Source organism: Colius striatus, chromosome 1 (genome assembly GCF_028858725.1).
Source record: "Colius striatus isolate bColStr4 chromosome 1, bColStr4.1.hap1, whole genome shotgun sequence".
NCBI classification, from domain to species: Eukaryota; Metazoa; Chordata; class Aves; order Coliiformes; family Coliidae; genus Colius; species Colius striatus.
In genome coordinates, this window is record NC_084759.1 from 125,890,204 (window position 1) to 125,962,292 (window position 72,089).

The following is a 72,089-nucleotide window of genomic DNA, read 5'->3' on the forward strand; positions in this document are numbered from 1 at the left end:
TGAGAAGAACAGAAATTATGTAGCGTCATTATTGATTGATCTATATTAACTTGCCTTAAAAAAGAAATTTTTTGTCCTAATCATCCCAATGATTCGTTTTCTTTCATAAAATTGTTGACCAAGGAATATATTCCCAAAAACTAGCTTCAAACACTGATAGCAGTCTCTTCCACCATTCTCTATACAGGGAAGGAAGAAAACAAATACCACCACAGGGTGATTCAGAAATCCTTAGTTATGGTTCTCATCCACTTGCTCTCTGCATATGTGAATCTATTTTCACTTGCTAGAAAGGACAACGAACCTTAAGTATTTTAAGCTAGCCTTTGGATTGTTTTGCTCTTACAGTTACTATTTCCCAATTGTTTATTTATTTGTTTGTTTGTTTCCCCATTTATACAACTCAAACTATTTCACAGATTATAATCTGGAAAACAATATTCCAGTATCTGCTTACTTTCTATGCCTGCTTAAATATGAACATTGGTTCCTCTCTACATCCAAGATGGAAGTACTATGTTGAAATCAGCTGAAAACTATAAAAATGCGTTTGTTACATTCAAGGGGCACTGGACCAGATTTTCTCTAAACCCTTGTTTTTGCAAACAGTTTTTCAGAGCACACAAATCCCAACTACATTAACTTTACAGCTAGTTTTGGTTCTAATAGGCTGAAGCATTTAATCCTGGGCAGCCATAATATTCTTGAATCAGTGCCGTGAATAAAGCTACAATACTCAGATCCACAATGAAAGATGTCTGCACAAGTTTTGCTTAAAAAGCCAGAAGGCTAGCACATATCTCAGTGCTGATAAGACTATTACACAAACAAGCTTGTGAATCTTGTAATAATGGGGATAAACTTTTTAATAGGGCTTGTAGTGCTAGGACACAGGGTAATGGTTTTCAAATATGAGGGGATAGATTCAAACTAGATGTAAGGATGACATTTTTTTACAATGAGGGTGGTGAAACATTGGAACGGGTTCCCCAGACTCCATCCCCGGAAATATTCAATATTAGGTTGGATAGGGCTCTGGGCAACCTAGTCTCATCAAAGACAACCCTGCTCATTGCAAGGGAGTTGGACCAGATGATCTTTAAAAATCCCTTCCAACCCAAACCATTCTATGTTTCTAAGTGCAAGAAAGCCAAGTATTGTTCTATACATTTGCCAAGTCTGGGTTTAGTCTTAATTTCAGTATATATTCCTTAAGCAACACTTCATCTGAAATTATTTTTTTAGTTTGCCATTTTCAAAAAATTGAAGCTGGCAATGCACATTTAATAAGCATAGAAATGGCTTCTGGTTTCCTAAGTATCAAAATATGTTAATTATAAGTACAACTATTCATTATTTGCCCACTTTCTATTTTTACACACATATGAATACCTCCTAATTGTTAAAACTGAAAAACAAACAATGTACCCATTATACTTTTTATGAATCCAGCCCATTGTTCAAGGGAAAGAAATCATTCTTTACACAAAGATTTGTTCTGAAATTGCTGCCAAAGAAAATAACCTTGAGTTATTTGCTACATAACTGCCACATGAGTACATTAAAGATGCCTAGGGACAGCTTTGTCTTAGGCATGTGACTTTTAAGAAAAAGCTTTTAAGTTCACTATTTAAAAATTGCTGCCATATCCCTTTTCATTCTCTGATTTTAAAATTACATCCAGTTATAGCATATAGGAAGAAGCCAGATGGCTTTTGTTTCTGTGTTTTCATTTACCTAACATTGAAGGTTTGTATTGTCTGGCTGCAATGAATTCAGGATATCTGCAATGAATTCAAGATATCATTGGAGTGTTAAGGAAATAAGTATATATATATACATATATATATATTTCATGGGTGTTTTTTTCCACAAAACTGGAGTGTGTAGCCCTAGTATGAAATCTGAATAACTCTCCTGACCATTAGGATGAGATGATTAAGACTGCCCAAAAGTGAAAGCCTAAAAGCTGAAGTCCTGGTCTTATGGAGTGTTTTATTTTTCAAAAAGTCAAGTAAATCTTTAGATGGGAACTCCATCCAAAACTGGTTTACTTCTTACTAGAAGAGAACGGGTCTCAGAAGTGTTAGACTTCTGGGGTTTTTTTCAGAAAATTTTTAATATTCTTTTGGTGAGGCAATACGATTGCTCTGTCTCTCTGGAGTTGTGCTGGCCTATCTCGAAGAAATGCTATGAGCACAGAGTTCTCTGGCAGAGAATATGGATCCAAAACACAGCGCTGAAAATGAATGTTTTCCCCTGACTACATAGGAAGTGTCCTCAGCCCAAAAGATATGTATGGGCAGTGCCTTATGTCAGGATCTTGACAGAAAAAAGCCCTATTAATAATTACAGGGCTGGCTCAAAGTCCATTAAAGTTAATTGAGAGCCTCGACACTGTGTCCCAGAACAACCATAACAGCATTATTGGGAAAAATATTTGTTAATCAATCCAAGGCAAATTTTCAGCAGTATCTGGCTCGAATGAGAAACAGCTGCAGGGTCCAAAAGCAGAAATCAGTTCAGGAGACCACATTGTGAAGGGACGGCAGGAAGAAAAGTGGCAACAGAACTTGGTCCAAAGAACAATATCGGGTTCTGGGTTTTATTCTAAATCAATGCAGAAAGAAGCATTTTAAGTGGGTTATATTATGTGATTCAAAACTGGAAAATTGAAGGACAAGAAGAGCCCAGGCCCTATAAAATGAGATGCATTTACTCTAAAAGTTACACCACAGGTCCATGCTATGAAAGACAGTGTCCAGAGAAATGTAATAGACAATCATATCAAAGAAACATGGCCTATCAGCTAGTGGAGCATCCAGTGCCCTAGAACATCCCTGGATCCACACCTTTGAAGCAGAAGCTCTTTAGATATACAGAAACCTCACCGGGAATTTTAAAAATGGAAGAAAATCTCTTTCTGATGAAACAAACATTTTAGCCCACTGGGTTTGAATTACAACACTTCAATCTTTTGCCTGAGGAAGGGAGTGGAATTGGAAGAACGGCAGATAGATACAATCTAAAGAGGCTAAAATCTTGCATTGACTTCAGCTGCCTAGTTTTCTGCTCATGGCATGCTAAAAAAAGCACCAAAAAAATCCTGAGATGATTCATTTTTGTCAAAAAAAATTGTGGATGGTGATTTCAAGAACCTAAGTATTCCATAGGAGATGTGTTTTGGTGGGCTTTTCTTTCTGTACTTTGTATAGATTTTTTCCAGTTTTTCAAGCATTATCAACACCATCAGCAGTGTAGATTTGCAGAGTGATCAAGTGACTCAATATAGTTCCCAACATGCAAAAAGAAAAAAAAAAGGTATTTTTCTTTCCCAACTTAGCACAAATTCAGAGGGAAACATGAATATTCTTTAAATAGTGGAGCACATTTAGATTAAAATGTGTTGGGTTCCCCATGTCTCCTCAGCCACCTGTGATACGAACAAAATAAACCCAGTCAATAAGATCTAATTCGCTCACTTGGACAATATTCTTTTAGAGTATGAGGATTACACGACGTATAGCTTTTGTACATTAATAAATGTGCAGACAAAGGGGTGGAGTACGTTCATCTGTTTTATGTTATCCTGGAGATTTCATTGGATCAGTGCAAAATTACAAGCATGGAAGTCAATTTAACTCATGATCTTAACCACACTTTCAAAAGAAATGCATTTTATTCCTTTGACTGGGGCAATAATATCCTTCCTTAAATGTATTATTAACAGTAATTATCTTGCAACTTGTACTTTGAGAAGAGAACACAATTTCAGTTGCTATAAGGTTCATCCATAATAACAAATTCAGGTGTAATTTGAGTATATTTAAACGTTCTCAAACTCAACAGACTTCTTCAAAAGTCATTTCAGTGATATTTCATCAGTAAGAATATAAATGTTACGTTTTATGTCTGTATTTTTTCTGGTATTCTGATGTTTCATTCAGAGGTGACTTGGTATCTTTATTTTTATTTGCTAAGCTTCAGAAGTTTTTTCTGATAGAACTTCATCATTTTAGAGCTTTAAACCCCCAAAACAAAATTTTGTGTTCTTTTTTATTATTCAACATTTATGAGACGCAGTAACATTTTTATAGATTTATTACCTTTCAGATTGCAATGCCAAACACAAGGTTTATTGTCAAATAAAGCAACATTTTGGGATTTTGATTGCCTGCTTTAGAAGAGCATTGCTACTGTTCTGTAATTGCCTGTATGAAATTATTTAATTGGTTTTGTTGATATCTAATTCTGGAAAGTATCCCAACCAGAAAAAAAAAAATATACACAAAGTGAAATAGTGTAGCCAGGCAATATGAACTGACAAAAATTATTCTGGAAGTTACTCACAATGAAAGAAAAAATGAAATCCAAATACAAAATCCAAACAGAAATCTTCAAGCAATAAAATATCATTGTAATTTGCTTCTTTTAGGTCCCTATCCAGCAAATATTATCTCCAGTGATATTTTCTGTTCTATTTCATAGACTCCAAAATCCACAGAAAGTCATTCAAAATCCTAATACACTAAACATTCTTTGGAAACCAAGCATGTAATATCACATTCACGTTGGTTTAAGGCAGTTTGTAGCTGATTTCCCTCTATGCTATTGGCATCAATTCACAGGCACTGTCATCATTCCATACCTTTCAGCATTTCCATCATAGTACCTTATAAGCACATTTTCACAGAAACCCATTGGCATAGATACCAAGGAAATATTCCACATGCCTTTGGATACGTACTGTCCTACCCCATCATGCTTGGGCCATTCTTCTTCCTATAACCACTGCTGCAGTCAAAGCTTCAACTACTTCCCATCCCCACGTAATTGCTCCAAGAGCAGGTTCTGCTGTAGCTTCTCTCTGTAAAAACTAGTAGGAGTGCTCAATCCATCATATCTGAAGCAGTTGAGGACTCCAAATACACCAATACTTAGCCATTGCTCTGACCTTGAAGAACAGAGCAATCTAGTTCCAAATGTTATATAAACACCAACCAAGGTTCACATCATACTTTTTAGTCAGGAAGTACTTTTTCCCTTATGCAGCTGTGCAAAGTACAGCCCTGAAAGGTTGTGTTTATTTTGAGGCTCTTGTTGAGTCAATTGCCAGGCCTAGATGACTGGATCACTGAGTTAAGCTGCTTCTGCTTTCTGGCTTCACTCTACCTGGATGCAGCCTCCAGGTTTCCATTTCATCAAATTACAGAATTGTTACGGTTGGAAAAGACCTTCGAGATCATCAAGTCCAACCACTAATCTAACACTGCCAAGCCCAGCACTAAACTAAACTGTGTCCCTCAGCATCTCATCTATGCATCTTTTAAATATCTTCAGGGATGATGAATCCACAACCTCCCTGGGCAGCCTGGTCCAATTCTTAACAACTCTCTTGGTGAAAAAGTTCTTCCTAATGTCCAACCTAAACCTCCTCTGGCACAAGTTGAGCCCATTTTCTCATATCCTGTCATTCATTACTGGAGAGAAAAGATCGACCCTCACCTCACTACAACTCCCTTTCAGGCAGTTGCAGAGAGTGATCATACCTCTCTCAGCCTCCTCTTCTCCAGGCTAAACAGTCCCAGCTCCTTCAGCTGATCCTCATAAGAATTGTTCTCTAGACCCTTCACCAGCTTTGTTGCCTATCTCTGGACATGCTCCAGCACTTCCATGTCCTTCTTGCAGTGAGAGGCTCAGAACTGAATATAGTATTCAAAGCGCAGCCTCACCAGTGCTTAGTACAGGGGCATAAGCCCCTGGTTCTGCTGGCCACACTTTTTCTGATACAGGCCAGGATGCCTTTGGCCTTCTTGGCCATCTGGGCACACTGTTGGCTCATGTTCATGTTGATCAACACCCTCAGGTGTGGATCACCATATCACTTTACATGAAAACCATACTGAGAAGAAGCAGCAGACCGTCATACCTATGATAAAACATTTCCCTGTTTATCATCTCAAGCTGCACAGGATGTGAAGAAGTGCCATGGTACTGTTTTATTTCAGTGTTCTTCTATTCTATGGTCAAAAAAAAAAAAGAGCCAGTCATATTTGAACCACCTGCAGGAATTCAGCAGAAGCATGAAACAGGTGATCAGAGCCATTGCCTTTTTCAAAGACAAGATTTCAGTAGTCATGTGCTTTTTAGGATCTGTTTTCCAGTGAGAGGCAATTGCTCCTAGCTTTCTCCATTCACTTATCTCAGCAAGACTGGGAGGACACTTTCTCATTCAGAAGCCAACAATTTCAATTCAGCTGTGAAAGGAAGAAGCTCCTGGCTCCTATAGGCAAGGCCTGCACCACACTTTGTCCCCATGAAACATCGGTTCTCCTGAGTAATACTTCAAAAATGTCTTATGTACATTCTATGTCAACCAAAGAAACTGAAGGGGTCAAGGAAAAGGCTGTCCTAACCCTTCTTATAAGCAAAGTAAGGAAAGCCTTTCCTCTCTTTGCTACTTCTGCCTCTGGAAGAGCCGCTAGGGTTCTCATTATCTCTTCTACTCAGCTTTCAGAGTGGAGTAGGCACCAGCATTTTTATTTAGACTCTTCAATCCTGTCCTGGTCTGAGTCCAAGAACATCCACTCCCAATGTCACTCTGTGAGACTGCAGGCAAGACTGCACATTGTCCCTAATATCTTAACCCCCATCTTGAAAATCAAGCTGATTGAGGTGAATTCTGATGCAGGACTCATCCATTTGGAATGAATTACCAACATTTTTATCCTTGCATGTTATTGCATCCATTTTGTTACAGAAAGGCTGAAGGCTGCAACTTGCATATGGAAGATAAACTAGCAAATTAACCTGCTGCAAGCAGTTCCCAGCCACTGTCATTCAGAAGATCACAAAGTCCTCATCCTTTATTGTTATTATTACTCTCATAGTAAAATAATGGCTTTTTCTTTACTTACTTTTCAAATTCTGATTCCTTCATCCTAAAACAGGTACTCTCAAGAATTTTTCTTAGTGGGTGCCTCTGTATCCATCCTCCATGGCTGTGGTCAAAAAGTCTGCAGCATCTGATAATGTTTTTCACATTCTCTGCAATCTCCAAATTACAGGTGATTTCAATGAACAAGGAACTAACACTGATAAAAAGTGACAGAAATGTAAGCACTGGAAAGTTTGCAAACACGTTATACAATATGCTTTTTTATACCTACCTTGATAATATAGGACAACAATCCTAGGCAATGTAGAAAATATTAACACAACACTCCATGAGAAATTAGTATTTTGCATTTACTCAACATCTAAGGCATTTTCTTCTTCTAAGGGTACTACTTCAAAACTTTTTCAGGTAAAGCAATTAATTTAATATATTTTATTTCATATATTTTAACAAGGAGGCAGAAGATGACCTTTCTTCAATGACTGAAACCTAGAAATTTGCTGGAAACCAAATATCAGAGATCAAGGCAGGTCTACACTTCTTAAGTAACAATAAACTTCAGAATATTAGTAAATTATTTGTTTTGCACATACCAGAGAATTATTTTTTTCACATCAAAAAATCACCAAAATCAGGAAGATTTAGGGGTCAAAAGGAAATTTATACGTGAGACAAACTGACATTCTAGCAACTGCAACTGCCTTCTCCAAGTCTATTAAAAATGTCAGCAATCTGGACCTTAAAGTAATCTTACAAACGGAAAAATTACAATAAAACCGGTATTGAAGGCTTCCATTCTTAGTCTGTTCTGTGTTGAATTAATTGCTCACCTTACAAGAATAAAGCTCTGTTTAAAAATATCACTCTTTTTTTAAGTACTATTTCTGCAATTGCAACTGGGGAATTGAGTCAGGCTGTGTTCTTTCTGGCTCACTTAACAGCAGCAATAATAAAGATTCTACCACTGCTCCTTACTCACTCATTTGAACACAGCTGCCTCAGACAGAATTAAATTCAGCTCTGTTGCATGTGCTCTGCAGTGCTACCACGAGTAAGAAGGAAGAAAGTCCTCAGAGGGAATCCTGATCATAGTGAAGTCAGTCCTTCAGTGCAGCCAAGATTTCCTATTATGTTTGTTTTCACCAAAAGAGATGAGATTCCAAGTCCAGTACTCCCAATGCAGAGCATTTATGCAGAGTGAATAGCCCTATTTGGGGCTATAACCATTCACTAATGTAAACAAAGGTTGCTCAAAGTAAGTAGCTATGAATCAGGCAGATTTGACTGTTCCTTGGCAGCTATGCCTGGCAAAAGAAGTGGAAGAGGATAGAGCTGTTTATCTGACTGAAGACATGAAGGAAGAAAACCTGTTTCTATTAATTAAAAAAAAAAAGGTCTTTCTCCATAGTGATAGATATAAAACAACAAAGGAAATTCAAATTCAAGGAAAGAATTAAACTTCACCAGATTTCTCTTCCTTGCTATGATTGTCCAAACATTTCCACCCCAACTCCAAGCTTTTCATGGAGAAATAAATGTAGTGAACTTGATTAATTTCTCCCTGTAATCAGATTTAACTGAAATGTCTTATTTAATGAGTGAAGCACAGGTTTTGATATTGTGGTGCCTGGCACTGTTGGCATATCTTTCTGACAGCTTGATATGACCATTTGTCCTTACAGGTTACATAAACTAAATACCAACCAATTCATGCTATTAGACTCTTTCAGCAGAGACACTAGAAGAAACGTTCCTACTTGTTCTCTGGAGTATTAGTGATATCACAGCACTTTTAGCAACCACAGGGCTTTGCCATAGTGTCTTTGGCATAACACACTCTGTTGTCACTGACACATGCCAGCTGGCTGCTGCTCCCCACCCCAGCAGTGCCTGCATTTCAGCAGCATTTATGCATGTAATGTCTTGGGGATCCCTTGGGAAGAAGGAAAACAATGAATATTTTCAATATTTTCTTCAGAAGCACAAAGGATCTCCGTTGAGAACACATCCTCCACCAGCATTACAACAGAAGGAACTTCCCGACACTCTCTTATGAAGACTGCAGCTTACTGTGAGAGGATTTCCTGCTATAGATCACTGAAGTGAATCACTCTCCACACAAGTGTTGCCATTTACTGTATATCAAGGTATTTACCTCAGCCACTCTGTGTCCCATGGATCTGGGCTTCTAAGATGTCACTTGCATCATGCATTGGTTCTTTCCCCCTCCTTTATGGAACTTGTTCAGTGGCTCAGGGTATTCTGAAAGGGTGGGAAGGAGACTTGGAAAGGGGCTTTCATACACTTCCATTTCTCCAAACTCCTAAATTCTGCCTGCAATAACACATCTTCTTTCTGATGTAGAATGACTCTGATCTCTAGAGGTCCCTTTCAACCCCCATCATTCCATGATTATGTGAAAGAGGTTTTAAGGAATCTCTGAGACAAACAGCCCCCTGTCATTACAGGTAGGTGAAGATCTGTGCTTTGCAGAGAAGGCAGCTAGCTGGATGGGAAGGCAAAGAAGTTCTGCACAAATGCACTATGATGGCTTGCCTATCAAGGGGGATATGCATGGAGGAGACCGGACTGTTTCTGCAGGAAGCAAAAGCTGTTTGCCCTTGACAAAAAGATCAGAAGCAAAATCTGTGTTACAACTTGTGGTTGCTGCCCCTCATTAGAGCCATACAGTCACCCGAATAAACAACATATGGGAAATCTGGGGTTATTATTTGCCAAGAAAGCAAAAATAGCAAAAATTTTAATGGCAGCATTAAGAAATATGCTGCAAGGAATAAGTTGGAGACAGAGTGGTAAAACATGCTGCCTTCTTCATTTTTTTGTGAAAATGTGTTAAAAATGCATAAATTTGTAAAGAAAAACTCATTATAACACCTGGCACTCTCTGGAAAAAGGACTAAAGCTCAGATGTGCTTTCAAGGCAAACTCTGCAACACAGGACAAGCCTGGAAGCTCCCCACTCCACTAACTGTCCCACAAGGGATCATGTATCAGATCCAAAACACCTTTCTCGGAAGTGGAGGAGGTGCATGTGGCACAAGCTATCCAGGGCAAGAAAAGGAAGACCTTCACTCACTCTGCCTCCAGTCTGTCTCAGGATGGTCTGAAAGCAGTCTATGGCAGTCTGTCTCACTGTCCCTTTCCCTTCAGCCAGCTCACCCAAGCACAGATGTACACTTAAATTTCCTGCCCTTCATGGCACCTTGCTATAACAGGCACCAGAGTAAGAAAGGGGATGATAGGGAAGCTTTCAGAGGTATTGTTATGTACCACATAGCCAAATGGAAGATTTCAATCTGCAAAGATCTATCAATCTAGCATATGACACACAGAGAGATACATACATCAGATTTTGTTGGTTTTGTTAAAAAAGAAAGAAAGAAAATAAATGCCTGAAAAAATATTATTCTCTTGCTATAAACACATCAGTGCTCATTTTCCCTATATTCTACTTTGGGCCATTTTGTGTAAAATCTTTAATTAAAGTTTTTCTTTGAAATTGTCATCATCAAACCAGAAGAAAGAAAGTAAAAAACGGAAAGACACAGCTGTGCATATATGAAGTGCTATTCAGTACCAAATGAATTGGAACAAAATAAGTATCGTGACTGTTATGCTCTTAGTTTTGGCTCTGTATTCTCAGTAGCACAGTCTAACTTGTCACTTTATATTGATTCCATCTGTTTACACTCTGCAGAGTATTGGCTTCCTACAGTGAACATTTCCTATTTACCAGCTGGTAAAGATAGGCCCAAACCAGATAGAAAAGAATTAGACTATTTTCAGATTCTCATAAACATAAAATCAAAAATTAATGGGGGAGGGGAGATAAAAGTAGAGGGAGTGAGGAAAATATATAGGTCTGATGCTTGCTCGTACTGATAGCCCTCTAGAACCCATTAGAAATTTTTAGAGACTTTGAAATTTGTGCAGTGAGTACACAAAATAAATCAATTTTCAGTCCTCTTAACTTTCTGTTTTACGTGAACAGCCTTATTGTAAATGCAAATCAATTCCAGTACTTCAGTTATCTTTAAAGACAAACGGTTGGGATCTGAACTTAGCTAATACAATATTTCCACTCCCACCGGCCAGCTATGATTGATTGACCTCCATGTAAAATGGATGCGCACATGCAGTACAGAGTCATCTTTACACTCTGACAAACTGAGTTTTAGTAACTTTTTTCATACTTCCTGTATTCTTTTCTTATGGAGGCTATTATTTGGTGGGGCTGACTCACTTTAGGAGAGTCCTTTTCCTATTGTTAAAGAAAACTGCTGTAGGTTGCAAGCTTTTCTTGAACAACAGGAACACTGTGTCACTGAAGTTGAGGTTCCTTTCTATAGTGCCATGTACTCTTGCCAGTATTACTAGAGAACAAATCCTGTTCCTATTTTTAGAGTCCTAGCAGCCAAGTCAGTGAAACTCTATAAAGAAAAAGATGGTACATTTGGGTGCTTAGAAGACAAGCTGCCCTTAATGGAAGAGGTCTCTGCTGTGCCGGGGCAGTAGCATGCAGCCAGGGCATCAGCTCACCAGGAGCATGGAAAAGAAGGGTCTGAGGTTCTGGTATGTTATGAAAGTTCTGGTTCCTGTTACTCATAGCAAATAAAATAATGCATATGTATCCCAACTACATTGCTGCCCTACTACCTTGAAAACTCACCGAGTTAGCAGAAAAGAACTCTTTCACGCACTATCATCTATATTACCAGGTATATGTCAGTTCAGCACTTGGTACTCCTTCCCAGGCTGTTCTTTCCTTAGGAGGGCACACTGTGGATCCTACACATCATGGCCATTTTCCTGCCATTTGCTGTTACTTTTCTTTCTTGACCAGCTGGGTCAGTCAAAGGGATTTTTTCTCTTTTCTTTTAAATCCCTTTTCCTAACACAGTGACCTTCAGGAGTTTTTTGTTTGTTTTTTTTTTTATATTTGACTAGAAATTATGGAAGGACTTCTGTAGTAAAAACTAAACTTAGAGTTTTACCCTTGCATTTGAAATATTCAAAATTTTTTCCTGGCTTATCTACGCTTTATTGAGCAAGTAAGAACAACTACAAAGGCAGCAAGGCTTACTTCCAACAAATACAACAGAAAATTTTGGTATCATAAAAACAGGCAAGGTCAGGCCTGGATCATATGATTAAGTGAACTGTCAGCATGGCTACAGTTTCTAAGTACAGGACGCTGATGAGAAATCCAAGGCTGCCTGTCAGGTCTTCGTTCCTCTATGTCTTTTCACTGACTAGAACATGGTCTGAACCTGTGTCTTTTCTTGATCTTGGCCATTTTGCTAGTTACAATGTCTAAATAGAGATCTATGTGGTAAGTAGTCCAAGTGTGACTTTCTGTCTATACAAGGAAAAAATTGCTACTCCATATTTTATTGAGTACATTCGGAACTTTTCCTTCTTTTTTTTTTAACATGCACATTCAGATTCAAAATCCAATCAGAGTTACAAATATAAATGTATCCTTGACTGATGATGTGCATCCAAACAAAAGCAGAATAAGAATTGGCTTAGGAATAACCACTATGCTGTGTTACAGATAGATATTTAAAAGAGTATATGAACTCTTATGTGTATCTCATGTGTATTAATATATCATGCATTTACATATCTTGTCGTATTTCTTTAACTGGGATATATGTAGCAGTAACCTTGCCTTAAGTTAATGACATTTTCTGTTAATGTACTAAAATACACATAACAGCCCTTCTTCACAATGCTGTTTAAAAAAAATAACAAACCAGCATAGTTCCTTGTACATTAAATACACCTTTAATTAGGACTTTGGAGGATACTTTCAATTCATAAATTCCATAATAAGAAGATATTTCAGCAGTTTCTTTTGCAAAAGGAAATACTTAACAGGCAAACATAAACGTTACTCTTCAGTTAGCTGCATATAGCCAAATGAATAAAAGCTATGACATTAATAACAACTATACTAAGTTATGATTGATGGGCTTTTCTACAGTGAGAAAAGATTGTCTTGGATACAATCTGTCCTAACAGCCTTGCGATATGTTACTATTTTATTCAGACTAGAATGAGGATATATTCAGATGTTCTCCATGGAAGATAAGCAAATGGGTTGCAAATAGTACTGCAGCCCTGAGGTACAACAACAGCTGTGAAATCAGAAAGATTTTATTTCCCCCGCCCCTTGTCCATGCCAAGCACATCAGGAGGTTGGATTTTCCTTGGAATTTACATTGGGTTATGTTTAATGTATTTCTTCTTCTACGAACAGTCTTAGGGTAGAGCCAACAGACTGTTACACAGTGCTTTAAAGGCATGGAATACTTTTCTATGTTCTTATAAATAACTATTATTAGGCCTCATATGTGGCATTAGGTTAATGTGCAAAAGCCTAAACATTATAAAGTGCCATGATGTTGATAAACAGGTTTTCCTGGCTCAGTTTGTGCAAAAAATAAGATACTAAAAATTCAGTTTTCCCATAGTCACACCGCCACATCCTCCTCAATTTAAAAAAGTGAGTTTGTAGTGTTCAAATTAGCATTGAGTTTTAAGTAGACTGAGCTCTCTAGCAACTGGATACTTCTAAGTGTACGAAATCCTTAAAATATCCTTCTTCTGAAGTGACAGAGTGCTTTACATGGCTCACAAAGGGCTAAACAATTACAGAAATTCTCCTGCCATGGAGAATGTAGTTTCTTAAGTCAAGTATTGTTACTCAAGCCACAAGTACCTAGTAACTAAGAAATAAAATCACAGCGGGACTATGCCAGTCCTACAACATAGATTTGTTGCAAGGCTGTTTGAAAGAGAACTTTTATACTTTTAGTGCTAAAAAGGGATTCACAGTGCAGATTAGAGAGGATTTGAAAATACTATTTAGTAGTTTAGCATAATAAAAAAAAATCACAAAACAACAACAAAACCTAAGCGTACAAATATGACCAGATCTCAGTGATGTAACAACAGGGCAACATCCTTTCAAATACGTTACTAAATTGTTATCAGTACATCAAGAGCAACATCTACTTATCTGAAATGAATTACTACCCCAGCATGTGGTTTCTGTTATTGCTCTGGTCAACAAACATACTTTGTCCTTGAGCAGGGTTTCCAGCTGACTTAATGTCATTGCTTGGTGACTGTGGCTGTTCAACTTGAAAATAAATAATAGTAAAATAATAAAAAATATTGGATAAATGCAAAATATATCAATGAACATAAACCACAAGTGCATCATAGTACTACTGAAGACCACTGCAAGGACATCAGTGGAAGAGTGTTGTTTTAGCATGTGAACAACTGCACATGCAAGGATCCTGCCTTCATTGCACCTGTTCTTCACAGCTCTGCACTGCTCTTACAGAAAATCACCACAAATCTGGATCCCTGAGCAGGACAGAGATGTGGCAGCTGCTCCACTACCACAAGTGTGATGGCTGATAGTGTAAAATATTTTTTGGAAGGACTTTTTTGGCTGTCATAAGGGACACAGAGGGATATTAGCAGCTTGATCTGGCCCTTGGGATGACAATCCCAAAGTCAAGAAAGCTAGAGTGTCAGTTGTCCCCTTTCCTCTGATCTCACGAAGCGTTCTTCAGAGAACAAGTATGTCTCCTCCTCTTCCACAAATCATAGAACCACAGAATTACAGAATCACAGAATCTTAAGGGTTGAGAGGGACCTCAAGAGATCATCTAGTCCAACCCCCCTGCCAGAGCAGGATCACCTAGAGCAGGTCACACAGGAACTCATCCAGGCCGGTTTTGAATGTCTCCAGAGAACGAGACTCAACAACTCATCTGGGCAGCCTGCTCTAGAGCTCTGTCACCCTCACAGTGAAGAAATTCTTCCTTGTATTTCTTTGTAACCTCTTGTGTTCCAGATTATACCCACCGCCCCTTGTCCTATCATTGGCCATCATTGAGAAGAGACTGGTTCCATCCTCCTGACACTCACTCTTTACATATTTGTAAACATTAATGAGGTCACCCCTCAGTCTCCTCTTGTCCAAGCTAAAGAGCCTCAGGTCCCTCAGCCTTTGTCACCAGCAAAATCTAACATCCTTTTAAAACTTAAAAATACATCGTCTTGCTTTTGCAGTTGTTCCCTCATCCTATCAGCTTACATCAAGCACCAGAGCAGGTCATTTCAGAGACAACTGCCAGCCAAGTTTGCTTTCAGTAGTGTGTTCTACAGATGCCAAATTACTACTCTCTGGTTTCAGCCCTAACTAAACTGCTTCTGAAAAGCCTTGTGTAATTTTATTCATCTCCGTATTTGTGGGATGAAATCCTAGAAACCAAGTTCTGCCGTTGTTTCAGCCTCTGAATTCAGTGGAACTCCTTTCAGTTTTAAATAGGGAGGGAAGGAGGCTCTGGTAACGCCTCCTAGCAAAACCCCTGGAAAACAGCACCTGCACTGCCCTCCAGTGGTGACGTTCCATTGATCTGTGCCTGACAGCTCGAACAAACCGACCATTTGTTTTGCTTCGGTCCATTGCGGACAGACTCAGAGCAGTTCTCTAACACCCTAACAGGACGAAAGACAAGATCGGCTAAGCATGGTGCTTACTTTCCACATTTTAGTGAGTGTAAAAGGAAATCAAGAATAACATCTTCAATATTCTCCTTGAATTCTAGAAGAAAATCCATCCCCAAGCATACAAAATGTTTTACCATTTTATTATATTGCATGTAATAAAGAAAAGATTAACCTTTAATTCCAGGAAAGATCCTTCATTTGTTATTTAATTAGTTTTCCCTAATTAATTAGATTTTTTTAAGCTCCCCTGTCTCTCTGGGAGAAAGTGGCTTAGGTCCCTCCCCTTTTCTTCTTTTCTTTAGCTGCTCCTCTTCTTCCTCCTGCTTCCTTTCAAAGTCCTAATCCCATTTTTGTATCCTCAGTATTACACTCCCTCATTCTCTCTTTGTCTGAGACTTTTCTTAGATTTGCACTTGCTGAGAACAAAGATAGACTGGAATTTACAGAATATTTTTGAGGCAAGCCTTTATTGAAGGCCAGATCATACAAACCCAAAGGAAAAACTGAAGGAAAAGATGGGCTCAAAGAATTTCACCCTTTATATTTCACTGGGGGGATAGGGTGAAAATATTTAGTGCTCCACAAAGAGAGCTACTTTGAGAGCACTGATATGTATGTTTTTACATAGAGTGTGGCTCTACTTCCCATTTTACTTCATTGAAGGTAGGAATCCAAACTTAATCCCAGTTCACACACAGCAGGTGTCTTCTCAGTTTTATTACCGACAAATTACTTACACTGCAAATGAAGACGACTGTCAAAGTTATCTGCTCCAAAAGGATTGAATTCTGAAACATTATAACTTTCCTATTACTGAGTCCCTTGTCTTAGCTTCACTGTTTCACCTGTACACATATCAAGCTGAGGGATGTGCTTTCAAATCCCTATTAAACCGAATCAGATACAATTTCTTTCATACACAACTTTCATTGTTAATTTAGAGAACAGATTCATTAGTCTTAAAGGTTCATATATTTTCCAGTAGCAGATCAGTGGCTAGCACATCATTCCCTTTCCTTTGGCAATCAGGTAACATTCCTATGGCAACTATGTAAATTACATATACAGAAAAAAGCAATTTTAGAAAAAAGTGCATCATCTCTCTATGCCACTAGAAGCTCACATTAGCAACCATATTCTGCCTTGAGAGCTAGACAACCCACAAGTGATTCATGACTACAATTTAGGAGTAATTTGACTGCACAATATGGAAGATTTACTTATACTTTGAGCGTGCTGGTACTCCTGGCAATTTTAGTGAACTTTGACAGGAAGTCAAGGTATGACACAATAACTTTGCCAATATTTGGAATCTGTATGTCAATATATATGGATAAGTCCTACAGCAATATAAGATTCTTTAAGTATCTTATTGCATTAATCATTCTTTTCTTAAATGGAAAAAAAGGATCTTATTTTTTGTTTTGTTTTGTGTTTGCTGTATTCTCAGCAGCTTATCTAGAATTAAGCAGATCATCAATTTAATACCTAGTACAGCCCTCCCGAAAAAGTACTTCCATCATGTAAGAAAAAGATTTCTCGGTTCTCTAGCTCTATCTTTCATTTGCATATACCAAAGTACATGCATTCTCATCAGCCTCACTGCTGCTTCCTTCTCTTGTTTCAAAAGACTATTTAATGTTTTAGCTGTATATTTGTCCCTCTGGTGACAATTTTGTGTGAGCAAAGAATTTAGCATCAGACTTAGCTGAAGCAGACTCAAGTTGTTACAGGTGTATTAGTTTAAAATACAGATATAATAGATCAGTTCACCCAAATAAAACAAGTGTCAAGTACATTAGGATAGAAATTTAAGTGTACAGTAATGCTGGTGCAGATTGTGCATCAGAATATCTCCCATCAGAATTTTTTATAAGCTTCAGTCATGATATCACATAAACACCCAGTGTTCCTTTGAGTCCAGTCTGACAATGGATAACAAGGTAGCAAATACCAAAAATGAGCTGAGAAACAACCCATGCAGACAAAAACCAGCTGGTCCCTGACTCAGAGTTCACCACCTAATCTACACATATTCATAACACTGCATGGATATGAATTTAAGCTGTGAGGTTGTTTTTAAAGAAAAATCAAAGAATCTGCTAGGAAATTGCAGCTCTTTCAAAATAGTGAGACACAGTACATATATCTAATCTTCATATAAACATACAAATCATCAAATTTAGCTCACATTACTTTTACAAGTTCTCTATGACTTTCACTTGAGCCACATCCAGCATCTTTTTTTATAATATTGGTCTGGAATCTGATCTCATTGAAATTTTGCTCAACAGAAACAGGCACAGTCTCTAAATAATTGTAAACAGAAAGGACATAGCGTATCTCTGCCAGCACAGCATCAAATTCAGCTTCTGTTGGACAGAAGAGAAAGGTTTCAATCGCTCTCCTGAATTCACCCTTTGTGACTATGAGGGTCTGACCAACATCAAGCATCTGAAATGCTTTTTTCAGTTCATCTTCTTTTTCAACTGTATTTTGAATTAAGATCTGCCCAGCGTTCCAGGTAAATATTGTGGGATCTGGAACAGAGATCACAAGTGTAACTGCAAAATGCATTAGGCAGCCATCAGACACTCGTAAGTCTGGCAAGATCACATCTTTTTCTGAAAATTCAATACAAATCATATAGACCAGTTGTTTTTTGTCCATTGATTCAAAAGCAATAGGGTTTTTCTTTCTCCTGCTACAGCCAAACCAGTAAGCTGGAATACATAATGAAGTTTTAAACATTAAAAAACAACAAATAAAGTTGAGTACATAGATATGTTCCATAACTGCAGCCTTTTTGATTGAAACTGCAGAGAGGATTTATTTAGAGACTTTATTCAGTTATTGAGCTTTGGGTAGAGATGTCATGTAGTACTGGGGTCAATGTTCAATTGTCTGTATATGGAGTCTATGACTGGTAAGTATTTTAGTGCATGCCAGCCACTTTCCCACTAAAAACACAACAAGCAATGGAGAGAAGAAGCACCTGACAGCACAACACAGCATACAGGGATGTCTTAGACTACTTAAGACACCTCTGGCTCTCATTAGACTTAACAACTAAAAGGACCAAAAGTTTTGGCCTGATATTTGTTTTGGATTCATGATGAGACAAATTCAGCCACAGTTGGGAGCACTTATTTACCTCCTCCTTGAATCAAAATGGGGTTTTTTACATCATTCGGAACACTGGGGCTAGTTCATAGGCATTTAGGTTTTTTCTAAATTTGAGTCTAGGATCTGCTCTTAACAAGTAGCTGCTTTCAGAAGATATTTTGATTACAAAAAACAAGATGGTAAGATATAGCTTTTTGTTATTTACAGTTTTGCTGCAGTTTTATGAGAGCCAAATTTTTTCTTATGCTCATCTCTTCCTCACAGTGAAAGGAGTATACAATCATGGATGCCTTGCACATTTCATTTCAACTTCAAGCTATTCTGACAAAAGAAAGCATTCAAATTCACAGCTGGATACAGCTTCAGTGAAATCAATAGAGCTGTATCAGATTACTCCTACAATGAATCTGACCCTAAATCTAAAATTATGTGGCAAGGAGAGGAGGAAAAGTGACCCAAATCACTATGGAGGAAGACTCACATGATAATAACTAAAAATTACTTGTAAGAGGAATGTCCACATTGGGATTAACAATGAATTCATACTTGATTGGAACAAACTATAAGTCTTATTGCTCCAGAAAGTGAAATTCCTATGGTAAATGTATAGTAATTTCAAATGAGTTCCCAAAGGAAAAGACGTCTCTCAATTCTGGTAATGTGTTATAATTGGAAACAGTGATCTCGGTGTGGCTTCAGAACGGAAGTGAGACAGTGGTCCAAAGAAGGCACCTCTGTCAAATTCCAATGGACTTTAAGGAGGGGAAGATAATAAAGACCCTGTTTCCTGACATATAAGCAGAAAGAACAAGAGTTGGGTGAGAATGGCCATGGCTCCCTGTTCCACTCTCTCTCCAACAGTTAAACGAGATTGATTTTGTTTGTGTCCACGGGATCCAGTAAATGTGGTGTATTTGGGACAAATGACTTATCTCAAAGTTGTGAGAGAAATGTGCCCCAAACCCTAAATAGCACAAGGGCTCCTTGTCTGCTGCAATTTGCTACCTTGAAAGGCATCACTGAACCTCAAGCAAACAAAGAAAGGACTGAGAGGACAATGCCACCTGCAAGTCACACAGCACTTCTCCTCTGAGTAATAGAAGGACTTTGATTTATAGTCCCAAGACTGTGAACACTTACACTTCAGTACAAACCTGCAGCTGATTTAACGAAATGCTGCTTGCTGCCACACAGTGATGCTCCCTTTTATGCAAAATGACATCTTGAGGTAAGCACAATGACTTGAGAAGAGGGATGCAAGGCACTGAGGTCTTCTGCAGTTGTCCCTCACGCCATGGTCTCCCATGGCTTTAAAACAGGATTATGAGAACACACCAGAATATCGGACACAAAAAGAAGCAGCATGGCTGTCAAGAGCAACAAGAAAGACAAAATCTAATTTCTTGACGTGAGATCTAATTTACTGACAAAAATATTGACTGAGAGTGTTCTTGCTGACTAGCAGTGGCCAAATGACAGGAGTTCACAATTTCTATGTCATGCTTTCAGATATGCGGTTTAGAGTAGGAGACTAGAGTGGTAGATTTAACTCATTTACCAAATAACACAGAATTATCTCTGGAAATGTTTTTGGCCATTATCTTGAAGGCTACACCAATTAAAGTACTCTAAAAAAAAAAATCTTTAAACCCACAATCTTTTAGTTAAGAAAGCCTGCTATTTTATTAAGCAGTACAGTTGCTTAGATGTTCATTTAGAATTTTAGGCTTTTGCAAGAGAAAAATGCATGTACCAGACACCAGCACATTACACTAATTACCCTGTTTTATGAAGAGCTATTATTAATTTTCTGCACCAGGGAACCCAAGACAAAATACACTGTAAGTCTAAACAGGAGAACTAACTGGGAAAGTAACAGACAGAGATAGTATTGCAGGGCATATGCAACAGTTTCATCCAGTGTGGCTCACTGGTAACCTGTTAAGGAACACTCAGTGATCTGCATCTGCTCTATGCAGCCATCCAGTTCAAGCAGTGCCTGCAATCGCAGCCACTGCTGTGTGAGCTCCCAGTACAGAATGCTGAGGTTGGACCACGCTCTGCTGCTCACGAAGTTGGGAGGTGCTGCTACAGGGCTCCTTTGGGTATGATGAGGCATTTGTCTCTTCCCATGTGGAACATGGTCTGAGTGTTAATAAAATAAGGGTGAACCAAGTGATGGTGTTATTGCCCAGACTTTTAAATGTTCTTTTTTAGTCATTAAGTCATAAAAACACCTTCAAATGTTATACGCTGGATCAGAGGGTAATTCTATCGATACTCCTGTAGTTAACTCAATCAGACACTTCAAATGAATTCTTTTTAAAGGCCCTGTTTCCTCTACTATAAACATAATTCAAAATTAGAAATTTGGTTTCCCCTCAAACTGAGTGGAAGAGTATAAAATATTTCCTCCTCTCTCTGGTATGTACCAATCAGTTGCACCTTGCTCCTGCTTTTCAGTTACCACAGTATAGAAAGCAAACGTTAGCATAGGGAATTCTGTGAGTCCTGTAGCCTTTCCAATACCCAGCATGCTGTGCACAAATGACAAAAGCCATATAAGGAGTTTCAGCCACTGCTTTGTAAAGGGAGATGAAAAGTGAGAATAAAGCAGACTTTGCATGGACAAGTGAAAAGCAAAAAGACAAGAGCAAGTGTTACTACTCCTCTAGCAAAAAAAAAAAACAACGCATCACTGAAGATTTTACATGAGTAGAAAGGCCATTCTGTCCTGTCTGTCCCATCCAAAACCAAAATCCAAACTGAATAAACAAACGAACGCACCACAGTGCAAATGCTTCAAGTTTTCATTACCTAGCTCTGTGTTTTGGACTACTAAGGAGAATGAAAAAAGTGAGACCAAAAAAAAAAAAAAAAGGAGGAAAAGGAAAGGAAAACAACACTTTTCTGACAACTTAGGCAACCTTATGTTCATGTTAACAGAAATTAAGTAGGTCTGACTAGACCAACCCCACTGTTTAACAGGCAGCAAACTAAGCAGTTGGTGGATGCTGTCACTGGGCACTGCATCTTTATCCTCAAGTATACTCAAATTGTTAGAAAAATCTCTGGGTTTAGACTCAAGCTTGGGTCAAGCAGCTTCTTGGGTGCATTTCATGAGTTAGTTTGGTTAGGAACCATTCCCAATGGGCAGTTTGCATGCAGACGTCCTATTTCAGAGAGTGAGATGTGTTTAATAGTCTGGACATGGGCTATTCCAAGCCAAGAAATAGTCACAAGAATACTTAATTTACAAGCATAGCCCATCTATAGCAGTAACCTCTGGCAGATGTCCTAGCTCTGTAGCCATCTATCAAAAGAAATTAAGCTCCAAGCACTCTTTCTCCACCATTCAGGTGGAAAACAGCCTTTTCTTCTCACATTTGATACATGGCTAAGTGTCATCACAACTACAGTCATTCGGCTGATACACTTGCAGTGGCACCCATGCAATTTTGGCTCCCTAGAAACTGTAGACAGGGAAGGTTCATTTCTCAGAGGCTAAGAGCTCAAATGAATGGGTTCTGGCTGCAAGATTTGACCCATCATAAATATAGGCAGACAATAAGTGTATTTGTATCAACCAAATGCAACTCAGTTCTGCCGTTGCCTCCTCAGGCAACACCAAGCTCTCTCTCAGATACTAGGAGCTTGGTGCTAAAAAGGCCATGCCAGCTATTTGTACTGTGCCAAATGAGGGAAATTCATGGAACTTTCAATCCTACTCCACCCTTTTTACAGGTTCAGCAGACATTTAAATCAATTTGTTAGCAAACAGCTAAAGCAACAGCAACTATATGGCTCAGTAACTAGACTACAACAGTATGGTTAAGTAGAAGCACATCTGCTGCAGCTGAAATCATTAGCAAAGCTTTCTTTAACTTCAGAAAACCAGCAAGAAGCTCTGAAGTACTCTTGTAGAAAACAATGCAACTGATATTTTTCTGGACTCCAGACATTTTCTAGTAGAAGTGTACATCCACTTTGTCTACTAAGTCAGCTTGCCTTTCTTAACTGTCCTCTTTAAGACATCCCTCAGAAATAATCCATGGTGCTCAAGAAGACTATATACTGGAAGTCAAAGATTACTGATACAGAGCAAGAAAATTTCAAGTTTTGTTAGACAGTGGGCTTGGTTCTCTTCTCAATTACTGTGCCTTTACACCCACAAAATATCAGTGCATGAATCAAGAATAACTTATCTACACTGAATAGCTCCTGATTTATGTTGCCTGGAATTCACACTTACGTATAAAAAGTCAGAAATCAGATCCATTACTTTTAATTTTAAGTATATTCCTACAAAGGTGAGATTCTCAGTTACCATAAATCAGAAGAGTTCTTCTTGCTTGCCCATCTTTAGAACAACTACAGCATTTATAGCCAGTAAGGGATTTGGCCTTCATTTTTTCTCATTTCAATAATTTGATAAGTGTCTCTATAACTAGCGAAACATGCCTCAGATGCAAGAACTTGAGTTACAAGATGGATGGAACTTGCAAGTCATGTAAACATATTTTTGGTCAGTTTAGATAGAAATATAGAAGGCCGTTCCTAAAGGATCTGTTAACAGTGTTTCAGTTAGAATTATGGGATCTCATTCCTTTAATTTCTTGGGAGAATAAATGAAGCTTTAGAATGGAATGCTTTTTCTGTTTCTTTCTGAAAGCTTCAGTATCTTGGATTGTTTGGCAAGACAGACAGCAAGTCTTACCTTCATTTTCTCTTAGCTCTTTTATTTATTTATTTCTAGCCTAACACATTTAATTTATGTAATCTAAAGGAAACAGATCGCTCTAACCTTGTCTTTTATTTCATTTTATTGCCTTTGAAAAACAATGCCAATCTCTGCAATTGTCAGAAAACAATTAAGGCTATGAATTCTCCCATGGAGATCAAAGGTGAACAGTTTGTGGTTCCAGCACAATTTGTTGTTCTCCTGGTGGGGTTGTAGCAAATAACTGGCAATAGAGCCACATCAGAGCATGAGTTCCTGTGATATCTGAAATGGGCTACCAGAGGCTGCTATAGTGGGATGAGTTGATCTGGACTGGCTGCCAGACACCCACACAGCTTCTCTTTCTCCTAGACAGGACAGTGGGAGAAAATAAGATGGAAAACTCATGGATTGAGGCAAAGACAGGAAAAATTACCCAGCAATTAACATCACAGGCAAGACAGACTTGATCTGGGGAAAACTAATTTATTGAAAATTTAAAAATAGAATAGGATGGCTGGGAACAAAGACAACAATCCCAAACCACCTTCCTGCCACATTCCGCTTCTTTCCAGACTCAATTTCACTTCTTCATTCTCAGCTCTACCACCCCCTCTCCCAGAACAGTACTGAGGGATAATGAAGTGGGAGTTGTAGTCAGTCCATAAGAGTTCCTCCCTGCCACTTTTTCCTTCTCACACTTTTACTCTGCTCCAGTGTGGGTCCTTCCCATCAGCTACAGTCCTTCACAAACTACTCCTGCATGGGCTCTTCTCCACATGCTGCAGCTCCTGCCAGAAGCTTGCCTCAGCATAGCCTCTCCCCAGGCAGCAGCTTCCCAGCTGCTCTGATATGGGGCCATCTGTGAGCTGCATCATGGATTTCTACTCCAGTGTGGTCCTCTCCATGGGCTGCAGTGAAACACCTGCTTCACCATAGTCTCCTCCAGGGGCTGCAGGGGAATTTGCTCCTGTGCCTGGAACACCTCCTTCTCCCCTCCTTCTTCACTGACTTTGGTATCTGCAGAACAGTTTCTCACGCTTCCTTCTTTTCCATCATTCCTCTCTCTTAACACAGCTCTGCTGCATTTATTTATTTATTTTACCATTTCTTAAATATGCTTTCACAGATGTGTCACAGCTGATGGACTCACCTGTGCCCTTCAGTGGATCTGTTGGAGCCATCTGGCAGCAGCTATGTCTATCACAGGGCATCCCTTGACCTCTCCTCACAGAGGCGGCCTCTAGAGTCATGCCCTTGCCAACACTTTTACATTACACCCAACACACAGGGCAAGTCACCTTGAAATCCAGATCACAAACGAAGCAAGCATTTCCTGTTCACTATTACGTCTCATCTCACACCTCTTCCTGGAGCTCTCTGTCTCTGAGACATGCATCACCTTTGCCAGTGTTTCTTAGCCATGGGAAAAATTCTGGTGTTCAAATCATAGACTATTCACTGTAAAGATGGTGTCTTCTCATTGCCTTCCTTTTCTTACCTGCCTAACCCAAATTATGAAATCCTTACATATAGATATATATATATTCTCAGTCTTCAGCTGCTACTTCTCCCTATTCTCTTTCCGTGACTTGAGAGGGAAAGGCTGATCCCAGAAATAACAACTACTTGAAGCCAGACTTCTGCCCACTGAGAGGATGACCACGAAAGCAGGGAAAACAGTAGTAGCACTTGTGTTATAGGAAATGCAAGAAAAGAAGCAAGTAAACATGAAAGCTCTCTCTAGAAAGAATGAACTTAGAATCTCTTACATGTAAGCTGTCCCTGTGTGACACGCTTAAGGCAGAGCTTTCTAGATTCTGGCATGTGTCTTTCATATGGACAAACCACTTTCAAATCCCTGTCCTTTTAAAGCTCTAACATTATTCAAGTGGTTGAGCATGTTCACTCATTCATGTGTATCAGTTAAGGTGGTACAGCTGGAAACAGACCTCCAAGGGATCGGGATCTGCCACCTCTAACATTTGGTGATAATCTTCTTGCTATAGCAGATAGGGGCTTTTCAGAAAGTACAGGCATTTCCAATCCAAGATTTGATTCTGGTAAGCAAAGACTGAGATAACAGTGACCTCATTAATGTTTAAAAATACATAAAGGGCAGGTGTCAGGAGGATGGAGCCAGGCTTTTCTCAATGATGTCCAGTGATAGGACAAGGGGCAGTGGGTATAAACTGGAACACAAGAGGTTCCAAAGAAATACAAGGAAGAATTTCTTCGCTGTGAGGGTGACAAAGCACTGGCACAGGCTGTTCAGATGGGTTGTTGAGTCTCCTTCTCTGGAGACATTCCAAACCCACCTGGACGAGTTCCTGTGTGACCTACTCTAGGTGGTCCTGCTCTGGCAGGGGAGTTGGACTGGATGATCTTTCGAGATTCCTTCCAACCTTTAAGATTCTGTGATTACCTACAGGACATACATTCTATTTTGCAAAGAGAATTTTTTATATTATGAGCTCAGGAACTATGTAATTTTGCATCCCTCAAAGTCAAAGCTAATCTGCAAGACACCAGATGAGCGAATTCAACAGCATGCAGGCTGCCTCCTATATCGCCCTGTACTTCCTCAGCAGTGCTCTGCTGGTCAGTCCCCGATGGAGCAGGGACCGACCGCCCTCACGAACAGAGCCCCGACGCGGAGCCTTCCCGACTCGGTGCCATGCCTCGCTCGGCCCCCGCTGCTCGCAGCGCGTCCCCGCAATGAGGTGCGGCAGTCCCCGAGCTGCCCAGCCCCGGGCGGTTACGTGCGGACCTCACCGGTACTGCTCAGATCCGCGCCGCTCCGAGCTCTCCCTGTTGCCGGGACGCTGCTGTTGCCACGGTAACAGCGGCCTTCTCAGCTGATTGGGGCAGAGGCGCTGCCATTCGCGCGGCAACGATAAGGGTGGCCGCCATTGGGCGCGGGGCTGAGGTGCCCTTCTCCCGAAGCTCGGGCCGCTCTCAGCAGCGTCCGTGGGCTGGGTTTGTTATAGTCCAGGGGCCGTGGGCCCGGAGGGCTCAGGTCAGGGAACCGGAATCAGCCCCCGGTGGGGCTCTGGTGGCCGCAGCCGTGACGTGCCCGCTGGCTGGGCCCGGGCTGAGGCAGGCACGCTAGTGTTTGGACCTGCTTGCCCCGCTTGGTGTATGAGGGCCTTTGGGTTAAGGAAACTTCTTTCACGTGAGGGAGCCTTGGCACAGGCTGCTCAGGGAGGATGTGGAGTCTCCTTGGGAGGTTTTCAAAACCCACCTGGTCATGTTGCTGTGCTACCTGATGGAGATGAACCTGCTTTAGCAGGAGGTTGGACTGGATGATCTCTAAAGGTCCCTTCCAACCCCTACCATTCTGTGATTCTGTGATTTCATTGGGCATTTCAGTGAGAAATTGGGCTCTTTAAGTATAAAACATACTTTTTTATGGTGCAATGACCCATGTAAAGCAGTGATAGGGTGTATTCCATCTTATGTGATGTCCGGGCAAAAATCAAATACTGTGGGGCATGAAATCGAAACGGTTTCCTTGGTTTATGTTTTGTTTTACTTGGTTCACTTGTGCGGAGTTGCTCAAGCTTTCACATAGTTTATGGGTGACTTTTTTCCCAAGCTGTGAGAGAGCAGATGTAGCTGTAAGACCTGCGAGGGCTGAAGTCTTAGCACACTGTTACACCAGCTGTGCTACTGTTATCTGCGTGCAAGGATTAAATTGTCATCTTATGTTCAGTGCTGGCAAAAGCTGAGTATGTGACAGAGATGGTGACAGTGGGTTTCGCGTCTGGGTGGCAGTTACTTTGAATATCACTTGCACCACACATATCAAGCATGTCGGCATATCAGTGACTGTGATTGGAATCAGCCTGAGTAGCCAGCTGCCATTACAGTACTGTTCTTTCTGCATCTTGCATGCTGTCACAGTGTGCCTTACTGCAGCACTCCCTCCTACAAAACAATATTCCTCCCAAAATTAACTTTCAGTTAATTTGTTTTACGTGGCAGTGTGGGTCTATCTTCCCTTCTCACTGAAGGATGTGATCCATCTCCATAGACCATCTTTCACAGGTGAAACTCAGTCTGTAAGTGAAACGAACTGTTCCCGAGTAGGAGCTGCACTCAGCTGACTGCAGAGCTCCTTCAGAAGAGTTCTGACAAGGACTTGGGAGATCCCCACCAAGACAGGGCAGCACCCAAGGCCATGCTTTGGCTTCTAGCAGCTGCAGTTCATGACTCAGCCTATTATCTGAAACCACCACTCATATCAGTTTAAGTTAATTTGTCAGCCTGTAAATTACAGCAGATGAGGAGGCAGCACACATTTGACTCTGCTGTCCCTCCACCATGGTGGCCATTTCTGGCAGAGAGGCAGAGTGGACAGCTGGAGGTGGCAGCTTCTCAAACTACTCTAGAGTGCATTGCCAGGGCTTGTCATCTGTGCATGGTGAGAACTCCAGCAAAAGTTGTTGCATGGCTTTACAATTTTACTCATTGATGAAGTGGCAAAATCCAGAAAATTGATGCTAGTGTGGCACAGCTCACCAACAGAACCTTGTGCATTTTCTTGCATTAGCAGGGAGTACAAAGGTTTCTCTTCACTGTTTCTAAACCCAGTTTATGGTAAGGAGTCATATGCTATTAATAGTCCTTCTCATGTATCAGAGTCCTAAAGCCCAGAAAATTGCCCTGCATTTTCATAAACTTTTCTTGCCTTCACTTTTAAAGACTGCGCAGCTCGGATATCAGATACTTGCAGAAGGATGCAGGATGTCCCATGTGCCTATGTATGATTCCAGCCTGAGAGCTGGAAAGAGGCATTGTCCCAGTCTGCCTGCAGAACTCACTCTCCAGTGTTCAGAGGGGTGATTTAGACACAGACAAGCCAGAGTAGAGTGGCATCCATGTTGTCAATTTCCTTGCCGCTCCCTGAAAACAGAACAGCAGTTTTTACTGGTGTATGACTTGGCACTTGAGGTCTAAACCTCATTATGACTATGTTTTGGTTTTAAATAAAGGTGCTCATTTTTGCAGACTCTTTTTTTCCACTGCCAGAATGAAGCTGATCATTGGTTGCAATTCTTTTAGTTCTATCTGAGTGAAATACCCCATGACAGGGAGCAGAAAACACTCATCTGCATATCCTGTGGTAAAGAAATCAAATGGATTATAGAGTGAGGTCACATATCATAATTTCTGTACTATATCCATCCCATGGGTGTTGTCACTGGGTTTGGGATTTTGTTATTGATATTATTGGATCCATCTGAATCTCTGTTCAGCCTTTTTCTTTTGACTGAAGAGGCAAATGCTGTTTCTTAATCCTCCCTCTAAACCTTTACTGATATATACTAAGTGGTGTTATTTATAGACCAGGCAAGACTGAATGGCTTATATAATGGTCAATCAAACCTATAAATCTTTGTAATTATTGCCAGAACTATTGGTGCCCTGTTGTGTTGTGATGCTTACACAAAAGTGCTGAGAATCTTTAATGGTTACTCATTGGCTTTGTTGTCTTTCTTCTTTGCTGCCTCCAACTTCACTGTGATGAACACTTAAACCTTCTGTGTACAAAATCATGAAAAAAAAAATCTTATCTAGAGTAGTTTTCCCTCAGTTCCTTCTTGTGAACATTTTGGGGGGCTCTTACTGGGGCAAGGCATTAATGCTGCTGGTATCTGAGGCACCTCATCAATTGAAGCTTGCAGGAGCCACAGTGGTGCTCAGCAAAGCCCTGGGGTTTTTGAGTACTGCTTGATGTGCACCTGCTAAAGTGATACATTTGGTATTTCCAGGAAGGTATACGCCTAGCAACAGATTGCTTGAACAATGAGGGTAGTCGGTGCATTATAGGAACGGGAAGTGCCTGTTGGTGATCTGAAATACGATATCAATGAAGCCATCCAAATCCTCCCGGTGTCTTCCAGATTTGTATCACTAAACGGGCTACCAGCTGCATGACTGTGATAAATCTTGCTAGCATGCTAACCTTGTGGCAGTTAGCTCAGCAGAAGATGCCTGCCAAATCTGAATGCTGAGGGCAGAAAAGAAATCTCTCACTTGGCTTCCTGATATTTTTGTTCGTCTGCAGTGCTTTTGTATCAAAGAGGCATTCTCTACAGAGACAATTGGGAGCACTTGGCCAAGGAGTGTCTGTATTTGTTCACAGAGTCATAGTGACATTTGGCCAAGTCCACAAAGTTAAGGTTGTGAAAATAGGAAGGAGCTTACTACCTACAGATTTTAATAGAAAGACTCAAATACTTTCAAGGACTAGAGATCCAAAAGTACAGTATCGGCATGGCTGATGTGGGAATGGGCTTTGACTAGACATTTGACTTAGGTGAATTTCACCTGATAGCACAGAAGGCAAGAAGGTCAAGGAGTAGGAAAGCATAGCTCTGGCTGAGGACATCTGGTCTTAGAAAGCCGTTTCCTAGCAGACAACTTTGTTGTCTAAAACAAGGAGCACTAGCATAACAGTAGGTACACAATAGATTGTCACAGAGGCTATTATGCTCTACAATAAGGAGATGTGTTTTTTTAACAAACTAGCTGTTCCTCCTCCAGCCTGGTAGCTGGTTTCCCTCTGCACAGGGTCCGTTTGGCAATGGCATGTGTATACACCTGGCTCTTAAAAATGGGGCCTTAGTACATCTTTGGCTTTGGGGGTTGATTGTGTGCTGTAGCAAACGGGACAGGCTATGTCTGAGAAGGGGAGCAGCATTCCCCGGTGTCTTCAGAAACACAAGAAGCCTTTTAGGCAGCCAGCAAGGATGTATTGCTAATAAATCCTCAGGATTAAGTGATTTTAAGTAGGTTTTTGGTACTAATGAAATTTTCTTCTGACTCATCTGCAGGAACTGCATGGAGATTTTGTCTTCCTCTGTAGTAAGAAAGAATTTTACTCCCATCTTCTTACAGCTTGTAGTTTGTGTGTTTTGGTCTCTTGTATGACAGAATGGAGTTGCCCAAGATGTGCAAGATAAAAACTGTTCATCCTTGTGTGGAACCAACAACAGCCGTGTATCATCTGTCATAATACAAGAACAAAGGACCATCAACTTACACTATCTGGCGGCAGTCTCTAAGCAAATGAGTCCGTTTTCATACAGCGTGTATTTAGGTGAAGAACCCATTGCCATGGGATGTTGTCAATACCAATATGAGGAGAAGAAAACCCCATGGCAGGCTTTTAAACACAAAGATGCTCACAGAGTCCTGTGGTCTGTGTTATACTCTTGCAGAGGTAGCTCACTGGGTCAGACAGTCACCTGAGCCAATGACATCTTTCAGTAGATCTTCTGTCCTTAAGTTAGGAGGTGTGGGTAGGGGAGAGGATCTGGGGTTTGTACAAAGGCTACCTGGCCTGAGTAGGAAGTCTAAGAAATGAGCAAACCACAAGGCATGGAACACATCTTTTATTCAATAAGCAAGCAAGCACGCACAGAAGTATAATGTGTAGTGCTTAATATTCATACAGTACTAAAAATATAAAAATAGAAATAAAATTTCACTGAAAGCATTTTCACTCACAAATATACAAGGAAAAGTGCTGTCAAGCCACATCATGCTACACCACTTGCCAGTTGCTGAACTGACAGTTAGTTTCCCAACAGAACTGAAACACTAAAAATCTGCTAGTCTTTCCTCACACAGCTTTTGGTGAGCCTGAACATTTGACTAGCAAAAATGGGCCTCCTGCAGCTGAGAACCTAAAAAGCATATATGTCGTTACCTAACGGAACAATAAAATAATTCTGGAGAGTTTACTCGTGATAGCAGCCCGTTTTGAGCTGTTTGTGTACCTGTCATAGAGAATAAAAGAGATACAGAAATAAACTTGAATCCTGGTTATAGTCTAGACCAGCCATGGTTATCACTGATACTGTACTTGGAATGATTGTGCAATACTCCCACCTGGTGGCACATGCCCAAACTTCAGTGCTGTCGTTTCCTCTGCCTCCTGATGCTGGCACGGATATTCATCTTCCACTTAGGTGTGGTGAAGTCCAGTAGCACAAACCATACACAGTGATAAGTGCCCTTAACTTTTAGTGGAGCTAGAGGACATCCAGCACCTCATCTTCTCTTACTGTATCTAATGGGAAAATTCACATTACACAGGAAAGCAACGAGTCGGACACCGATTCCTCCAGAAAGACCTTGCACCGGTTGCCTCAAGTCTCATTTTGAGGGAGTGAATTAGGTAGGGGCTTTTAAGAAGCTTCTGTTTGCTGACCTTCGGCATGGAGCTGAACTTCATCCATCAGGAAAACAGCTGTGTGCTGTCATCCATCAAAGCACGGGTGGGCTTGGGGGGATTAGTGACAATCACAGCTGTATTTTATAACAAGGCCCGTCTCACAGAGTATGCCAGTGCTCAGAACCTACTCACTTGATACTGATAAGGGTGTGCAGAACCTAATGTGAACCCCACACTTTGATCCATTACTATTTTGGAATGGGATTTATTTATATTTGATATACCTGCTATAAAAATAAACGTGACAATTATAACCCCTGAGATCATTCTAGCATGTGGTTTTGGCCTGTTACTTGTTTCCATCTGAAATATTTTTTTTATTTGGCTTATGGACATTTATTTAGGTTCTTGTGAAAAGCTTTTATAAAATACATTAAATAATGTGGGGCTGAGAAGGTGTACATTCTAGTTGCATATATGATACATACCTTATACGTATATAATACATTCCATAACAGCTGAATGTTTCTAGTATTGTCTAAGAAGTTCTTGCATGTGGACAAAGGTTTAAAATACTAGAAGATAAACAGCTGTTTAGGATCAAAGATAACTGTATCTGACATGATTTACTTAGATTGTTTTTCTTCCTTTAAATCTTGTTACACATAATAGCTACAGTAGTTTGTCCAGCAGGTAATAAATGAATGCATAAAGCACTTCTAGCTATATTTGGATATCATAGGCATGCATTTTTTATAAATAAAAATCAAATGTGAGGTCACATTTTCCCATCTTCTGTTTATAAACTAAATCAAATTTCTCATTCATTGAAACAGTGAAGATGTCTTTCCATAGCCCAACTCGTCCTGAAACACAGAGAGGGAACACAAGTCAGAGCGTGGACACGACAGGATGCCAAACGTCTACAGTCTTAATTGTGCAAGGCACCAAGTATCATCTGGGAGATGTTAATTGGCCTTAACTTTCAAAGCTCAGTGAGACCTAAGGCTCTTCATTGTCTGACCCAACTCCCTTGTTACAAACCCTTGCAAAATCTTGAAAAAAGTACCCTACACCTTGTCAGCTGCACCAGGAGAGTATTTTACAAAGGAAGAATTCAGATCTTCGTGATGTTTTACTCACCATCAGAAATGGATACATATTTTTATACGGGTACTCATTTTAAAAAGTGGCTTTCTGGCTTCAGTGCAAACTATGGTTGTCAGTAATTCCAACAGCTACCACAAATTCATTTGAAAATTACCGTGCCTTCAGCATACGCTGGTTAGAGAACTATCCAAAAGGTACAAGGAACACTCAGTCTCAAACTGATTATTGAGATGTGGTATTATCATTATTAATTTCTTTAATTTTATGTTTAAAGATAAATTCAACAGATGAATTTGTTTCCCAATACAGACAGAATTGTTTGTTAAATATGAGTGCCTAGATTAAATCTAAGAAGAGAGTGAGTGCCATGCACCCAGTTTGTGCCATTTAAATTCTAATTTTGTACACGAGGAATAGGAAGCTTTTGGTGGATGCAATATGGACACTTAACATTATTTCCTTGTATGAAGTATCCATCTGCTCTACTGAATCCAACTAGTAACCTAACCTGATGACACTGCTGAACCTACTAGTCAAAGGCTGTGGCCCCCTTAACAACTGTTTCACTGCAGTCCAAAATTTATCTAACTCAAAGTCAGCTAGGTTTACTTGCTGATGAATAAGCCCCATGGAGTAACCAGACTGAAAGGCTCAATTCTCTTCTCATTTATGTTGAATATAAATAAAGACAAAATCCAGGCTTGTTCAACTGGAATAAATGAAAGGAGAATTGGGACTGTGCTACCAGAGAGTTTAATCATAACAGCAAGAACAAAACTACACGCAGGGAGCTTAATTATGCATTTGATGCATAAGAAGAATACCCATTTAATTTAATTACCATTACGCTTTTATGCAGCAACTCTGTGACTGAGTCCAAGACAAAACTGTCTGAAAAATCTACAAATTACATATTAACACGATGGTGTGGTATGTATGACAAGGGCCATTTTAAGAGATCAGGATTTTCCTACAACTCCTGTCAGTATGATAGCATTCTAGTTTGTTTTCAAGATCTAGCGATCAAAAGAACCTGAAACTGACTGAAAATGCATCATTTATTGTTTTCACCAAATTTCTCCTGTATTTAAAAAAAAACCCAAACATTGAGAAAACATTTGCAACCATAAACAACTCATACTGATTTAAATTTTGCTCTGGCAAACATCATTGCATAAAGTACAGCATGAAACACAAAAGCCTGTATTTCCCTTTCAATAACAAAACACTTTCTTCCTTTGCTTTGGGAAAGATAAGCCTTTTATTTCTGAATCTCCCTAACAAGAAGTATGGACAAATGACAAGTTTTATAAAGGACATACGCAGTGGATTATTTGTAACATCTTTTTTTCCTACCACATGAATTGATAGCTTGTCAAAAAGTCACCCACCTGGTTTATGATTTGAATCATGCAACTGTGTAAATTATGATGTGATAAGAGTCAAATATAAGTAACATATCTAACCATTGTTCTGCTTTCACAGCAGCTCAGGGTTATCTTCAGAGCAAAGATCAATGTGCTAAAAGAAAAAAAAAATGAAGAACTAAAATAAAGCAAAATAAAAGCAAATGTAACTAATGACAAATTAAAAGTATTTGAGACAAATTACAATAAGCTGTCACGTTATTGTCACCATTCTTTGTCACAGAAACAAACAGAGAAGGTACAAAGCACTGTTAATGAAGCTGCATTCTAAAGTAACAAAACACTGTAAAAGCCAGAGACAGTGAACAAAATGAATTAAAAATAAAGATTTTTTAATAAAAAGCACACACTGAACAAATGACAAAAGATTACATTAGCTGCTGTAGCTCCCTTCCTTCTCTGTTACAAAATGGAGGTTTCTTTTTGAAAGATTTCTAGACCATATAAATGAGAGGCTCTGCTCCTTGACTGGGGGTTTGAGGCTTCAAAACAGAACAATGAACACTAACACCACATACAGAATGCTGCATGAAGCAAAAGTGGGCATCGCCCTGTTTATCTGGATGAGGACGACCTGGCCAGCAGACAGTAGTTGACCTTTACACCTGTGGAAGGTTTCAACAACATTCTCTTTTATCTTGCATTACAACATCACCTTTCCTTCACAACCACCTTCCTGGCTTTCACTGGACAAGGAGGGGGAACTTGGGGTGTGCATACCGCATAGCAGTGCTGCTGCTCCACAGATCTCCAAATTGTGGAGGTTAGGAACAAACCTAGGTTTGTGTGTTACTTGCAAGTCAGAGGAGAACACAGCTCTGTAAAATCTTGCACTGACACAAAACACTTTATCGAAGGCCCTCAGGATGTCTTACCAGACTCATTATTTTGTGATCTTGTCTTCACAGCAGAGAGGTGGGTTGATAACCAGTTAGCAACATGCTGCAAAATCCTACTGTGAATGAGATCAAGTGTTGTTTTCACACAAGATACAAGTTACATTACATGATGAATTTTCAGACTTAAGTAGTATGGGGAAGGTAGCATAGGAGTTGAAAGCAAGACAACTAAGAGCAGGAAAACACACCATTCAGTGGAGACTCTACCACAAACTATAAAGCATATATTAGGTCTTCCAGAGAAACTACAAACTCCTTTGGCTTCACTGGAACTTTACATCAAGCCAGCAATCTTGAGATATTTATTTCAAGAAGTCATCATTATCATAAGTTAACTGGGGCAAAAAGAGGTGTCCTATCACAGTCATGCTAGAGAATTGCCTATAGGAATCTGAATTCCAGGTCCTACTCTAATAACTGGAGTGCCTAAGCCCCTATAGAACCTCTACCAAGAGCCTTTTCATACAAGTTGTGCGAAGGTGCAAGGAGGTGTGTTTCCACGTGTGACAATCTGAAACATTTGTGCCAACATACAAGCAGGACAAGTTATCCTGGGTCAATTACTCTGACAATACTCTGAGCAGAGTCATGGAAAACTTGCAGACAGCTCTGCAAGGCACAAAAGGCACAAAAGCAGTATAGATAACCAGCAAACCTGTTTTCATGGGAAAGTCAACTTCCTCTCAAACAGACCTGACTGAGTGTGGTAAGATTACAGTTTGACTGAATAAAGGTAAATGCAAAGATACAACAGATTTTTTTAAGGTATGCAACTTGAGTGGTTTTTATTAGGACTATACAATGTCAACAAAATGCATGATAAAGGAATGAAGAACTGGCTAACTCAGAATAAGTGGTCAAGAAGGGCTGACTATATTTGATTTTTTTAACAGAGATTTGAAAATAACAGCTGGTATCATGTGCAAGTCATAGGAAGGTTGGCTAGTATAGCAAGGGATCATACACAGAAATCTAACAACAAGGTATTGATGTTATGATCTTCAAGTAAGGGATAGTAACTTGTACATTAATTCCTCTGAAAAGGCTTTGTGATCATGAGAAACATGTGCTTCATGTATGATACTGTATCAAAAAGTGATAACATGGCTATGGATAGGCAAACAAGGGAAAGGGAGAAAGTTCCAATTTAGACTAAATTTGTGGATAAAGTGATTTTATGTCTGGGTAAGACATTTGTGAGGCTGTCATAGGAATTGTCCATCTTGATAGTACTCCCTAACTTTTAAAAAGACCCATTAAGTGCTACAAAGCAGACTATAGAAAATAATTGGAGAGAGGGTTATGGAATTCACTTTTTTATGCTTATCAGAAAGAAAACTGAGAAAGGACTTGATTTCCAAACTACCAAAGGACAAATGTATCAACAGAACACAGTACACTTCAGGTTCCTAGACAAAGACCTCACCAGAATAAATATCTAGAAGCTAAACACACTTTAAATACCTGAGGTAGGCAATGAAAAGAAAAAGTTCATAAGGAAAGCTACAGGTCTCCCTACATTTTATGCCTTCAAAATAGAATTATCTGCTATTGTAGAAAATGTGATATACCTCAAAATGAGGGCTCAGGCCAGGGTAAACTGTATGAAATTGTGTGGGCTTTGACATGCTAAAGGTCAGAAGAAGCAGTGCAGTCTTATCATGACTAGATCTATCTGTTGAAGTAAGCCACAGACTAAGAAATTGGTTTCCATGGTGTCTGAAGATATGCTGTTGATCTTGGATGTTTCCATCCTTTTCAGTCACTTCTATCTAATTTTATTCCAAAACAAACCCCCAAATTGCTCCAACAGTCAGTTACCTCCTATCATTTACACAGCAATATTTTCCCATCTTAGAGGGTTACTAAGTTTTCAGTTGCTTCTTTTAACTTCCACCGTAAGAGTTTTACTGTGGGTTTTAAACATACCCCTGCCAACAGGAAGTGCTTCTGCATTACAGCACTGATCAATGAGCTGATGGCAGTGTTCCACCATGGATTCCAACTGTGCTTTGTCGTAAGAAACTCCCAAGAACCTCACCAGTTGCTCAACCATTGTTGCTAGGTCCTGTAAGAGAATATTTAAAAGATAGTTTATTTCAGAGTATCTTAAATTAGTTTAAATATTTCAAATATACTTTAAATATACTGCAAGCAATCAGAATAAAGGCCAAATATATAGGGCAAAATACTTATGACACATACATTTTTCTCTCGTCGATTACAGCAAGATACTTCTTTTAAATGAGTGCCCAGGCCTGAGTGTAACAAGCACTGAACAGCTACAGACCTCTGCCTTGTCTGTAACTAGTTTAGTGCCTATGGATGCAGGCAGGTTGATGAGTAAATTTCTAGGTTTATGAAGTCCTCAGAAGCTATGGAATGCCAGTGCTTTAAAAAATTGTATCAGTCATTAGGAAGCCCAAATGTGGACAGAAGAAGCAAATTTTGTACTTTATGTATTTTAAACACTATGACACTAAATGTAATTAAAACACCTTTTTGCTACATCTAACCTACCTTATGCATATCTTCATACTTGAGGAAAAGTACATTGGCATCCATGTGATGTTCCCAAAACTCTTGCACATGTTCAAACCACGAACCATATCCTACTACAAAGATATTATGATTATCATGAGGAAAACAAACACTATTATTAAATCTTTTTCCAAAAGAAAAAAAAAACCAAAAAAATCCAACAACTGGAGTGATTCATAGCCCCTGGAGAACAAGGTCTGGTTTTGATCTGTTGCCATGAACAGCAAGGAACTTAATTAAAAAAGAGTTTTTCCTGTCAGTTTGGAATATTCAAAAGAATTAATTTACCATACAGTTAGAATTTTCAACTGAAAATGCCACCATATGTCATGATGGACCTCAGTATTAATAACCCCTGACTACTGTAAAGAAATTGAGCCAAAATAAAAACAACACAGATAGTTCCACAGAGCATCTTGTATAAAAGACAACAGATTACTAACAACCATCGTCCTTTCTTAATTAAGGAAGTATCGAGGAAGCAGATCAATAAAAATGGTTCTTGGATATTCCCAAAAATGTAGGATGTACTAACAGAATATTCTTTTTATCATTACACTTTTTGCCTTCCTGCTAAAATCTAAGATCTATTCCATTCTACTGTTATTTTCTGAACACTTCCGCACAACTTCTGCAGATCTGCCAGAACACAGATTCAGTTACATTGCTATCAGTTATCTTAATTACACAATAAATCGAGACTATAACCATGAGGTGTTGAGATGCTCCTGAAAGCTTAAGAGTGATGTGATGAGGTGCTTCTCATATAATTGTAAGTTGTGAGCAGACCCAGCATGTAGGGTTGCCAGCAATGAAAAGCTTATGTCTTCTACTTCCTGCATATGCCACCAGCAGCTTCAGTTCTCCGTATCTCCTGTGTGGGATTTAGGGTTTGAAGAGAAGTGGAGGTGCTATGCTGGGAGTTAAAATAGTCAGGTATTAAGGAGGGGTAAAAAGAGTGGTATTGTGCCATTTGGGCTCAGTGCTCTTCCCTCTAGCAGTACTTTTAAGTACTTACAAAGATTTTTAGCTGCTGCATTGCTTCCATGAGATGCAAACATTTAGCTAAAGGCTAAATTTACCGTGTTACGAAACACTCCCTTTTGCACAGTTATGGACACAGAACATACTGTGATTTTTTTATTGATTCTGGGAAGTTGTGATAAATCAGCTGGCTGATACAAGATGAAGATATAAATAACTCTTGGGATGCTCCTATGAAAAAGAGTATAGAACCTTCCCTCTTAGGAGACCTTCTGATGTGTCTTTCCTATGTCTCCAGTCTGGAAATGATTGGTCTTGGGCTACAGAAAAACATCCTATTCTCAGGGAATGCAAAAGAAAAAGCTTAAGGTGAGATGGAATGGAAAGACAGCATTTACCCTTCCCTGCACAAACTTTCCAGAGTAGGTAGCAAAGGTTTTTAAGGTCTGTTAAATAACCTCCCCTGGTTGGCTTTCACTTTTTTCTTCCCTTTAGTATTATAAAGCTCCTTTAGCATCAACTCCTCTAACTTCCAGGTTGAAGGAAAGTTTGCAGCAGTGGACCTAGAGGAGATCCTGCTCTCAGAGCACAAGGTACCCACTGAATTCTTAAGTGTCACATTAAGATATCATAGAGATCACTTTGTAGAGAAGTAGAAGGCAGTAAAAAAAAGTTTCTCTTCCTAGCTAGGAAGTGTGACAATCCATTGGCAAAAAGCCCAGTGGTGGCCAGTTACGTGAGAACACAGGGCTTGTCCTCCCTGTAAGCTTACTGAGCTAGTGTAGTGGTAGTGCAGTCTGAGTGGGAACACAGTGGGTGGGTGTATCACGAAACAGCCCTCACTTAAAGGAGTTACTGGGTGAGCAGCTGATAAATTGCTGTAAAGCAAGGTTATTGTATTCTCATTATAGAGGTGTATTTTTCAGACAGTAGTAGCTTGCAACCACCTTCTTATAAGGGCTCATTTCAACTTACTGATGTACTCCAGATCAATCTCATGTAAACTACAGAGTTTTATATATTAAGTTGTAAGTTGCAAGGGACAGACTTTAAGGTTTTGGATTAAATAAAAATAGTACAGAAACCACTGGGAAAAAAAATAAATTAAAACCCCAAACTTGAGGAACAGAAAGACTCCTGAGAAGTATCTAACAGGGAGGTACTACTGAAATCAACGATGCTGCAAGTATTCACCACTTTCCACAACGTACCTGGTACCTTACACCTTGCAAACTGAATTTTAGATGAGTAGACCAGAGTTTTGCCTGAGCTAAGTAAAATACTACTGAGTCAAATATTGTAAAGCAAATATTTACAAGGCATGACCACAGTTTGCACTGGTAAATCTAAGTCTATCTGTAGCAACTTCCTTGCTGTATAAGCAAACAAATGCACCTTTATCCAGGTCATTTTTGTACTTGCAGAAGGAATGAAGAGATGAAAATAAACGTGTAACAGCATGTGCAGAGAGAACAGCTCCTTACACTTGTCATTCATAAACCTTCTGCAGAACTCCTGAAATGTTCCTCTGTAGCTCATGGTCCTTAGGGATCTGTGAAACTGGTAATAAGACACCACCAGGTCTTTGGGGTTGCGAGCCATGTATATTACCTATGACAGTGATGGGAAAAGAAAGCATCATCTTACTGAAAGCTCTTTCCCACTCCATTCCCCAAAACACTTAAACAACTGCTGCCAGTATAGTTAAACAAACATGATTTCATTTCATTTTTACCTTTGAATTGCCATTATGGAGATCTGAAGGCAAGAACCGATATGGTAGGTGGCTTTTTATAAGGCGAGGAGATGTCAGTTCCTAAAATAAAGCAGAAACACTTCTTACTGTGTGTTAGTTTTTGGCACATCCTGAGCTGTCCTGAACTGTCATACTTGAAGCCCTTTACTACATTGAATCACACTCATAGATTCACTTCTTTAATTAATAGGGGTCTGGGACCAGAAATTAAGTCAGGGAGTTACACATACTCTTTAAATATAAAAAGTCTGGATAACATATTTAGGGTTTTTGTTGAGTTTTTCCCCCCTTTTGTTTTCAAAGTACTTTCACTTGTAGGGCCTTCCCAGGAAGGGAGTGTAATAGTTGAAGACTCTTAGTATCAAACTAACTTTGTTTCCAGTAATGCTTCCACTAAAATTCCTTGAAGAATATTAGAAGCTCCGAGAACCCCTTGCTTCTTTACTTCAAAATTTTACTCTTGCAATTTCTTTTATCCTCAGAATTACGCCCAGGCAATCCAAAGCTTTCTCTGAATGCGTTAATGTCTTTGAAACAAGAGTATTTTTCTATAATTAGAGACAAAATCGTCTTATGACACAAATCATCTTTCAGTAGTTAAAAAATGCATAAATCTACATTAGATCAAGTTGCTAGCACATAGTATATGTCACCATGTGTAATATCAAACCTTTCACTATTTCCACCACTTATTCGCATCAAGGTAGCACTAGTCTCACTGGACTAGGTGCCACACAGATGAAAGAAAAACAACCTCTGACTCCTAAACACTCTCGGCCTAAAGTAGGCTGATGCTGCAGTCGTCGTTGACCAGAAGCAGCTTAAGTCTGTCCATGCCAGCCTTAGCTAGCTTAGGAAAAAGATATTCAAATGCTAAAAGATTTTCTTTGCAATACATTGTACCTTGATGATGTCCAGACCAGGCTGAGGGTACTCTAGGACTGGAAGTTGTTCATCTATATTCATTAGTCCAATCTCGTCTGGATCAGCTCCCTGACTCACTAGATATACCACTTCCTGTAGCAAGCCTGTGCCTGCACAAACCAAACAATGAAAGAGAACAGATTGTATTACAGTTCTTATCTAAACAGAAGCATATGAAGGGAGATCTAGGCATAGAAATAATACCTTTTGTCCTTAACAGTCTACTGTGAACTAAATCTGTAACTATAGTTTCAACATAGTAACCCGCTTCCTTAGTTTTATTTTAAGCACATGAAGATCTCTGCTCACATTAAAGGCCTGAGATTTTTCTTCAGTAATAATTTAAATACGTTTCTGATTCCAAATCATTTTAACCTGTGAATTGGAAAGCATTTTTAAAAGTTTTTTGCCTTGTGAATGTTAGCTAAGCAAAATATTATTTCCATTTTAGAAATGGAAGAAGAAAAGATGCAGACAGGTTATCAAAGTTCACAAATTACATTAGTGGCCATACTGAGAGATTGGCAGTGTTCCCTCTTCTAAATTGTAGGCAATTCTGCAGTTATGCAATGATTTTAGAGTCTATTTATACCTCCACGTTATAGACTGGATAAACCACTGAATGCATCAATGCACAGTGAGTTAGTCATAACCTTTAGAGGCCCCAATTACATCTCTCTCCAGTCTGAGGACATTTACAAAGCAACCATTAGATACAGCCTTAATGTCTGTCCTTTGGAAAATTAATAGATATTCCAAACAGAAGTTTGAACAGGAAAACTACTTCAAATGACTTTACCTTCAGGCAGCTAGGAAACCCTCAAAACAGGCAAACAAAGGTTTGGAGATATTTGACAGAGGCTTATGAAGAGACAGGCATGGGCTTTTGGTGAGATGGTGTAATAGAATAAGGAGAGAACAAAGTGACCTAGCAGGGAAGGGTCCCCACAGTGTAGATAGCATGTCACATGGGCATGGGACATCCTGGATACTATGATAGGCCAATTGTTGAAGAGTTGTTAAGAGCCATGAGTGGTAAGATGGATTTATTGCCCGTCTCCCTTGTCCTAAAGGAACGAGTAGTTGTTCTGTAACTCTTTAGAAAGCCTGCCTCAGCATGCCACGTACCAGAAAGATGAGCTGCAAACTCTGAGATGATGCCTTTCGTTCCCATTTCGACTTGAAAATAACTTGTAAAATGCAAGTAGCTTGTAACAGACACTGATTAATTGATGTTAACTAGCATGACTGTGCATGCTAACAGACATGTTTTGTACAAATTGTGCATCTTGTTCCAATCGAAAGAAAACTAGTGTATCATCAGATATCTTTTAATATGAACTAGGAAGAGGTAAAAAAAGCTGATATACTTTAGAGGCTGTTTAGAGTGAATACAGTCTGGGTACAACAGTCTTGGTGGCTCATGCCTCCAAGAACTGCTTTGTGGAGGAAGTACTTTTCTGCTTCCTTACTGATTGGATAGTAAATTAAAACAGCTTGGAAAAAAAAAAATCCTAAACTTTTACATTATCATCACCCCCAGAGACAGCTGTCACAAACTTAGTACACACTTGCCCCTGAGGCTGTTCACTTTGCATTTTTAAATCCACGCATATATTTTATAAATTAAAATTAACATACATATAGTACTTCAGTATCAGTTCTTGTGACTCTGAATGAGCACAACCCTTGTTCTCATTAAATATTTATTCTGACAGGAGACACCCTGGTTCTCCATAATTTATTTCTGTATTTCCAATTCCGTCTGCAAAGAAAAATGCCATTACAGCAACCTTTTTCCATGAAAGGGAAAGGCATAACCGTACAGGGATAAAAAACACCACCAGGACTTTCTATTTTTTTCATTACTTAGCTCTCTCTAGGCAAAAAGAAGCCATCTCCATTGTGCCTCTGAAGACAGAAGGGCTGCAATACAGAATTGAATACAGAACTATGCTGAAAACTCAGGAGAGCAGTGTGTTCCCCACTAGCTCTTCACAAAGTCCATCAGAAAAATAAGAGCAAAAAGCCAGGGAGCACAGCCCCCATGGCCTTATCTAGTTCTTCTCCAAACTGGTGGTCATGAGTTAGACTTGGTTTGTTTGCTAGCAGATGCATGGAACACTGCAGACACAGGAAATGTCACAGTAATGTAGGAGGCATGGGGATAAAGGGTTCTGATTCAGAAGGAAGTGGGCCTTTGGAAGCTCAAAAGGCTTCATCTAAATGTGCCTCCACCAAAAAACAGTGATTCATTGCAAGAGCAATGGTGGGCACATGGCAGGTACTCAAGGCAGAAAAATGTCCATCAAGCCCAAGTTCTTTAAAACAGTGCTTTAAACGTGTGAACCTCAGTGCTAACTACTAACATGCAGATACACAATTACTGGTGTTTTGTACTTAATGCTGCATATATTCCAGCATTCTATTCCAATTCACACAAACAGCATTTCTGCAGTAACTTATCTACAAAAAGGAAGATTGCAAGCTAACCAGCTGGCTTCTGGTCATATAGCAGGTTAGACCGTCTCCTCCCTATAACTGCCGATCATGACCCACTGATCCGGATTTCTCCCACCAATGAACTCTGTGCTAGTTTTCACTCTTGCCATCCCGCTAGAATCAGTCTGATTTTTTTCCACATTAGCACTCAGGTTACACTACTTAGAATTTTCAAGGTCTCAATGCAAATGAAAACTAGAGATTTAACTCTTGAGGGAAAGTAATTTTTAACTTGTCATTCTCAAACAATTAGCATTTATCCCACATGCACATTCCCAAGAGCGCCACATAAAAAGTGATCATTGACTTGATTTCCTGTTCTAAAGAAAAAACACCCTAAAATACCACATGCTTATTTGTTTTAAATGAAAAAATATAGCTAAAAGTCTTTATATCCATATAAAGTGCATATATGTGTGTATAACCTCCGCACATCTCCTTTAGAATTAAAACCAACTCAAGTTAAACTACTGATAAAGCTGAACATTATTTTGGTTTAGAAATGATGTCTTAACCTAGCAACAGACAAATGGCAGCCCAAACTCAAGACCTAGCTGCTAGGGCAAGATTTTCTAGTCCCTGGGAACACCAGCTGGCTGAAAAGGGATATTGTACCTATGCATGTGATAAGAAATCCAATCCTAGACTGGGGCTAGCAGAATTTGTTAAATTTGTCACTGTGGGAGGTGAATGTAAGTCTTTTCCTGTAGCCCCTGATTCTCCAGTTGCATAGAAAGCAGACTGAAACTGGCCATTTGAACCAACTGACTTAAACTGGTATGTGTGGAGATGTGCAACCAACAATTTATAGGTGGAAGCTAGAGTAAATTGCTGAAACCAAGACTCTCAAAGAAGATATTGGGAATAACCTCCAATAATCCCAGTATAGCACGAACTTGGCCAGATATAAATGTCACAGAAACTGTCTTGTTAAAGGGAAAATTATGATATGCGTTGGAAAGAAGAAAAAGATGAAGGAAGCTAATGAAAAAAACCAAATGGAGATCTTATCTTTATACTCCCTAGATTTCTGGCCTGTCTGCTTACAATGACTACAATTTCACTCAAAGTGAAATTAAAGTATTAGGTCACTGTGTGGAAAAGCTAGCATGTATGCATATGAAGTCGATCATATTGGAGACAAACAGCGGATCTTGTGCATCTGTGGTATTTTCCATCATTTTCTCCTTGTGTTGCTAAACGCATGTCCATGTACGTGTATGCCTTGCTTAGGACAATACAGAGAGAGTAAACAGCCAATGACAAACAGCATTAATCTGTCAGCCTTTGGGCGTGAGGCATAAGATGCAACATTCATAAATACCTAGCAATTCCACCATTTCCTCTTCCAGCTGTGGCAGATACATATTTCACCCCGGAGGAAGACTGCTGGCCTTGCTATCTCCAAGGTCACATTGCCAAAACACATGTGCAATTCACTTATGAAACAGAGACAGTCAGCACCTGAGGAACTTCAGTGCACTGTACCTGAGAAATGCTCTTCCCTGACAAGCTCTTCTGTTATGCCAATACAACACCCCAGGAGAAAACAGTGTTCCAGTTTATCACACATTATCTGCAAACCTGCATTTCTAGTCTGCATAACAGCATGTACAAAAGCTGCCCGGTCACAGCAGCTTGAAAGCGCGCTAGTTGGGGCGCATTGTCCTCTTCTGGGATGTCTAATGATTCACAGAAATCATGACTCATTAAAAAGTCTATTGTGCCATGGCAGCCTCTGTGGTGACTGGAAAGTCTCCCTTTGTGCTGCTTTCTATGGCAAATGTCTCAGTAACAACAGCAAAGTCAGTTCACGGCCATACTGCCTCTGCTTATCAGTAAGTGTAACTGCTGCAGCAACCAGACGGTGTAGCAAGCATAGCAAGACAGTCAAAATCTTGGAAGACCACAGCTACTCCTTTCTGCTTCTGTGCATTAGATGTCTTTTGACATAAAATTTAGTGTCTGTAGGACAGAGAAACATTCTTTAGTGCAGCTGTCCCCGGGCTTCTCTCCCTACCTTCTGGCCACTGGCACAGTTCTATGAAGCCACCAAAGGTGGCATGGTGCCATGCTCAAAGTGGCATGGCAGATATAAACACAAAATTTCCTGTGAAATTGTCCCTCCCTACATGGTTTGTCATGTAGTTTACTTCACTTTTCTCCTCTCTGTATCAGCTAACATGGGATAAACCTGCAGCTCAAGGATGCAAAGGTCCTTGGGATGTTCCTTTTATTTACCCCTTGTTTGGAAACCACATGGAAAAATAAAGAAATACTAAAAATAATATTAACACCCTTCTAGTACTCCCAATTAGTTGCACTTTGAGCCATCAATGCTTGATCAAGTTGCAGCTAATACAATGCAAAGGTCCCATTATGACTCATATTTTTTTTATAGCATTGGTAGATGTAAGTGCTCATTAAAAATGAGTGCTGCTAAAGCTGTCAGATTGGCCTAGCAAGTGCTGTAAAGCGATTCCCCGCGTAGTTGTCCTAATTGACTTCAAGATCATTCCCCTTTCACCAGTTTCAGTGTGCATCTGCAGGTAAGTATGACAGATTCATCTTCACCCCACAACAGTGGAGAGAAAAATTGATTTTTCCATTAGAAGGAAACAATTTCCAAATCATAAAAATACCTCCTCTTGAGGTCTGTATGTTCAAGTTCTCCCACATCTCAGAACTCTACCTGGCTTAAGAATAAGGATTTTCACGACCAACTAGTTTCAATAATAAAAGCCATGTATACACCTTGATACTGTATTTTCTAATTGTTCTGTTCCTAGATGAGACTCAGGATTCGGCATAAAGGCTGAAATTGTGATGTTATATTGCAAGTATTTTTGACAGACCAATTGAATATTAGAGGGTCCAACTTTCAGAAAGGACTGAATACTCATCCTCTAAGATTAATGTCCCTTTTACATGGCTTAAATGCCTCTAAGTTCAAGAGTGACTTGTCAAGAGACTCTGTGAAACATGAGAAAACTGAATCTAGATCTTCTGCAACAGCTTAAATAAGATGGGATTTAAAACAATTGCACAATTTCCAGTAACATTCAGTAAGCCAAGTTTTGGATTTATTAATCTGTTTTTCTACTAGCTACTAGCTTTTAAACCAAAACCAACAGGCTAAATTTTGCTTGCTTTCCACTAGACTTACATCAGAGAATACCAACGTGATTCTGTTAGGTCTGAGTTGTATTTTGAATGTTTCACCAGAGGCTATGAACAGCCAACTATGAAAAACACATCTATTTAGGACTAAAGCATACTTTGTTTAGTAAAAAAAGCTGTCACTGAACTGTTTCCATACATGTATTATCCATAGAGTTATTGCTATTATGTATAAAACAGTATCCTAAAGCATTGCTTTAATGAACTGGTTACAAAACATTGTTATTTTCAGCTAATGCATTAGTACTATTTTTAAAAATAGCTCAAATCCCAATTCTCCCTTATATTAACACACTAGCTACTCAACAGAGGACAGGATGACTACAGCATACCTCAGCCCAGGCACCAACTGTTGAGGCATCTCCATTTCCATACAGCAGGCAGGCAGTACAGTCTGTTTCACATCCAGCACCGACAGAAGCAGCTTCGAGAAAAAGGCCTACTAATTCTTTTGAGTGTGCTGGATCCTAAAGCTGGAGCAGCACAAGACACACCAGGGCCTGTTCTCTGGGAGGACATGTGGGACAGCCAATCCCACATCCACAGAGACTGATTTCCCAAAACAAGCAGCCTCATCTACAGCTTCCTGGGCATAGTCTCTGGTTCCTGTTGTCTGCCACACCATGATGGGGGGCACATGAGGAGAGCACAAAATTGTCAGAGAATATGCTAGCAAGGAAGCAAATATGGATGACAGCCTATTGGAGCCTCTGCCTAGTGTACTACTAGTGTATCCATAGTTAAAGCAGATAATTGGATCGTCTGTATTGCTCCCTTTAGACTTCACAAAATGGGAAGAAAGACAGTCACATACTCCCTAACCATTGTATCTAACCCATGGCTATCCCAATCTATTCTAGCATGCAAAGGTCCACAATGCAGAGGACAGCTGGGGAAAAATAATTCTTTTCTCTCCTTCTGAATAAGCCACAACTTTCTCACATGCACTGCAGCAAAGATCAGTTAAGTAGTATACTCACAACTCTGAATCAAATCCACAGATCGCTCAAAATCTAGGGATTAACAAGAAGCCACAAGTTTGTCATTATTTGCCTTCTGATTAATGAGTCATGATTTGTGTCTTCCTGCTTGTCTCTATATCCATGATTTCATATCTAGGCATCCCAGATTTTGTTACAGGTCCTTCACTGACAGTTGATACTGATTAGTAACTGATACTTCTTGCTATCAGATATTCAAAGTGCAAAGTATTTTTACTGTTTTCTTTAAGCTTTAGCTGGGCTGGTAAATTACATCCATGTATGGATACTCTTCACGTCTGCACCAGATGTCACCACCAATGGAGCAGTTTGTGTGAAGTTACACCAAATCACTGAAAATTGCCTGGGACAAACTAGAATGCATACACACAAAATACTCTATGGGTGGTTACTTAAGAGAAATGACAAAGAGCAGGCTAAGGATACTAAACTCCTGCATCAGCACAGGTGCTTCTAAAAGAGGACATCTACCTAGATTATTCCTCTCTTTCAATATCTACTCGCCAATAAAACATGTTGCCAGCCATGGTGTAAGACAGCGCAACACCTACCATGTTAAACAAAAACAAAATGTAGAGTGTAACATGTCAGGAACATGAAATCAAGATAAGCCTGCTTGCTCTCTTACCAACCATCTGACACAATGACATGCATTTTTCACCTTTCCCACACTTACTCTAGGTTACCAGGTCTAAAGTCAACTCAGTACACTCAGTTGTTACTTTCTTTCCCTGGGGTTCCTCCCTTTGATGGACATGCTCCCAACCCAATTTAGACACACTAAACCTTTCATGTCAATAGTATGAGCACATAGGGTCATACCAAAGGGTTGTTCAACAGGCCAGTAATTCATAGGGGAAGAGTACTTTTATTCATTAATATATGCTAAATGGTAGATTCTGTCTCAAACATTTGAAAATTATCTGGCAAATTCTGGCCACGTAAATTAACAACAATAACTCCTCACAGTGATGGGCAAAAGGTGTATAAGCAAATTTTCATCTTTCACCTCCTCTTTGAAGCATACTCTTATCTCAGTCTTATCTCAGTCGTATCCTGCCCTCCTACTTCCTCTGGCAATCCTGTTCTCTCAATCTACAGAGCCACAATATGGTGTGTGGCTAAATCCAGAGCCCCATAGTAAGCTCTGCTGATTGAAACAGGATCAGAAGGCAGAAGTCAATAGGGCATCCATACAATAGGGCATCCATATTAGAAACTTACGTTGAGGTAGTTATCCCCTTGGCTGTGAATATTTTCCTCTCCCCATATGGTAAGCGTGCATCAGAAGATGTGTGTCACTTCCCAAAATGTAGTTCCATGCCTCAGTTTCAATCCCTTCTAGGAAAAATGTTAGGCAAAACTTGCCCACACATTAATGTGCATTGCATACATTAGGAGGTTAAATTGCAAGAAGGCAGCACACCAATAGTATAATGCAAAACCACTGCAGAAAAGAATTAGATACGAAAAAGGGCACATTTTTGCTTCAGAATTTCAAGGAACATTGTTTACCCTCTACGCAAAAAACCATGCAGGCTGTTCAGTCAGCTATTAGTTGTCTAAGGTCAGGGAGTAAAGCATTTTGTCTCAAACAGAATCCCCCCTCAAATTACAGCTGCCCTAAACAAAACCATTCTTTGCAAGGTGCCTATGGCCCCATTCACCTTTAGCACAAAGTCATTCGCTCTGTCTGCCGAACTGCGGTTTTAGGCAAACTCCTGCCATTTCTATTCTATTTCTATTGCTGCTCTTCCGAATTAGAAATGGAAACAGATCTAACTGAGAATATAAAAGTGGATCAGTCAAGCTGTATCACCACGTTTTTTCTCAATATTGCAGCAAAATCCTTGAAGAGAACACATCCTTTCTGATAGCAAGCACTGGTGATCCAGCAGAAACACTGACATCGATCATTATTAATGTGCACTTCAGGTACACATGCATAGAGCAATCCAATTTTAGCAATGTCTGTAGCTGTTCTGTGCTACTTTGGCAACCCTGATCGGCTGTAAACAGGCTTTTAACTGGATGTTTAACCCAGGTTTGATTGCCTTACATCAACAGGACACTGCAAAGCAGCCAACATACTGCCAAATCTGGACTTCTGCATGTATAGCCAGTGCGTGTTTCCTGAACACTATTCTCATCTCACCTGCTTCACCCTTGTCTCGTTTTGTCACCTTAAATTAATTTATTACTCACATTGTGAATGCAGAGAAGGCCTAATTCAGCACCATTATCTATACCCCATATGCTGATCTGATGTCATTATACATCACCTTGAACTTAGAGCCTTGTTAAGGATGATGGCCTTCACATCCTGCACTATAAACAGCATGTGGGTAACAGCTTGCATTTTTAAAACTATAGATAGATTTTGGCATTTAGTAACAAAAATGCCTTCTAAGCTGCTCCTCTAGCACCCTTTCTTTTACATTTTATCCTTGACTGTCTCAGACTGCCTCTGACTTCGCTATCTAGACCTCTCCTACACATTCTCATCCCCATAATATGCCTTTCTCCTGACATTCCTCAGTATCCCTTCACTCCCCTCACAGTGGCTTTGCTAAGCCTAAACACAGTGGCTTTGCTAAGCCTAAACCCAAGTCCAACTTGTCTGAGATGTTATAATGATGAACTCTACTTTGCCATAATGCCTTGCCTGCCTATGCACACACAGGAAAACACTTCTCTTGCTTCTAAATCTGCAATATATTACTGGATTAATATGTCACTTAAATGGTTTGTTTCTTTTGTAATTGCCAACTTTGGTGTAAAGGACCATAATTATCCACCTTCCTGGATTTACCAAAGTGTTACAGAAACTCTGAACAGGGTGATGAGATGCCGGGTGCTTTACATTATTAATCCTCCACTCACTGTTCCCTCCCACTGAGAGGAAAAACACGTTCCTTCATACTAGCATTAACAAATGCTCAGCTTTAATATCTTGCATATATTTATTACCGTTAATATCTTGGTTTTGTGTGGCCAGGTTTTGGTAGCAGGGGGTACAAGGGTGGCTTCTTTAAACAAAGAGCTCCAAGAAGCTTCCCTTGTATGTAACAGGGCCAGTGCCAGTCAGCGCTGAGATGGACCCACTGCTGCCCAAGAACAAGCCAACTCGCGATGGCAGCAACACCTCTGTGATTAATGTAGAGGAGAAGTTGTTGTTCAGGTGCTAAACTGTAGCAGCAGCAGAAGGGAGAATGTGAGAACATCTCCACATACACCAAAGTCAGTGGAGAAGGAGGGGGAGGAGGTGCCCCAGGCACTGGAAGAGAGATTCACCTGTGAGCTGTAGTGAAGACCATGGTGAGGCAGGCTGTCTCCCTGCAGCCCATGGAGGATCACTGTGGGGCAGAGATGCATTTGCAGCCCGTGGACAACCCCAGGCTGGAGCATCTGTGACGAAATGGCCATAACCCTCATTTTCTGTCCTGCTGCACTGCTAGGGAGGAGGAGGGAGAGCCCCGGGAAGAATGAAGGGGTGGGAGGCAGTGTTTTAAGATTCAGTTTTTATTTATTCTTTCCCTACTCTGTTTTGCTTGTTTGTTAGTAAATCAAACCATTTCTCACCAGGTTGAGTCTGCTTTGCCCATGACAGTTAATTGCTGAGTGATCTCCCTGTCCCTATCTCAACTCGAGAGCTTTTTGTTATATTTCTCTCTCCCCTGTCCCGTTTAGGAGGCGGAGTGAAAGAATGACTTGGTGGGAACCTGGCAGTGAACCAGGGTTAAACCACCACATGCCTAGATACTTAATTCCAGAGTGGTCATTTGCTAGTTTCACTATAAAAATATAGATGGTATCCTTTGTAAAAGATAATTTCTTCTAGTTATACATTAAATCCTGGTAGAGAAGAAATACATTCACATGCATCCAGTGGAAAATATAGACCAAAAGATTATATGACTTATCCAAGGTCACAAAATCTCTAGTCAGAAAGTCATATCACATGCTCTGTGCACCAAACCTTGCATCACCTCTAAAGCAACAATGACATGACAATACAGAGGGTAATTATTTCCTCTCAGCGCAACAAAAGTCTTCACTTAATAGAAGACCGCATAATAAAAATTAAAATGTATGATTAATGTTATTTAGTCCAATGTTCAAGCATTTTGCTGCCTTTCATTAGTATCTTCACTATAAAAGATGAATATTAACATAAAATGAGAATGACTGGATGTTGGGTTTGGCTAATATACATAATTTTCTTTTTTTTTTTTTGTTTTTGAGCTCATTATCATCTAATCCAGTCTATGGTCATTCCACACATCCAAAATACATTTTTTACACCGGGTGAAACACCATTTTTGTTTTTCTCTGAACCTGCTTTCACAAAGCAAGTCACTTGAGTGTTGCACTACTTCACAGCAGGGAAGCAATTATGCTACATTTGCAAGAGATCCAGCAAAATGTATTAGGTAGCTGGAGAATTCTTCCTCTTCTGAACCATTCTTTCTTAGTAACATCTCTTCAGTGGTTTGATAAAAGGCTCATGAGAAACACTGCTAGCTAGGTAACTAGTTTCCTAACAACAGATTTTTCTTCTCCACCTTTAGTTATTGTTTGAAGCACATAACGACCTATTCAATTCTCCTCCTGCTGAAATCAAGTCAAATGCATCAGTGGCAAATTTAACAGTCTTCAATTAATAAAACCATCAAATAGTAAGTATCATTTTCTGCCTAGCAGTATTTAAGACTGAGTCAATATCAGAAGGTATTCTGAGCTATATAAAAACCAAAAAATAGACCCATTTCAATAGGGCTTTCAAAGCTCAGGAACCCAGTGGGCCTAATCCCCAGAAACACTTGTCTACAGGTGTTACTTCCTGCACTTGAGCGGTCCTCAAGGGAGTGAGTTTAAGCATATTATTTACTCTTCTAATTGGTGGAAGGAACATGACTTCCATCAGAAAGTGCATGTAATCAGACTTCAATGTGGACCCCATACATCAGTCCCTAAAACGACATCTAACAAGACTTATCTGCACTCAATGCAGCTTGCTGTTCCCTTTCTGTTCACGTAAGTTCATTCCTTCTGGACAGCCGGTATAAGGACTGATGCACATTCATATTGCATCAAAATATCTGAGCTTCATAGATTATTTAAGATAGAGAAATCAAGTAACTGTGATGTTATTGTAAAAGAGAAAAAGTTAAAATAACATATTCTTATTTTAAAGATATCAATTTGTTCATCAACAATCATAAAACTAACAGAGGTCTCCTATCCTTCCATGTCATATCGAAGAGTTTATAAGTGTGTGTAATATTGCCTCAAAAATAGAGGTCAAAGGAAAAGAATTCCAAATGAGTTTTATGTTTAATATATCTCAATTTAAGACAACCTCATGATTTCTTGAGGTATGCCTCCGGGCCAGTAACATTCTCATTCATTCTTTAAAAGAAAACAGGTTAAGCTCAAGGCATCAAAATCCTACAAAAAGAATAGACTTTAGATCCAGAATAGCAGAATCTAGCTCTTTTGCAGCTGCAAAACTCTTGTTTACAAAACAGTACCAACAAAACTCTTGGGAGGAGTTCCATATGAGAACACTAAAAATTAAAGTAAGTATACTAATTTAACACACAAACATCCACGTGGAAGCTCATGTTCTCTGAGGAGCCCTAGCTACAATGGCATTAAGCCATTACCAGGCTAAACCTCTGCAATCCACTGCAGCTGCTTCGTGTCTCTGCCAGCTCCCAGCCTAGAAACTCTCACAGCTTGAGCACTTCCTTGGGCAGCCTTTCAGTTTGATTCTTCTCTCATTTATGACTGCACGAATCGGGGCTGACTGTCAGCAGTGTTGAACCTATGTATATCTGGGTAGGTGGGAAGAACTGGATTCCTTGTTCTTAGGCTTAGTCTGTCACATCATGGAGAGGCCACTAGTACATGTTAGCTAGCTAGGCAGCAAGCCAGGGCAGTGAGAAAGTACAACTTACCAAACCATAATCAGGCTATGTTTACAGGCAGGTAACAGAGGACACAGGCACGGTGATGCCCTGACGTAATAATCAATGGACACAGCTCTGCGTAGACCTGCCACCTACTCACTGATTGTTACGGCTGGTGAGTTAGACGCCCACAGACTGCAGGACACCCCTGCAAGCACTGGTAGCAACATAATTTTTGGCAAGCATTAATACTCTTTATATTGAATAATAAGAGTACTATTGTGTGATATCACAATGCTTAAAGAATCAGAAACCAATGTTATCAGTAAATTTAACCTCACTGCCAAAAGATTTTTATATTCTGCAGAAAACAGAAAGGGTAGGATTGCACAAGACAAAGCAAGGTTTCACATAAGGCATGGTCATTTGATACATTTTCTTTATGGTCTGTTTCTTCAATCAAGATGTTTTGCCAAATGGTTTTTGGAACACGGACCCACAGACAGCTAAGACTGATTGGAAGGTGAAGGGGAAGAAACAAGAGGCCAGATATACGAAATCCTTAAACCAGTTCCACAGTCAAAGAAAAACTATACATGTCTACATCCCGAATGGTTCAAGTCTCCCTTTGTCTTAATTTCTGAGTGTCAAGTCTGATCACTGAGTATTCTAGATGTTGATAAGCAGAAGTCTATTAATTTTAGCAGGGTATCGGACAAACAAGAAAAGTCAGGTTTACATTGTACCCTCTATATGGGGTTTACAGCCCAGCAGCTGTGACTATCACTGCTGTAATAGTCAATGGATGCCTCTGGGGCACATAGTGTCTGTGGCATGGAAATATGAACATAAATTACAGTACAAGGGAAATGGGCCATGGAAGAATACAGACAGAGCCCCTCACATGTGGCAGAGAAAGAGCAAGAACAGAGTAATGCTTTTCTCATCAGCCAGGGAAAGGACTGTGGCATACCAGTGTTCCTGGCAAGAGGTGGTGCTGGATTCACTAGTGCTGGAAATCAAAGAGGATAAAAGAGTGGTACACATGCAGTGGGAGAGGCATACAGAACAGGAGGAGACAGAAAACCCACAATGCATGCAACATACTTTACCAACAGATGCAATGAAAAGCATTATCTTCTGTACATGCAGAATCTTTTAAGCAAATTAGATAGTGGACAACTCAATTGAATTTTCTCTAGTTGATTTCATATCACACCAGAGGCAAGTGTTAAAGAATTTGAAAGAGGAGAACTCAATGCAGGAAAACTGTCCTTGAACTCATCTGCTAATTCACTTTTGGCACTTCACTAAGCCAAAGGCCCAGAGTCAGCCACCATATTCCCTACAAGCTAACAGTTATAAAAATCCAGCAGTGCAAGGAAAATTCAAAATGCTATCTATAAAAACCCACCTCCAGACAGGTAAAGGCCATATTCAGCAGCTCCTCTTCTGACTTGTTGTCTGGTGTTAAATGCAAGAGTTCTCATGAACTGGTTCATCATGAAGATGATACTTGCCCAACTGACATTTTCTCACATAGAATTCCAGAAAATTATTTGGCAAAATAATCAACATGGGAGAGACAGCTTCATTATTCAGGTAAATAGCTCACTTTCTCAAATCACTAGTTTTGCAAAAGGCATTAATTTGTGGGCTTTGACCCAAGAGTGCAAAATGCACATTCACTCACAACAGATACAAGACAGTATTGAGAGCTACTGTACACCACTTATGAGTAAAGCAAATGGACAGATCATACACAGTCAGGGGTTAGCATCGTAAGACACAGCAACACACTAAGTGAACGTGGGCTCAATAACATACTTTAGGGGCTGATTTAATTCCACTGAAATTATTAACCTTAACAGATAGCTAATCTAGCTTCTGGCATAGTGAGTGAGGCAATATCACAAAAGAATTTGATTATTGATTCTGTAATTTAAGTTCCTAGAGGAGACTTATCATTTTCAACTAGGGTACAATAAAGCCCACACTATGAGAGGGTTCAAGAAAAGCTGTGACAGGGGTGCAGTGATTCCTATGAATACTGCATCTGTATCTTATTTGTGAAGCAACCTGTTGCATGAGCTCCAGTTTCTTAATGTTACAGAGAATTTTCCATTTGCAGTTGCTGTAAATCTCGGTCCCATTCAGCTTCCCCATTCTATACCACAAAGTTTAATGTAAGATGAAGCTTGTGACTTCATTTCTTCAAGAGTGGTAGGACACCTCATTTTCAATTATGCATCATAACAAAAAGGTTTTCTGTAATTACAGTTCTATCATATGCATATGTATAAGTATACATGCATACTCCCATGTCAAAATAAGTCCCTGGGTTTTAGGCATAAGCTTCTAGTTCAGCAGCTCCCAAAAGCTGTTACCATTGATTGGACACAGGTGTTAGGAATAATTAAAGACATAAGGAGTATCATTATTTAGTCATCTATCAGCAGAAATCACATTAAATCAGAGCGATTTTCCATTAGGCTTATTACATTATTCCCAGTAAGGCCACTGGTACATTCAATTTTCTACCATTATTGGACCATCTTTTTCCCAGGTCATTCCCAATTTATCAGTATCTGTAAATATTTCTAAGCACTATCTCCATTTCACATGTTTAGAGCTGTATCATCTAGTCTTGCAGAGTACAATGTTTTCAAAATGGCATACACGCTACTTCATCAGTCCGTAGGATTACTGAAACAGTTCTGACCCTATATAAGCCACTTGTGTGTTTTCTTTGCCAGATAAATCACCATATGGTCAACAGCTAGTGATGGAGCCTTCTGCTATTAAATTGCAGCACAGGGCTTAGTGAGAGCTAGAAGCTCTGGCCTTATACATCTAGCAGACTTGTTTGTGTATCTTCTACAATTACCAGATGGAGAGGTGGTGAAACACTGAACAAAATTGATTTCCTTAAGAGCAACAGAGAAGTTCTCCACTGACCTTTGGTCAAATTTTCTTTTCCTAAAGTGCTGTTGTCAGAAATATTCTTGACATTTTGTTCAAATGTAACTTACTAACAGAAACTAGGTAAGTGGTCCCAATCACGTTTTACCTTTAAAGAAAACAAACAAAAAGGCCAAAGTATTTCACCCCAAATAATTATATTTTGTGCATGAAATCATTTTTATAAATCTACTTTTTTTTAATTACAGCAACATTATGAAAATTGTGATTAGCTCCAGTAAATAGAAAATAATCTTTGTCAATGCTAACTGAGAGACAGGAAGATGAGGTTGTAGTTAAGGTAATGCAGAGGAGCTTGGGGTTCTGGATCTAATTTCTGGCTTTGCTGTAGACTTCCTTCATGACCTTGGCTAAATCAATAGGAACCATATTAGGGCAGCCTAATTTCTACTGACATGCCTGTCCCAAGTCAGCATACCCTTCAATAATTGATTCAAAAGCCTTAAATAAGGCATCAAGCTGTAAGCCACATAGGATCAGCTGACAAGGTAAGTTCCAAGGGGCTCAGCAGACTTTAGGCTACCTTTATTATTGCTATTAAGCTACCTTTATTATTGCTTACAGTCTATTCCCATGACAAGAACATCAGCTTTCTCAAGACCTAAGTATACTTGCCAGGAGAGATCCTGGTAAGTAAAATACTATGGCACCTATTTTGATCCCCAGGCTCCTTCTCCACACAACATTGTACCTCCACTTTTGACACTTCAGTTCTCAATCTTACTTTCCATTTTTTCACTGTGGCAGCTGGTAAATCCTCTTGCAGTAAGCATCTAACTTTGTAATGAGACAGCTCCCTGTCACTGGCCTCAGCTTTTATGGTGCTGCTACATTCACAAAATAATAGCAAAATTAAATATGATTATTTGAGCTGGATTTCCACAGCAAACTGTATAGCCATCAAAACTAAGCTACTGACAGCTGATGGATTAGCTATACTGTGCCCCGCTGCTGCAAACTGAGGTTAGCTGAGGATATTTAACGATCCATCAATATGAAGTTGGTGTGTGATACTAAGACAGGAACACTGTAAATCCAAAATGGTAAAACCAAAGTCTTAAAACTAATAGAATTAAATAGTGTTCTTGCTGCACACTATAAAACTTTTAAGAAGACAGTTTAAAAGAACAATAAAGATGTAGCTGTCTGCTCCTAATCCAAGTATTTTGGAAGCCATCCGTCTACCAATATCCCTTATCTAACGTACGTGTCTTTAATAGCATCATTAGCAACGAAAAAAATGAGAAGACTGATATTTGAAACTGCTTGAGAAATAATATAATAGATGCTGCATTGTGGAAAACCTGAGTGCGTTTGAAGAAGCACACCAAGAAATTGGAAACCATTCACGGAATTGTTTCAGTTGGAAAAGACCTTCAAGATCATTGAGTCCAGCTACTAACCCAACACTGCCAAAGCCACCACTCACCTATGTCCCTCAGCACCTCAATTCAACAAACAACGCAATAAGTCAGAAACCTATGATAACAAAACATCATTTTACAAGGGTATTTCTAGAGCTAGCATCTGATACCTCAAGTGGACTTTGAATTTTCTAGAATGAGATAATCGTCTGGTTAGGAAAAAAAAAAGGCACTCAAGAACACTTTTAATAAGAAAAGAGTCTATCTAGTTTTATCAGGTGGGTTACAAAGCTACTATACTGTCTGCCTCTTTGCAGGCAGCACTACATCCATGCTAATTCTGTTTAAAAATTTTTGCTTGGAAATGAAAAGGATAAGAAATCAAGGAATATGATACTACAAGCAGACATCCAAATGATATAAAGCTGCTGAAAGATAGGTTTACTGGAGAAACACACACTTATACTGCTAAAAGAAGATATTTCTGGTGATTCAAACAGTGCAGCAAGAACGTACTTTGAGCACATGTTCTCCCAGAGCGATCTGGTCAGCCGTCTCGGGAGCGCAATACGGAGGGCTGTAAAGCAGACGGCAAACCTGGATGCCAAAATATCAATCTGTATGCATGCTACGTATGTTTCCCCTTTTCTACAGGTATACTGAGTGAGATTTCCTGTGCCTGGAGCAGCATCTCTATTTCCGAGTAGTTCAGCAAGCGGACACTGGGACTATCGAGGCCGGGATCACCGGCATCTTGAGCAGCATCTTGTGGGTAAAAACCTTTCGGGAAGCCCCAGGGCAGGGGCGCGCCACCCGTGCCCGGGACCCGAGCGGGCCGTCCCCTCAACTCCGAGGGCCTCCGGGGGCCACCGGCCTGCAGGGCAGCCCCTCTCCGCAGAGGCGAGTGGCGTCCAGGCGCAGGCCTCGCCCCGGCCTCCCGCGGGGACGCAGGCGCCGCGGGTCCGGGGCTGAGGGGGTGCCTCCCGCCCCTCCGGCGCCGCTACCCGGCGAGCGGGGGAGAGAAGCTGCTTCGGCCACCCAGCCCACCCGCTCCGGGGCAGCCCGAGCCCGGGCAGGGAGGGGGCGAGAGAAGGAGGAGATCCGCCTGCCTACCTGATTTGGGGTAGGTGACAATCCAGACGTCGCTGTCCCTCACCGGGAAATTGGCGATCTCCTCCATCTTCCCCCGGCAGAAGGGCGGCAGCCGCACCCCATTGTACTCGAAGTACTTGCTCTCGAACTCGCCGGGAGTGCTGGGGGTCTCGGCCTCGCTCTCCGCCATCCTCCTCCCTGCCGACCGCGGGGGCGAGGCGAGGCGCGGCGCGGGGGCAGCGGGGGCAGAGAGCGCTGAGGCGGGCGGGCGCGGCGCGGCGCAGCAGCCCCTGCCCCCGGCACGCCCCCACGCACGCAGCGAGAGGGGGCGCGGGACTGGCGGCGCATGGGCTCCGCGCGCGGTGATGTCATGCGCGGCCGCCGCAGCACCCGCCGAGCAGGAGGAGAGGGGCTAGCGGTGTGGTCGCCCTCCTTGCCGGTAGCCCCGCCAGGCTTCGCTCTTCTGCGCCTCACGCACACTGTCCAGCGACCGGGGATGGAGCGGGGAACCTGCCTTCCCCGCTTTCACCGCGGCACTGCGGCAGGTGGCGTGGGCGCTACGGCGGGGACAAGCGTCGGCCTCGCAGAGGGCAGATAGGCTTGGGGGGATGTAAGGAACAGGGGGAGAGGGTGAGCAGCACTGCTTAGGTGAACCATCCCTATCCTTGCCCCGAGCCCAGACACATTGCGAGGAGTGGGGTAAGAGGGGAAGGAAGGGAGCACACGCCCGGCTTTTTCGTCAGTATCGAGAGTTTACTCCTTGCAGTCCTCAGGTTTAAACCTGTACCTGCTTTTTTACATAGTGAGCTCTTTTTGGTTCACTCTTCCCCAGTGTCTTTGATATCACCCCTTTCCCTGGTAGGGTACCAGTTTTTATTACAGCATAAGGCATCTTGCAGGTGAGCCTGAGCACCCAGCCCCTGCGTAAGAAGGTACCAAGCACATCCTCTACTTATTCATGTATTGCTCTCTGGACTTCCTAGGCTGATATCGGAGCTGACTCACTAACTTACCTTGCATGGTAGTCATTACCAAGATGATTGAGGACACAGGCCTGTCTGCTCCATAGCTGCTGTGCTCATCCCTCATCTTTACTGTTAAACCAGCTCGAATCTCTCTGCTTGCAGCACCACAAATGTGACCTAGGCACAGGAATCAAACATTCATGGTTGGGTTTACAGGCAAGACAGCCCAAGTACTGTTCTTCAGGATATTTAAGGCTTATTGGTGCCTGATGGAAAGGTATAAAAAAATCTAACATTCTTTAAGTAGTAGTTTGCACTACAAGAGTCGTGAACTGGTTTGGCTGTCTGGTCTGGCATGAAGGAAGAGCTAGCAGTAGTTCAACAAAATTAACTTTTCTTAGTTCCAGGAAGGTTAGGTAAGAGTTTTGGTTTATTTTACTCTTATTAGCCTTATAATAACTGCTTTGTTTTCTGTTAAATTACATATGCTTCTGTAACACTGCTAAAATATTATGGAAGCTCATTAAAAACATGTACAAAGTGTCTGTAGCAGACATGTAGTTGAAAGAAGAATATAAAAGAGCAGTAAAGCAGGTAAATGGGTAAAATGACTTTGAAAATAAATATAAGTACTAGGAAGTAAATTAGATGTAATTTCATTTGAATTTACTTGTGAACAGCAACCAGCTGGAGGTTGTGTGTTGTGTCAAACTGTCCTTTCTACAGGAGCTACCTTAGCAAAAGTAAGAATGCAAAGGGCTGAGGTCAGTACCTGCTTCTGACATTTATAGTTCCATATACCAGCATGCATAAACCAACACTTTTACTGTAGTTTCCTTACATTTCTTTGTATTAATAATAAATTGCAAGCATTAAAACTATCATTAAGGCAGGCAGGAAAAGTCCACCAAATACTAACATCAGAAATATTGTTTTGTTGAAATAAAATGTTTTGCAGGAAAGTGTTAAGTTTTTTTTTTAAAAAAAAAACACACCAAAACCCAAACCCAAAACAACAAACCACCTTAGGGAAGAGAAATATCTATCCCAGTGTATGATTGACTATTAAGACTTGTCCTAGAAGTTGATAATGCAGATTCAAGTCCCTGCAATATTTAGTTTTGAGCCTGCTTCTTCAAGACACTGAAATCACAATTATCTGATGACATCTAAAAGAACTTAAAAAAAAAAATCTAAAGTTGCTTGACAAGAAAGAAAGGCAGTTGGACAGTTAGCATTCTGTATTCTAAACTCAGAAGCAAATGATATTCTGGTACTGATGCTTGTTTTTATCTTTCCTATGGTGTTTTAAATGATCTGATATCTTCTTTTCCTTCCTTAACAAAATAATTTTAAATTGCCATTTTCTATGGAAAGTAGAGCTGTGAGGTTTAACAGACAACCTTTGAGGCAAAATTTATTAGTCTTTTCTAATTAAAAGCATTAAGCTATACTATTAATAAATAACTTTCAACTCCTACAAAACAAACTTGAATTCTAATCTCTATTGCTATGTTTAACATTTTAATTTATTTTTTTAAACGTAGTCCTCAGGCATGGATATGGTCTTTGCTTGACACACCAAGTGGAGGGAGCCATATTGACAATAGAAAAATTGTTTCTTCTTTCTCTTTAATAGGAGTTTGTCCTGGTTTTAACTGGTATAGAGTTAGTTTTCTTCCTAGGAGCTGGTACAGGCCTGTATTTTGGATTTAGTGTGAGAATAATGTTAATAACACCCTGACATTTTAGCTGTTGCTAGGTAATGCTTGTCTTAAGGTTTGTCCAGTTTCCCACATGCTGACAGTGAGGTCATGCATAAGAAGCTGGTAGGGAGCATGCCAGAACAGCTGACCCAAACTAGCCACATTAAAGGATTATACCATACCACAGAATGTCATGCCCAGTATAGAAATTGGGAGGAGTTGTCAGGGAGGAGGAGATCACTGCTTAGGCATTGGTCAGCAGGTGGTAAGCAGTGCATTGAGCATAATTTTTCTTTTCTTGGGTTTTATTTCACTCTCTTTACGTTATATTCTTTTTCATTACTATTATTATGTATTATTATTTTTATTATATTTAAATGCATTTTAACTATTACACTGTTCTTATCCCAACCCACAAGTTCTACCTCTTTTTTATTTTTATTTCCCTCCCCATCTCACTGGGAATGAGAGGAGTGAGTGAGCGAGCAAAAAGCCATGTGGTGTTTAGTTGCTGATTGGGATTAAACCACAACAGAGTTACCAGTCTTTTTCAATATCTTCATCAACGACCTGGATGAGGGGACAAAGTTCACTGATGATACCAAACTGGGAGGACTGACTGATTCCCCAGAAGGCTGTGCTGCCATTCAGAAGGATCTCAACCAGCTTGAGAATTGGGCAGAGAGGAACCTCATGAGGTTCAACAAGGATAAGTGCAGAGTCCTGTACCTGGGGAGGAGCAACCCCATGCACCAGTATAGGCTGCGGGTCAAACTGCTGGACAGCAGCTCTGCAGAGAGAGATCTGGAGTCCTGATTGATAATAAACTAACCATGGGCCTGCAATGTGCCCTCGTGGCCAAGAAGGCCAATGGCATCCTGGGATGCATCAAGAAGAGTGTGGCCAGCAGGTCAAGGGAGGTTCTTCTCCCTCTCTACTCTGCCCTGGTGAGGCCTCATCTGGAGTCCTGTGTCCAGTTCTGGGCTCCCCAGCTCAAGAGGGACAGGGAAGTATTGGAGAGAGTCCAGTGCAAGGCCACCAAGATGATCAGGGGACTGGAACATCTTCCTTATTGGGAAAGGCTGTGGGACCTAAGGCTGTTCAGCCTGGGAAAGAGGAGACTGAGGGGGGACCTCATTAATGCTTACAAGTATTTTAAAGGTGTATATCAGGAGGTTGGGGCAACAGTTTTTTCTGTTGTATCCAGTGTCAGGACACGGGGTAATGGAAGGAAGCTGGAACACAAAAAGTTCTATTTAAACATAAGGAAAAACTATTTCTTTGTGAGGGTGAGGGAGCCCTGGCACAGGTTGCCCAGGGAGGGTGTGGAGTCTCCTTCTCTGGAGATTTTCAAGAGCCTGGATACGTTCCTGAGTGACTTGATCTAGGTAAACCTGCTTTAGCAGGGGGGGTTGGTCTAGATGATCTCTAGAGGTCCCTTCCAACTCCTATCCTTCTGTGATTCTGTGAAATGTATCTCAGGGTGGACTATCAGCTTACACAGAGCAAATAGCCAGGCAGACATTACAACAGGAGATGCAACAATAATTGGAGCTCTCTCTTCAGCAATGAATGCTTCCACTTACCTCATAATGTTTCAAGTGAAAGAGCAATTGGAGCCCAGTGTGGCTGAGAAACCTGGTGCACTGGATTAACTACACTTGAAAAGATTGTCCCTGTGTTATGGGTGCAGTAAATCTTAAGGTAGGAATATTGGACCTATAGTGCACAAATTGCATAGCTGATGTATGCATGTGGGTTGTTAAGTATATAGGATCTACTACATGCATGCACATCACCAGCCTAGTACTTACTTAGATATGACATCTGAGACACATCACATTTTCTGGGAATTCAAATACAGATGAACTACAAAATGCATGAAATATGTTTGTTTAGGAATTCTCTGTGAAAAAACCCTACGTTCAGTACGTTGCGCTCAGGGGCAGTGCATCATTCACAAACAGGGCAGTCTATAACAAAAATAGTGAAGCTGGTAATATATGCAAACAACCTGAGGATGATACAGTATGAAAGCTAAATAAAAATCAAATATGCTGTAACAGATGAACCACACTGGAATGTCTCACCTACCCTCAAACTAAAGAGGTGTTATGGAGAGGATCTGTGATTCTGTGATGTGCCTGCAAAGAAATTTTTGGTAGATTGCTTTTTTCTGTTTAGAAGAAAAATGTTAGTATCTTCTGTTGTCAAGCATTCCCAATCTCTTCTGTAATGTAACTGATCCCAGAATGTATAGCTATTTGATGTCCTCATGAAATAGCAGGAAGAAATGTAGGTGAAAAGGTTTGGATTCTCATAACAATGTAAATTGGGTCCAATTTCACAGAAGTCACTAGAATCTCCTCTTGGGTAAGAGGAAACTTGGGAAATAAGCACGTTGGGAAAAAAACTAAATGCTGACCTTAGGAAAACATTATTGCTCTTATTAAATGAAGATACTGCAAAGAATGTCACTGTCCTGAGAAGTGTGCATACTGTTGCACACACAAAAATGGAGTTTCAGCTTTCAAAATCTATCCAATGAAAAAAGGGGAAATCTGGCAATGTTTTGTCTTATTATTAAACCATTGTAACAGCAACCTGCAACAAGATCCGAGGGGCCAGTTCAGAGGAAGACTAAAGGGTTTGGACATGCTGGAGTTCCAAATGCAGTTTAGTTTTAGATGTGAAATCTGTAAACGCAAACCATTAAAGTATTCCATTAAGTTGGTGTAGTGATACCGTAATTACAGCATATGATATTGCATTAACGTAGTAAACAGCTGTGAAATAGATGGGTGTTTATAAAACACTGCTGCCTGCTACTCAGTTATGTTTGTTCAGTGAGTACATAGGAATTTTCAGGAATTTTTCTTACTGACTCAGCCCAAATATGTGCCGTAGCTGTGTGAGGCCTTAGCACATGATCCTAACGCAGCATTTAATTCTTCTACTGAATGTGTGTGGCTCAGCATCAAGCCGCTAATTGTCATTCACCATCTTTTTTCTGTATGCTTGTAACCAGGAATAAAGGCTCTAGCCTCATAGCCAGGATGTTGAGGAATCTGATCCCTTTTCTGCTAGGACTTTTATGTAACCTTTACTAACTCAGTCTCCCCGTGCTTTAATTTCCACCTGTCAAAACCTTGAAAGTACTGTAATCCACCTCACAAGGCTATGTAAAGATAACCTCTGGCCTCTCATTACCCAAGCACAAGATTTATGGTCTTTCTAGGAGGCAAGATTGATGCAAATTGTAATTTGTTTGATTTGATCCCGATCATTATGTTCAGAGTGCAAGGGTTTGTACTGCTCTCTAAAGCGTTCATAGCTGGTACTTGAAAGAGCTAGTTGTTCAGAGTCCCAGGCTACAGAAGACCACTCAGTGTTAAATTCAGTGGCAATGCAAACCACTCAACATGTCAACTCTGGGGCAAGTCCTTAACATATAAGGTATATGTTAAATTATACCCTGCAGCATTTTAAATTAATCAGACTTGGATCATGAGTGCATATAGACATCGTGTATTATCTTTACTCTTAGTACCACTCTTCCCAGCAGGTCGTGTAGGGAGAGACTTTCAGGCAAGATGAGCTTGCCTTACCACCAGACTAAACAGTTCAATGAAGTGCGTGATCACTTTGCTGATGCATCATATACATTACGCATGGAATGAGGACAGGAACACTAAAAGGGAAGTAACTAAAAAGAGTCAATAAGCTGTGGTATTGCTTCAAAGGAAAAACGCAAGATGTGCACTAATATTTTTAGTGAGTCAGAGCAAGGATCACATGAGAGGAAGATGAGCAGCAAATAAGTCAGCACCGCAGATAATGGCTTTGCTTTCCTGAGGGGTCAGAATTGCAGTTGTGTAAACTCCTACCACAAATTGTGCAATGATAATTCCACCAGGCAAGACAGTATGGGATACCTTGCATAACTTGTCTACCCACAATTTAAATGCTTCCCCAGTGGGTTCTAGATGGCTTTAACTATCTGCACACTTCTTTCACCATTCCATCCTCCCACAACTTTGAATTTGTGGCTATATTTAACAGCAAATTTATTCAAAAGAAGGGTTAATTTTTAATTTGGGATAATTTTTGTACCATAACTGTTTATGGCTAAGACAAAAGAAAAGAAAATTTCCAACTTAATCTGCCCTATGTTTCATTACAAATGTTTACAATATAGCCTTGAAGGCACAAGACTCACCTGGGATGTAGGGTATCTGGATTCCATTGCAAACTCTTGCAGCTTCCATTGGTAAAGTTGAGATACTTTGTTAACTTTTGCTTTAGTCACCCTTCATTTTAAAGGGGAAAAGGGAGAGTTGATCATATTTACGTGTTCATATGAGAAAGTGCCATCCAATATTAATATATAACAAAGCTTTCAATTAATTATTCTTATTGGTCTTATATTCATTATTTGTATCTTTAATAAAGTTGAAGACAAACGGTTTAGAGATAACAGAAATGGTCACTTAAAATTAGGGCACTGGAGGCAAACGATCCTTTCAAGGCAATAATTTATGTGGCTTCCACTGTATTCTTATAGTAACTGTTGGTTAGTTTTCAGTGTTTTCAGAGGGGCAGGAAACTGACAAGCCTTTGGATATACTAGTTTGATTATCTCTGCATAATAGAGGTTATGAAGCTATCTCATCTAAAACTGGTTTATTCTTGAGGGACCTGATTTGAATATCTGTGATTCAGTACCACAAAACCAAATCAGTTCTACAGGAGTTTTTGTAATTGTTATGGTTGCAACACCGTAGACACTGAAGCCTAATAGGAAGTGAACAGCTTTAGCACTATGGGGTTATTTTCCCTTTTAAAAGCTTCTGAATTTATCTATCTCAAAGCAAACTACTGTAGAAGTGGCACAGATACAGTTATCCCTGATGAGAATTGGTGAAAAAATAATTCATTTATGTTATACTTCTAAAAGTATATATATATATATTTTTTTTTACTTAAAGATGGACATAGAGATGTAAGGATGAATAATCTCCGGGTCATGAGCTTTAAAGCACACAAGACCCCATGAGTTCCTGAATGGACTTTAAAGTGTGTGCTTTTGTATCAGTTTTCTGCTGTTCAAACAGCAATGGATTGTCGTGTCCAGTTAACTGGGACCATGTGTACATGAAAAGAAAACTCTGAGCTGACTCTGCACAAGTCAGACTCGGGTGTAGCCAGGCTTGTGTAGTGGTGTACAAAAACTTCACTGCTTCCAGACTGTAGCTCAGCCTTCTGTGTGCATCTGAGCAACTGTATGTGGAATTCAAGGTTTGGAATGGTATTGCACTAGAGATTCTACACTGCGCTTTGCAATGCTTACCCTTTTGCAAAGCCACTCAGACACCTGCTGCATCTCCTAACAGTTAGAGCTTTATATATCTGGCCTCCAGGCTTGATATTTGAAAAGGAAGTGTTAAAGGAAATTAGCTACTGTAGCTGTGCAGTCATTTTTACAATGCAGATGTAAATAGCAATACAAGGTCATAGCAAAGAAAAAAACCTGTTTATCTGGGCTTCTGAGGAGTGTCTAGGGTTGCTTTGATCATCAACAGGTGTTGCTCATGGTTCTAGAGTACTTACCTCAGAAGGCAGTAAATATGCTAGCCTAGCCTAGACAATCTCTTACATGAATCCAGAAAGGTACAGAACAGTCTCTGTTCAGATTCATTACAAAAATTGCCTCTCATCAACAACGAAAAACACATGAATACACACACAGCTTGCCAATCAGCTTTCTGCCTCATTTACTAATGAAATTCTGGGAGAGGAAAGACCATAAGCAAGGCATTAGAGAGACTGAGGGGAAAGCATTAAAAAGAAAGAGAAATATATCTCAGCTACTGAGGTGAGTGAGCTAGAATGTCAGACAAGGTGATCAGAGAGGCAGCATAAAGGTAGTTAGTCTAGGAAGAATGGAAGTGCTTACCAAATAGAGGTGGAAGGAATCTGGATGCTGAAATGAACATGCCAGGTTGCTTGGGAGGGTGGGTGATGGCTTGGCATTGAGCCTGCTGCAGCCAGGAGCATTAAAGGTCCCTGAAAAATAAGACACACAAATTGATAGGGGTGGGAAATGGAGGACCACATAAAAAGCCTAAAAGAAGGTAAAGGCAAATTTATATTGTTAATAATGTTAATAATAAAGGTGTTAAAATGTGCAAACTTTGAGTCGGAACTGATAGAAATAACATCCTTAGTGGCACAACTGACATAACATTCTATATTTTCATACGGATATGTATGAAATATATGATCATCAATAAAATAGCTGCTATTGATCTCAGTCTTGACAGTTCCTCTGTCAAGTTGTTTGTTTATATTCTTTATGCGTGTCAGCACAAATCCATGATGATTATCGAGGTTAGACTTGCTCTCAAAGGCATTCCCAGAGAGTCCGGTATTGTGAGTTTTATAACCTGAGCCTCAGTGCAAACAGCTGAGGAAATGTGAGGAGAAAACTTTTATCTGGGATACTAAGCAACTGACTCACATGATTGTCGCAAATATGCCTACTTCTTTTTAGCTCCTAGGGAAATCCTGGGGTAAAGAACTACCTTCATTCCATGTGAGACACTAAGTAGTGACAAAATGTCTGTTGTGTGGACAGTCTGTCTGTAAAAACATAATTCATACAGACTAGAATCAACACAAACTCCTCCTTCCTTCTCACGAACTTGGGAGCAGGTGAAGCCTGATACATGTTATCTGTGAATCTGAGTTACAACAGTACTGCCATGCAACACTGTCCTCAGCTGGACATGTCTCCCACATTCTCAAGTCAAACTAGGTAGCATCATATATGATTTAGCATACAATGACAGTGCTTCCTTTCAATCCTCTGAGGAAGCTTTGGATTTTCTGTTGTCTGAATCCAAAATTTGTCCCCTGGGCTGCCTGCTAGTTACTCATTTGATTACTAGGGGTGTGGTAGAGAAAGAAGAATTTTAAGGGACTGTGCCCTATTCTGTTATTGTAGGCAGTCCAAGTACTCAAGAGTGACTACAGAAAACTGACTGAACCTTCCTGTAAGGTGCTATGACTGATTCTATGAGATGAGCAGTATCAATTCATAGTGGCCTGATCATGCCTGTGTTTCCATATCTATAATGGAGATTAACAAACCACATTACTACTGTGCATTACTATATGCCAGGCTCCAAGGCCACTCTGCCCAGCAAATTCTCAAGTGGTATACATATAGAAGAACAAGCTCTTGTAGGAGCACTTGCTGTATTTGGAAATGATACAGTTTATTTTTAATCTGCCAAATCCACATGTTGACTGTTGTAAAGTTAAGAGATTTTTGGTTCCAGACCTCCTCCAGCCCCATGCTGGTCCTAATGCTTAACTAATAATATGGTTCTTCAGACAAACAGTCACAAAGATTATGGTACAGTACCTCCTGGCATGTGGTGGTACCATGATGATTCTGAATATATCGTCAACTGCATTATTAAAGCACCCGTGAATAAGCCAGATGTAATATGTCCTCTGCAAATGGTTGCAGTCATCTCCTGTGGGTGGACCTGTAATCAGGACAGAGATCAAAATCTTTCAAGAGTATGTCATATGTTCAGGTGTTATATGACTTGTCTTGACCAGACTCATTAAACAGGCTGGCAAACAGCTCTGTATGTTTTTCTTACACTGTATGTTATTCCTTTAGTAGCAAGGCTACCGGTTTGCTAATTATAATTAGGAGCCTTTGGAATATAGTAACCTGCTATTATTCCTAATTAACTTTATTATCATAGTTTAGGTACTGAGTGCTAAGAAAACCTAGGTGCTGGGTTAAAAAAAAAAAAACCAAACCACAAAAAACAACAAAGCCATAAAACTGCAATTTAAATGTTCCATCCTGACTGTTTTCTCACTAGTTTCTATGGGACTGATCATATGAATTAGGGTTGTAATGAAACATTATGAATAAGATGTATCCAGGAGAGATAGTATTGTTCTGAAGTTTAAGCATGTGGATGGGAAATAGAAGCTTTAGGTCCTAATCCCAGTTTTGTTCTAATTTACTTGACATCCTCACTCAAGTTCTGAAACCTTCTCTTTCCATACTTATAAAATACAGCAAGTGTCTTTATCTTAGAGTTTCAGAATCTTTATGATGGATTTACTAAAGCCTTCTCCCTTACAGCAGCCTCTTCTGGACTAAATGTGTTTAACATATGTCTAGTGCTGCTTTTCTCAACACAAACCCCAACTCCCAGTACTTCATATTTGTTTACCCTTCAATTATAATGCAGAATAACAACAACTTTGCAAGACTACTATAACTTACTCCTCTTCTTTGTCTTCTGTTGCAAGCTTAGTAACTCTGCCACCAGGACACGTATGTGTCATAACCTAGTGAAGTGAACATTACAAATTCACTCAGGGAACATCTGATGCCCACACATTTAGTATAGTTTGTATAAAACGGGAAAGGAGCATCAGAATTATAGGGGAATTAAAGCACAGGAAAGCTACTTTTATGACTTAAGAAAACTGCAAGCAAAATCTTGCTTGCAGTTTAGCAGCAGCTGAAATGAGCACATAATTAAAATCTTTTGTGGGAATGATTTAGAGGAAATTAGATTTGTTTATATCAAGCACTGATACAGAGAGGACAATTGTGAGGGAAAGATGCTGTTAGAAATTGCCCAGTAAGTTCTGCTTGACAAGCTTGGGAGTTTCTGCCCTAGTACTGCAAGCTGTTTGGTTGATGTTCAATACCTTCTGTGGCTTGTGTGGGAAGCCATTCCAGGAGCAGAAGGCAAGGTGTCTGAGTCTGCTTATGTTCAGATACCATTTGAACCAACTACATTAAGCCTCAAAAATACACTTCACAAATGATCCTTTCTCGTGTTTACATTGAAGGACTCTCAATGAGGACCTGGCCAAACAAAGATTAAAAAGCCCCACATTTGTGGGAGTGCTTCAAATTCCCATCATCCATCTCCTAGGACCATGACCAAGTGGTTGTACACTGGGTGAGAATGAAGGGTCCCTTCATGCTTTCTGTGCATGCTGTGGACTAGAAAAGTCTTGGGGCGAAGTTGAGGGAAAACTTCAGAAATGCATCCCAGGAGTCTTTGGCTTATTTCCCCTGCTACTGGGCAAACAGTGCTGGGGGCATTGGCTGACTTAGTCATGCAGTTATGATCGGACTGGGATTTAGTACACAGCTCTAGGATCATATAGGTAGTGCCTTTTAATTAAATTTGTATTATTTTTTTCTTTCTCCTATTTGCTCTTAAAATAACAAAGAGAGTTCATCAAACTGACTTTCTGGAATTGCACCGAATAGTCATAATAGATACAGCTCAGATCGTAATGTAAGATCTTCTACAGCTAACTGAAGGTGCTGTACTCAGCGAATTATTAAATAGCAGATAGAAATCAGGATAGATTGAACTGTCACTAAATCCTTGTCACTACTTTGAAAGGGGTAGTAAAGGAGATTTTTTTTGGATGCATATGAGAAATCAACATGAAGGAAGACAGAAGCTAATCCTAGAGGAGCTATATAAGGCTTTCAATTGCTGTTAGTACCAATAATATCCTCTTTGACTATTTAACTCCAAGCCAATAGGTACGAAATCAGCAAAGGGTGTTCTGAGAGGCTGTGGTAGGAGGAATGCTTTCCTTGTGGAGGTGATTTTGAGAGATATTTACTCCAACTCTAAACACAACTCCAAGGGTATCATGGTCTTACAAACCTATCAAAAACAGAGAATTGCTATTAAGTAGGGAGATGCAGCTGTCACTAGCACACCAAACATAGTTTACAACAGTTATGTTCCATTTTTAAAACAGTCATTAGGAAAAGGAAAATGCATAGGAGCACTCTGTAAACTTTAATAATAGTGAAATCGTTCGAGTCATTTCACAGAATCACAAAATGATGGGAGTTGGAAGGGACCTCTAGAGATCCTCCAGTCCAATTCCCCTTCTCAAGCAGGTCACTCAGGAACGTGTTCAGGCAGGTTTTGAAAGCCTGCAGAGGAGACTCCACACCCTCCCTGGGCAGACTGTGCCAGGGCTCCCTCACCTTCACAGGAAAGTAGCTTTTCCTTATGTTTAAGTGGAACTGTTTGTGTTCCAGCTTATAACCATTACTGTAGTCCTGTCACTTGAGACAACAGAAAACGTGCTGCCCCCATCCTTTTGACATACACTTTTTAAGCATTTGTAAGTGTTAATGAGATCCTCCCTTAGTCTTCACTTCT

General features: G+C 40.1%; 1 protein-coding gene across 4 annotated transcripts; it reads right to left on the reverse strand.

The window, feature by feature from the left end:
- Positions 1 to 30,708: 30,708 nt before the first annotated feature.
- SULT4A1 (sulfotransferase family 4A member 1) lies at positions 30,709 to 59,453 on the reverse strand. 4 transcript variants are annotated; one of them, XM_062006791.1, is made up of 8 exons: positions 59,190 to 59,453; positions 41,112 to 41,242; positions 40,188 to 40,268; positions 39,937 to 40,063; positions 37,448 to 37,542; positions 36,857 to 36,995; positions 34,068 to 34,122; positions 32,269 to 32,357 (listed from the first exon to the last, which is right to left on the reverse strand). In XM_062006791.1, exons 1-7 carry the CDS (start codon positions 59,356 to 59,358, stop codon positions 34,115 to 34,117), a joined length of 750 nt encoding a protein of 249 aa, XP_061862775.1. In that variant the 5' UTR covers positions 59,359 to 59,453; the 3' UTR covers positions 32,269 to 32,357; positions 34,068 to 34,114. The 4 variants fall into 4 exon arrangements, 3 of the variants coding, with proteins under 3 accessions (XP_061862757.1, XP_061862775.1, XP_061862769.1); XR_009819664.1 differs by having other exon boundaries at positions 32,273 to 32,357; positions 33,993 to 34,122; XM_062006773.1 differs by lacking the exon at positions 34,068 to 34,122 and having other exon boundaries at positions 30,709 to 32,357.
- Positions 59,454 to 72,089: the final 12,636 nt, after the last annotated feature.

Excerpts from the sequence above, each read along its gene's own strand:
- SULT4A1 (XM_062006773.1), bottom strand. The coding sequence starts at position 59,358 with ATGGCGGAGAGCGAGGCCGAGACCCCCAGCACTCCCGGCGAGTTCGAG. Across the intron at positions 40,269-41,111 it reads CTGGTCTGGACATCATCAAG|GAACTGACATCTCCTCGCCT; the intron begins GTACAATGTATT and ends GCTTTATTTTAG. Across the intron at positions 36,996-37,447 it reads AGTATGAAGATATGCATAAG|GACCTAGCAACAATGGTTGA; the intron begins GTAGGTTAGATG and ends ATTCTCTTACAG.